The 72,089-nt window shown below is 36.3% G+C and overlaps 1 protein-coding gene and 2 long non-coding RNA genes across 3 annotated transcripts in view; all 3 read left to right on the top strand.

Annotated features, from left to right (window-relative positions):
• The window catches only part of LOC149414081 (uncharacterized), a 2,193-nt gene extending 2,080 nt beyond the window's left edge, over window positions 1–113 (top strand). The window contains exon 1 of the mRNA XM_089644309.1: window positions 1–113. This exon is cut by the window's left edge and continues 2,080 nt beyond it. The gene's annotated coding sequence lies outside the window, so the exon portion shown is untranslated.
• A 41,686-nt stretch (window positions 114–41,799) lies between these two features.
• LOC149414080 (uncharacterized) lies at window positions 41,800–57,639 on the top strand. The gene is made up of 3 exons (XR_016304141.1): window positions 41,800–41,861; window positions 48,813–49,003; window positions 57,062–57,639. It is a non-coding gene; the product is annotated as an uncharacterized LOC149414080 (long non-coding RNA).
• Window positions 57,640–61,084: 3,445 nt separating this feature from the next.
• LOC149414079 (uncharacterized) lies at window positions 61,085–66,107 on the top strand. Its single transcript, XR_016304142.1, has 3 exons — window positions 61,085–61,198; window positions 62,530–62,720; window positions 64,850–66,107. It is a non-coding gene; the product is annotated as an uncharacterized LOC149414079 (long non-coding RNA).
• The last annotated feature ends 5,982 nt before the right edge of the window (window positions 66,108–72,089 follow it).

Here is a 72,089-nt window from a genome sequence, read left to right as displayed (position 1 = left end):
GGATTTTATCATCAGAATGGTTCGCCGTTATGTTTTCTCCATTATTTTAAAGCTTAACCAAGCATTGACACGGAATAAGTCTATGAATTGTAAATATAAATATATTAATTATCTGTAGTTAGTTTTTATTTTAATATTTACCTGTATGGTTTATTATTTGCACATCTGTCAGTTTTCCTGAAATAAATGAAATATGTTTTAAACGAACGTGTTTATGTGTATTATTTATTTATTTAAGTAACATTTACTGTCTTAGTATTAATATAATACACAAAAGTGGACCAATTATAAATGTTCACAGATAGGTTGATCTAGAAATATAATAATAATATAATAATGTTTATTTCAGCTGGACAGAGCGGTGTGTAAAAAGTAACTAAGTACTTTATGAATGTAATAAAAATGATTAACTTGACGTATTCCGCTCCACCGCAAAAATATTTAAATAGTAGTTTATTTGGCTTCAACTTAATTATTTACAAAAAATAACTATTTATGTCGTGGGAGATGGTAGAAGATACATTAAAATTCCATTTTTTCTCTATGAAAGACAAGTGTGAAATGATTTAAAACCAAACTAACACCCTAAAAACCGATATTGTGCACGTTTTCTTCAACCCCCGATTTAAATAGTTGTCTCCATTAGATTTTTTTGTAGAAATCAATTGTTGTTTTTTAAAAGAGCCTAGGCTTACCGCGGAATTCGACAAGTTTAAGCAAAACTAAGAAAAAAATAAATAAAAAAATGGAAGCACAACATATTAAACCAACCTACCTAGATTATGATTATGAAATAAAACTCCAACTACTTATGCCCGCTGATCGAATCATTGCTTCAAATGTCTAAAACAATCGTTAACAGACGATTTAAAAAATATATATACATAAAAAATGGATACATGTGTATAATGTAGTATAAAATGAAAATATAGCCAAAGCTGAAGCCATTTCAAGTAACGTTTCAATTCTGAAATCTTGATGGGTATATACAATATTTAGTGAATACTTTCTGCATGTTCCTGTCACGAAAAATTTTGTTTCTCTGTATTGACAAAAATTTATTTACAAAAGATCTTATTGATACGATAAAATTAAGAAGTTACACACTAGTGTATTATTTGGTGAAAAATTTTTCGAGGTATTACAAAAAAATATTTTGGTAAATTAGCAAAGTCAACAATTCGCAAATCTCAAAACTAAAATTTGACGGATCTGGAAAACCATCAACTATATATTATTGCGATATTGCAGAAAAGCCCTACACTTAATTGATAATGTGCTAGCCCAAAGATTTGGAGAAGTGTACAATAATGCGATGTTATTTCTATCCGTCTTTATATTTCGTGCCTTTGTTTGTAGTCCCTTGAATGATATTTTTCTGTATATATTTTCTATATTGTGGCATCTAGTTATGTGTATGTTTTAGTGCTATAATTCATATCATTAAATTAACTTACTAACAAACTGTTTTGGCAAAGAAATAAATTAAAAAAATAAAGATACTTTATAACTACGAATATATTTTGTAGATAAGATTTAATTGCCCGCTAAATAACAGCCATCTTTTGATCTATGCACGAGAAAAACATCGCCAAAAAAGCGTGTTTTGTTTTATTTTTGCGAATTCGGGCAAACATATTTAAATGGTTTTTGTTAATTTTCTAAAGAACTTAATTTGCCACATTGTACAATTTTTTTTTTTTTTTTTTTTATATTTACTCCACACAGGAGGCCCTGAAGAAAATAATTTCCCTCTGGGCCTATGTCATCTTTGGGGATGCTGTGTGGAGGGTCTTTTTGTGGAGAGGAAGGAGTGAACATCGGAGACAGAACCGATCCCTGTGGGACGCCAGCATTTATGGAGTGCGAGGAAGAGGTGAAACCATCAGCAACCGCCTGAATCGACCTATCCCTTAAAAAGTCAGCAATCCACGTACACAGGGATGCGGGAAGTCCGTAAGAATGCAATTTGTTGACAAGTCCTCGGTGCCAGACCCGGTCAAAGGCCATGGATATGTCTAGTGCGACCGTTTGGGTCTCACCGTGACGTTCCAGGCACCGCCCCCAAACATGGGTCACATACGCGAGAAGATCACCGCACGAGCGGTTCCACCGGAATCCGTATTGACGGTCGTTGATAATTTTGTTCTTCTCGAGGTATGTGAGCAGTTTGTCGTTGATCACACGTTCCATCACTTTGGACAGAACTGATGTGATCGCTATGGGGCGGTATTGGCCGGGTTGGAGCGGTCACCTTTCTTGGGAATAGGGTGAATTACCGCTTTTTTCCAACCAGAGGGCACAGTGCCACACTTCAGGGACATTTTGAAGAGCTTTGTCAAAACTGGAACTATTTCCGCAGCACACCTCTACAATACCAGGGCAGGTATTCCATCAGGTCCACTAGCTTTGTTAACATCGAGCCCCCGTATAATGTGGAGTACATCCCGATGCCGGATCCTCAGCTTTTTCTTATAGAAGCTGCAGTGAGGAACCGACGGCGGAAAAGCACCTCCGTCGTCGAGGGTCGAGTTTTCCGCAAACATTTTCCCTAATAGGTTAGCCTTTTCGGTGGCGGTGTTTGCTAGTGAGCCGTCAGGTCTGGTAAGAGGTGGCAAACTGGGTTTGCAAAAATTCCGACAGTAAAACCATACCGAAAAAAGGATTCGTGAGAAGGACATTTTTTAAATTTAAAGTAGTTTTTATAGGCATAGTGCTTTTTTGGGTTTATAAACTTCAAAGGCTTGATTATTTCAAAAGCCAAGATATGTTTTACTCGCTGTATTTAATTACAGCATCTGTAATATTTCTATTAGTGCTTTTGTGGTCCAGAGTGGGATTTAAAAATATTTTTTTAATTTTTATATATTATAGAGTTGTCAACTCACCGTCAAATCAAAGCATTGAATTTTTTGGGTGTAAGCCCAAATTTATTTCGACAGTCGATAAGAAATGTGTAATTTTTAAAGCCCTTTAAAACTTCTTCATGGATTGTAATTATAATTGTTTTATAACACTTATAATTGTCTTCCATCTGTACTTTTTTTATATTATATGTATATTGACATTGCTCATAATTTATATGTTCTCTCTTTTCACTGCCATCTCAGTATCTTATTCGTTTAAAAAATATTATATATTGTTAATGGACTATTTCTCCGTAAATAAATAAATAAATATAAATATGTTACGAAAGGAACCGGTTTCAAAAAAAGCTGGAGGGCGATTCTCGTTCTTTTAGCCTTAAGCTAAATGATAGCATTCGTCAACGACTGCTATCGTTTGCGAAAGATAGCTGTCCGTCGCTTGTAACATCTTTTCTTAACTATTAAGCGATTCTCGTTCTTCTGATAGCCTTACAAGATCGATTTTTGAGAGACCTAGTAAAAAATCCTAAAGAAGCGTGGTTAAGAGCATCTACGAAATAAAAAAAATACGAAGAGATTATTGAAAACACAAATTGGTGAAATATAACTAAGCGACGCAAGGTTTCTAACTAAAACTTAAAAAAACAAATACTTTGTATTATAATGCATTTTAAAAACTGCTTATTTTATTTATGAATGACATAAATAAGCCATTTATCGAAGATTTACGTTTTGTGAAAAGGTACCTACCTCGCTGGATAGTAATGACTGTTACAGATTCACCACTTCTAGAGTGACGTTTGCTCTCGAACTAACGCCGCTAACTGTCACCCAAGTTGATTTATGTTGTCACCGTTTTCGTGTTCGTTTGCTAATTAACTTGACAAAATTGTTTAAAATGAGGTAAGCAAAAGCTATATGTTGTAAGTAAAAGCATGATATCATTTAGATGCTTTTCACCCCAGACTGAAACGGAATTAACAACGTATTATGTCTGTGTACAATTGCATTTTTAGGTTAAAAAGTGAGACAGCTATTTTATTATTATCTTTCGTGTACATCATTGTGTTTGAAACCTAAGAATAGTGTGTAATAGTTACATGTCATCAATTGTCATAAAATTCAATTTCAGTGTGCAGCAACAGAGTGGCACGGTCAAGACAATTCGATAAATGCTGCTGGCGGATCCATGACAGCCGAGCCAATCTTTTAAAATGGAGACGACATTTAAAACCTAGGAGATTAATTAAATAATGCTGCTCCACACAAGATTATAATCCAATGGCAAAAAGTAAGTTTATTTATCCACTTTGAATAGTGCCTGTTCGACAATGTGTAGTCAATTGAAGGACTAGATGTGCCCAAAGTCCTTCCCAATGACGATGTACGTAGTTTATTTATGTTGTATGGTGCTATATCATGTTTAACAAGTACACGACTGATATTGTGTGTCGAAATGCATAGCGGTTAAACACAAGATACCTTTGGCAGAGAGGATATGCCGAGTCAAAATACCTGATATGTTTATACATAAATTTATTTGTTAGTTTATATAATATGTTTTACTAAATAATCAAATTTCATAAGATACAATTTGATATGTTTATTTATTTCATAGAGATCTCTTCTTGCACGTGGATGTCGCTGATGAGAGTGATGAGCCTCCTGTACTTGTAGAGATGCTAGCGGTAGAGATGCAGTGGAGTGTTGGGTGAATACCCCGTGACAAGCCCACAGTAGACAGATCTCCCCCTCCCCAAGCCAACCCCAACCAAGCCAGCCAAGGAGAAGATCTCGAGGCCGATTCACGTTCTTTTGGACTTTGCCTATGGCTAGCGTTCGCTAACGATAGCCGTCGGCTGTAAGGAAAGGATTTTTTTAGCCTGTAAGGTCAACCATAAACACATGTTTATGGTTGACCTTACACGCACAGAAATCATAAAAAAAGTGGAAGAAATTAAATATCTAGGTGTTATTATAGACTTAAAATTGAACTTCTCAAAAAATGCAGACTATACAATTAAAAAAATTGCAAAAAAATATAATTTCTTGGTAGAATCAGAAACAAAGTAAATAAAGAAACATGCCAGATAATATACAATACAATTATATCACCACACTTTAATTACTGTTCAAGTATTCTTTTTCTCTGCAATAAAGAGAAAATGAAAAAAATGCAAATACTGCAAAATAAAGCAATGCGAATAATACTTAAGCGCAACATATACACACGGATAAGAGACATGTTAAAGGAGCTGAATATTTTGACGGTGAAGCAAACTGTGTATTTGAATGTACTTATTTTTATACATAAAATTAAATTAGGGATGATGTCTAAGGAACTGAAAAGAAAAATAAATTACAATAACGAGATACACGGACACGGGACGAGAAATTCTAAGCAAATTAGATTGCCAACAAGAAAAAAAACAAGCACCCAAAAATCTCTGATGTACCAGGCCGTTCAACTCTATAACAAAATCCCGAAGGAAATTGCTGTGATAGAAAATATTGATAAGTTCAAAAATGAATTAAGAAAATATGTCTATCTCAATTATTAATGTTTCTTTTTTTTGTGACTTTATTGAAATATTTAAAGAAAGATTATGTTTGCCAAACAATGTACATGTTTATATGTTTATAAAACTATTAGCACACACGAAGATGTGAGCTAACTTAAGATTAATAAATAAATAAATAAAAATGTGCGACCGTTAAGCGATTCACGATCCTTACAGGCTTGGTTTCGGAGAGACCTAGTAAAAAAATCCTGAGCAAGAGAGGTTAAGAGATGTTAAGAGATTGCTTGAAAAACAAAGATATATCGAATATAATCTATTGACGCAAGGTTTATAAACAAAACTTCTTAAAACATTCACTTTATATTATAATGCATTAACCACATCTTATTTTATTTTTAAACATCATAATAAAGCCGTTTATCTAAGATTTGCGTTTTGTATATAGGTACCCTACCTAGCTATATAGTTAGAACTTTGTTATCAATTCACTCCGCGCCAGATTACCGCCATCTTAGCCGCCATTGCATATTTACGTCAAGTCTCAACAGTCAACAACAAGCAAACAAGTTAGTTTGAATAGCGGCACAGTTAGTCTTGTTGAAATTTTTCATAAAAAATTGGAATGAGGTAAGTTAATATTCTATATAATGTAATTAAAAGCATATAAATGACTCAAAACGGAATTGACAACGATTTTATCGGTCTACAAAAGATAAATTGAGGTTAGAAATTTTTAAAACTCAAGTATAAGGCTAGACAGTTATTGTATTATTATTTTTTAGCTTTTGTGTATAGAACCTAAGAAAAGTGTGTACTTAATTAAATAATATGTCGTTGCATTATCTTTCAGTTTATCCGTAAATAAAATTATACGGTCCGCGCGTACTTCGGCGGCGCAGTATATGATGATGGCAGATGCCATGATTTTAGAGCCAGCATTTGCAGCCAACAAATTTGTAGGTAAAAATGGGAAGGACGCTCTAGCTGCATTTTGATTAAACCTTACCATAACATTAAATAATGCTGGTCCACAAAAAACAACAACACAATGGCAAAAAGTAAGATTCTATCAATGCAGAATAGTACTTGTCAATTTTGTAGTGTATTTGATTTGTGTACTGTAATGTAATATTCGTTTCAGGTGTGGACCGCATTAAAGTCCAATGTGAGGTCAAAGGTATCCAAAATGCGGAGAGAGAACCTGATGTTCACTGACTGCGTTAGAGGAGAAGGTACTAAGTCTGATGGGCAATTTGATTGTCGACGGACTCAGTGTGCCCGACAACCTTCCGACTGACGACGTAAGTATTTTATTCATTTGTAAAGGCCCTTAGCCCCACTTGTTTTGCTAGTTTACATAATGTGTGTAATCAAACATAAAGAAATTTCATACGATACTTTGTTGACATGTTCATTTCTTTAACAGAGATCTCTTCTCGCACTGATGGAAGATGACGCTGATGGTACTGGTGGTGTGCGGGGAGAGTTTTTGAACCCCGTGGCCTCCCCTCCTACCTCGCCGACCTCTCCTCGCGCAGTGGACAACTCCATGCATTTCCCAGACTGTAATCCCCATGCATCAACCCAGAGTCCTCGATTGGTAGCAGGTAATTCTTTATACAATGTCAGGTAAAATCACGCCCATAGCATGAATTAGATATACATATGAATAGTTTAATTCATTTATATACACATAAATTCTATTTTACAAAATTCAAATGATCAAATATTAAAATTATTACAGACATCAACTACATTGAGTTAAATGTTTCAGAAATTGTGGTAGAGATACCCAACATTAGTGGTGATGCGCAGGAAGAGTTGGTGGCTAGCCCTTTACCTCCGACCACTCCTCGTACAGTGGACCGACCTCCCCTTCCCCCCCCACATGCATCAACGCAGCGACCGAGGAGGAGAACTCCAAATGTAGCAGGTAATTAATACCTATAATAACAACAAATATGTTCACATCCATCGAATGTAAGTACACAGCATATGATTGTGTACATGGAGTAGATAAAAATATCAAAAGTTTTATTCATTTATGTACATGTAAATTCTGTTTTATAGAAATTGAAAGATCAAGTGTTAAAATTACGTCAATTATATTGAGTTATTCAATTTTTCAGATCAAAATGAGACCAGAGCAGCTGCTTTTCAGAAACTGATGGATCAGCAGAATTGTGTCATATCGGTGAGGAAAACTGACTTAACTTTTTTTTTAAAAAGTTTATTTTTATTTAGTTATAAAATGTGTGTACATCAATCTAGTATATTAATTAACCTTATTCTAAAAGTACTATTTTTTTTTCACTTACATACTTACTAAAATTTGGACTTCCAACATTTAGACATAACCCACGAAAAACTGCAAGACTTCTAGCTTCCTTAACATTTACCGGGAGTTCATTGAACATTTTAAAATGTTTATAATAAATATTGTTTAATGTTCCCGATAAATTAGTCTTAGGAGGCCTAAAGTCTTTACAGCTTCGATACGACCTACGATAGCTATGGACTGTACTATTTTTCCGCCTAATTTTTTACTATTTTTCCCTTATTTTTTTAAATTTTCCGCCTAACGATCCTTTTGAATTTCGTCGCGTGTTCGATGTATTTAATGAGGATTTAACAATTTTAAAAGAATTGGATCTCCCAATAGATAATTGGGACTTCGTGCTTTGTTATTTAATTCTGTCGAAATTAGATTCACCTACAAGATGCGCATTCGAACAACTGCAGTCTCCTACCGACCTGCCTTCATATTTGAAACTCAAAGAGTTTCTTTATAACAAATGCGAAGCTCTTGTACGAGACTTACATTTTTCGACTCGCGATAGCAGTACTATTGACAAACCTCTTGCACGGAACTTTAATCAGGCTGCCAAAAAACGCACTTCAGCGCTTCTTTGCGATCTTAAGAAAGGACAGCCTAAAACAAATAGGTCCTCGAACTCCACCACTTATCTGAAATGCTCCTGTTGCGGGGAAGACCACTCCATTTCCAAGTGCAAGGTATTTGCACTCAAGTCAGTTCAGGATCGCCTACAGTTTGTTCAATCACACCGTTGGTGTTTCAATTGTCTTCATTCTTCTCATTATCTTAAAGATTGTAAATCTTTGTTTACATGTCAAAAATGTCAGCAAAAACATCATACTTTGCTCCATCGAGACGAAAACGCTTCTTTGGAAGATCAGTATCAACACTCCACGGCGTCTACGGACCAGGAGCCTTCTTCCGACTCTAAAATTCAGGTCCTCACCAACTTAGGAGACAAGTCCATAGTACTATTGTCAACCGCCAATGTTGGCATTCGCGATTCATCCGGCCGTTTCCAAACCTTTCGCGCATTGATCGATTCGGGCAGTCAAGCTCACTTCATCACCGATCGTGCTGCGGAGCTCGTAGGCATCCCTCGTCAAGCCAGTTCTCAGAGAGTTAGCGGCTTAGGCCAATCTTCCGCAACCACGTCAGGAGTCATTCAATTAGAGATCGGTGTTAAGGGACGGGTTCTCTTCAACATCAAGGCACTTACGCTGCCAAGTATCTGTGGCAACATGCCAACTGTTCGTCTAGATAAGTCATCGTGGCATCAGTTGAGAGACTTGCCTCTTGCCGATCCTGACTGTCACAAACCGGGACCGATTGATCTTCTTCTGGGTGCTGAGGTTTTCTCTTGTCTTCTGAGACCTGGTAATGTGAATGGTGGTCCACGTCAGCCATCAGCTTTCAATTCTGCATTTGGTTGGCTTCTTCTAGGTTCAATTGGTTCGGACACTGCTCACGAAACGAAATCTTTCATCGTTACTAACGAGGACCGGCTCCACGAAGAGGTCCAGCGACTGTGGGAGTTAGACACCATTCCCCAGTCTTCACACCTCACTCATGAGGAACAACTTTGTGAACAAATGTACTGCACTGACCACTCACGGGACGGATCTTCGGGAAGATACATCGTATCCTTGCCTTTCCGAGAAAGTGGAAGGGATATCTCTTTTCCAGGGTCGCGTGAGATCGCTTTACGTAGATTCCATTCACTCGAGCGCAAACTCATAGCAAATCCAACCTTACGTGAACAATATTCTGCTTTCATGACTGATTATTTACACAGTGGTCACATGACTCGTGTTCCTGGAAAAGATTTGCACAAGGGAAAGTATCACATACCTCATCATTGCATTCTTCGTCCAGGCGGCACTAGCATTTACTTAAGAGTCGTTTTCGACGCCTCAGCGACGGATGTTAACGGATCCTTGTTAAATGATACCTTGCTTATCGGTCAAAAGCTTCAAAAGAACCTGCTGGAGCTTTTGCTAAAATTCCGTATACCATCGGTAGTGTTTACTGCTGATGTACGACAAATGTATCGCCAAATATTGGTTCTAGAACCAGATCGCGCTTTCCAAAGAATATTTTGGCGTTTTCATTCGTCGGAACCCTTCCACGAGTACCAACTAAACACTGTAACCTATGGTGTCTCCTCCGCCCCATTTTTGGCCTGTCGTACTGTCAAACAGTTGACCAAAGATGAAGGTTATGATTTACCGCTAGCGCGTCGTGTGCTAACTTCGGATATTTACATAGATGACATCGTTACCGGTTGTAACAGCTTAGAACAAGCTCAACAAACGAAAACCGAAGTTATCGAGCTGTTTAAACGAGGTCAATTCGAATTGCGGAAGTGGGCTAGTAACAAACCAGAATTACTCGCCGATCTGCCTCCGGAATACTGCCTCAATGACTTGGTGTCCATGGATGTTGATAACTCTCACATTCTCAAGGTATTGGGATTAAAGTGGGAGCCACGACATGATACATTTTCATTCGAAGTCCTATGCCTCGATCGCGAGTGCACTAAACGCACTATCCTCAGTGAAGTCGCTCGGGTTTTTGACCCTCTCGTTTTTCTATGCCCTTTGACGTTTTTCGCCAAATCCCTAGTACCAAAGTTGTGGGTTCTAAAGGTTGGGTGGGATGACACCCCCCCTGTTAAAATTGTTCGTCAATGGGATCGTTATACTAAACAATTACCGCTCTTGAAGTCGTTCAAAATCCCTCGATGGGTGTCATTCCCTCACATGGAGTCGTGTCAACTTCATGGCTTCCTCAGTTTGATGTACTAAATCACAAAAACGTGAAGGTGTTTATCACACACGCCGGAATGCTGAGCACGACAGAAGCAGTACATTGTGGCGTCCCTATTCTCTGCATTCCACTTTACGGAGATCAGTTTGCCAATGCCGCGGCAGCTGAAGAGAGCGGCCTTGGAACGGTATTGAACTTCAGGGAAATCACTAAGGAAAGCGTTCTGACTGCCTTGCACCGACTCTTAGATGCCAAAACCCAGAAAGCAGCAAAGAAGTTATCCTCAGTGTGGAGAGACAGGCCCCTCCCTCCTCTGGACACAGCTGTGTATTGGGTGGAACACGTCGCCCGCCACGGGGGCGATCACTTGAGGCCAGCTTCGGCTGATCTCCCACTCTATCGATACCTTCTTCTGGATGTCATTTCTTTCCTCTTCATCATCTTCTTCATTTTGGCCTTCTTATATTATAAGATCTTGGTGTGTTTATATAGCATGGTTTGTGGGTCGAAGAAAAAATCTAAGAAAGATTAGTTGAAAAATGACCGTTCGTCCCGCCAAATCTCGATCGCCGGTTGTCAAATCGGAATAATCCTAAGACGTATTTTATCGCAATTTACTTTAAAACAACAAGTGCTAAAGAACCACCAGTTCAGTTCCAGTGCTGACAGATGAGGCTGATGCAGATTTCACCATCATTTCACCGGTAAGTTGCTTGTGAAGTAACGTTACGCATTGTGTTTCCGCATCCGCCTGTCAAAACCATATAATTAATTTATTTGTTATCTGTGTGGAATAGCCCTTGAGTCGGCTATTCCAACCCCTGTTCGTTTTTCGAACATTTTCATTGTGTCCTATAGCGCATTTGCGAGATTTTTGGCATTGCATATACACTGCATAAATGGTACAATTATAACGTCTTAGGCTTTATTACCTGTAATTGTTATAAATAAATGTACAAATTATATATAAATAAATAAATAAATAAAAAAATAAATAAATTTATCTTACACTATTAGTCATATAGTCTGGCAACATTTTATTCTTTTAACTTATAAATAAATACCAGAGAATTATATACTAAACATTGCCAAACACTAAGAATGTTGATATGGGGATTGAGGCGAGAATAATGGAAGAGAAGATAAGAAAAAGGGAATGGCAAGAGATGATGAGAGAAAGAGACAGGGAATGGCAAGAGAGGATGAGAGAAAGAGACAGGGAAGAGAGAGCACAACAGTTCATGCAGCTTACATTATTATTAAAGAGACTAGTAGAGAAGAAGTAAGTAGAAAGACACAAACATTTTTAGCTGTTTTTGTAAAGGTCGTTTTTCAGTCTCACTCTTAACTCTTTATTTATTATTTTAAATAATTGATAACATATCATAAAGTGTTAATTTTGTTATGATAACAAATCTTTTATTATCTTCCTTTTTACGTAATAAGTAGATATAATGATATCCTTACTGGAATCTCCCGTGCTGAGGATTTCTGTGTATATATTATTATGTAATGTTTTTGTAGTGCAATTGAGTTGTGTATATTATGTATTTGTGTAATTTTTTGTAAAGGTGGGTTTTCAGTCTTACTCTTTCTTAACTGTATAATTGTTTTAAATAATTGATAACATATCATAAAATGTTAATGTTATAATAACAAATGTTTTATTATCTTCCTTTTTAAGTAATAAGTAGAGATAATGATATCCTTACTGAAATCTCCCGTGCTGAGGATATTATGTAACGTTTTTTTAGTGCAATTGAGTTGTTTTTGTTTTCTACTTCTGATCTCTCTATGTTTTCTTTTTATTTGAGATTATGTATTTGTATAATGTTGTGTAAATACATATAAAATAAAAACAATATAAAAATAAAAAGTGGTGTTTAATTTATGTAAGGTATTTTTTTTTTTTAAATTTGTGGGCATCTAGCTTCTATTATATTTACAATTCTTCTGTAACTACTCATGGTGCTCTACTGAAGAGGACACATGGGTGACTCTTCGCATCCCGGTACAATTGGATTTACTAGCATTCATCTTTGTCGTGACAAACGTTAACGGCATACAAGTGCTTCCACCAAAAACGAGGTGAATGGAGCGGACCGAGTACATAATGCATACAATGGTTGATAATAGATACAATAGTTGTTTTGATATAATGGTTTTGTATTAGGGCAATTCACCCCGAATACAGTGCTTTGTGGATGCAATTGATGGTAATATTGATTTTAAATAGTTTATATTTTTTTTAAAACTATAGTTACATTGAAGAAACAAACTTGTTTACAAATAATACAGAAAATGAGAGTAAACAAACAAAGACAATTCTAGAAGAGTGTCTAACCTAAACAGTACATAGCTGGTATTTAATTTTGAATATCTCAAATTTATGAAATAATAACATGTATAACAATTTTTTTTTTTTTTTGGTTTTAGGCATTTCACCCTGAAAAGAGTGCTTTGTGCCGGTAACAGTTAAAAATAACAATTTAATCATTGGATTCATTTAGATCGCTAAAACAAATTAAATGTTGAATTCATTCAGGTTAATAAACTTACATAAAGCTGTATGAACACGAGAATTGTTAAGAGATAAAAGGTATGAAATGTTAAGGGGGGACTGGTGTGTGATTTTAATAAGACGGCGGTATATGTTCTTGAAAGATGAATGATTTTTACAGTTAAAGAAAACGTGGTCGAGGGTTTCCTCTTCCACACCGCACTGGCAGACCGGATCATCCAAAACTCTAATTCTAGCCAAGTGGGATGCAATTGAACAGTGACCAATTCTCATTCTCGAAATACATGAAATGAATCGTTTTGACAGTTTTTTTACCGTGAAACCATGGCTTAGCAGGGATATGGTTTTGAATTCCAGCATAGAAAGATCCAGTTATTATTTTGGAGACTGCCCAATTTTCTTCCCAGGCACGAGTCATGTTGGATTTAAGAATCGGGAAGACATCGGAGATAGGGATTCTAAAATTTAGTGGGATAGTTCCGGAATCTGAACCAGATTTGGCGAGAGAATCGGCCATCTCATTACCCTCTATACCCAAATGGGCAGGGACCCAGGCCAATATCGTCTCAAACCCAGATTCACTTAGAGAATTGAGGAGATTTTTAATTTTACATATAATATTGTCTTCCGGATAACATAGAATATTTGACATAATTTTAGTTAGAGCACTTAGCGAATCAGTACATAGTAAGGCTCGATGAATGTTGAGAACCTGGATTTGATTTAGCGCTTGTTCAATTGCAAAGCATTCAGCTGTAAATATGGAAACTTCTTTCGGTAATTTATAAGTGAGATTGATGTTGAATTCTGGACTATATATCGATGCTCCACATCTTTTATTTTCAAATTTGGAACCATCAGTGTAAAGGATGGAAAATCCAGGGAATTTTGAAGCCACAATGCTTTTAAAACAGTCATCCACATTATGAAATTTATTTGGGGAAGATAAAATATTCTTCCGAAAGTCTGATGTTATTGTGTTCGGCATAAAAGTGATTGCCTTAAATGGAATATTGTATATAGGAAGATTGGGAACTTCTTGAAGATATTGAAGGGAAGATGACAGAGAATTATAGAGATGAAAACTTTTAATTAGGAGAGGAAAACATTTTTTTCACTCAATCTTTTAGTAGACTTCAAATTAACACTTAGCAGATTAAGACTTTGTTTAATAGGATGATGTGATAACGATAAAGCCTTGAAAATATATTTATTGGCAAGGAATTGCCTTCTGAAATATAATGGAGGCTCCCCACATTTCACCTGAAGCGCATTAATTGGAGAAGACTTCATAGCTCCAATAATCATTCTGAGGGCTTTTGATTGAATTCTTTCCATTTTCTTATCTAAATATTTAGGGAGGGGGTCAAAAAGGAATGTGCCGTAATCCAAGTGGCTCCGAACTAGGGAATTATACATTAATTTAAGAGTGGTAGGATGAGATCCCCACCATACTCTGGAAACTGCTCGCATCATATTAAGTCCCTTTTCGCACTTTGTAGAAATTATCTGAATGTGTGGAAGCCAGGAAAGTTTATGGTTCAAAAGAAGACCAAGGAATTTGATTTGAGTAGCGGTTTGTAGAGGCACATTATCAAAAGAGATTGAGAAGTGGGGAATTTTTCTTTTGCGCGTGAAAGCTACGACCCTTGTTTTAGATGCCGCCAGATTCATCCCATTTATTGACAACCAGCTTTTAATATATTGTAAAGCCAAATTCATTTCCTTAGCTGCAAGAATAATATTTTTATGTATCAAATATATAAGGATATCATCCGCAAAGTAAAGTCGCTTGATAGAAAAAGGAATTACTGAGTCTAGGTCGCTAATATAAATATTAAACAACAGAGGACTGATAACAGAACCCTGGGGTAAACCTCTCCATAGTTTGCGCCTTAAGCATTTAGAGGAAGACTCAATAATAATGGACCTATCTGTGAGCAAATTAATAATAAATTGGACTAGTTTCGGGGGGATTTGTTTTTTAATTAGCTTTTCTTTCAAAACATTCAGTAAAACATCATCGTAAGCTGATGAAAGGTCAAGGAATGTGGCCAATGTATAAGAATTTAGGGATTGAGAAACTCGGATATCAGTTGTGAACAAACTTAAATTATCCATTGTAGATTTCTTTTTCCGAAAACCATACTGATTTGGTGAGATAATATCTTGACTTTCAACAAACCACTCTAGTCTGTTTTTTATCAAACGCTCCGCTACTTTCATCAAACACGATGAAAGAGCAATAGGCCGATAAGACAAAATTTCAGATGGATTTTTTCCAGGTTTTAAAATGGGAATGATTTTTTGAGTTTTCCAAACATCCGGAATTAGTCCTGTTTCAAACATATTATTAATAAGAGATAAGAAATATTCAACCGCCATATCAGAAAATGATTTAATGAAACTATAAAATATTCCATCGGGACCCGGAGCAGAGTCAGAAAGGGCTCTTATCACTCGTTTCATCTCATCAATGGAGAAAGGAGCATCTAGCCAGTTAGAGTGAGATGGATACGGCTTAATAGAAGGCATTTCTTCACATCCGGCAACTGATGGGGGGGCTATTTTATCCGCAAATCCTATAAGAATTTCTTCTGATATATGTTTGATTCTCGGCGGAGAATACGATGATCCGAATTTTTTTAAGCTAGACCAAACTGAAGACTGGGGAGTTTCCGGAGACAGGTTCTCACAGAACTTCCGCCATCCAGCGCGCTTCTTATTTTTCAAAATTCGTTTGGTTTCTGCCTGGGCTTTTTTAACTGATAAAAAATTTTCTAGTGACATACACTTACGAAAAGAGGAAATTGCTATTTTTCGAGAGTTGACGGAGCGAGTGCATTCCTCGTCCCACCACGGAGTAGAGTGTTTTATTTTAATGTTCGCCTTGCGTTTCGGGATGGATTTTTCTGCTGCATTTATAACCATAGAAGGAAACGTCTCACATTGTATTCTGATGTCTCCCGGGGACGATTTTGTTAAATTAATAAGGTTATCTAGTTCAGAAGAGAAAGTGCTCCAATTCGCATCTTTCGTTCTAAATTTGAGATTATTTTTAACTGGGGGGGAATAAGTGTTAAATTGATGGTGGAAGCGGATTATAATTGGGAAATGATCACTAGAGAGGGGATCGTTTAGGATGTCCCAAGAGCATTTAGATGCTAACGAATACGAACAAAGAGATATATCAACAGCACTTTTCCGTTGATGAGGGGGGGTGAATCTGGTTGGAGATCCGTCATTTAAAAAACATAGGTTATGGGAATCAATAAAATCTAAAAGATTGCGGCCAGAACGATTTGTTATTTCGCTACCCCAAGAAAGGGAATGTGCATTAAAATCTCCAAGGATCATATAAGGGGAACAAATCTGGCTTAAGATTGGGGCCCATTCATTTTCAATAAAAGTCGTAGAGGGAGGAATATAAATTGACAATATTGTGATATCAGATAAGACAACTGCTATTATCTGGATATCGTCGGAGGGAGTATGAATATTAATTTCTTTAAAAGGGATAGAATTTTGGATTATCAGAGCCGAGCCGCCTTTACCATCCGGTCTGTCGTGTCTGAGACAATAATAACCTGGAATTCTTAAGTGAAAGGAGGGTTTTAACCACGTTTCAGAAATGGCGGCTACTGAAACGTCGTGTTCGTCGAGTAATTGAATTAGGTCAGATTTGTTAGCGAAGAGGCTTCTACTGTTCCACTGAAGGATTTTGTTCAGTTTCGAAGCCATTGGGGAGGCAGGATAATAAAGATTTAATGTAATCGGCAGCGTTGGACGGTACAGTATTGTTGTTTGTAAGGATAGAAATTAAAAGGGTAATTAAAGTGTGTATAAAAGAATTATTATTCATTATTTCGGGGGGAGCAGGAGGGGAAGAATTACCATTAATAGCACACCCATTGGGCGTCTGGGATTTGGCATTCCCATTCGGGCTGGCCAAAATATTATTCAATTGTTTTTTATCAAGGTAAGGTGTATATTTTGGGTTGGGTTTGACTGGCTTGAGAATGGTTTCTCTGTGAGAACATGACGTTGAATTCAAAAAGGTGGTTGTTTGGAAAGGAGCTGAGGACGATGTCATCTCTGCGAATGATTTTTTCGCAGGAGAGATTAACTTTGAGGCCTGGAAGTACGAAATGTTGTCGGTAGCCATTTTATGTTTTATGTTCTTCTGTCTTGTTAATTCCGGACAGGCTAGACTGACCGCGGTATGTGCACCCGAACAGTTAATGCAAATGGGATCATTGGAAGATTTCGGACATTGATCAAATGGGTGAGCTTCTCCGAAATAGTAACAACGTGGGGGGGAGCGGCATACGGATTTCGAATGTCCGAACCGGCAGCAGTTGAAACATTGAATTGTTGGAAATTTATAAACTTCGACGGGAAGCGAGGTATAGTAAATTAACACACGAGACGGTAGGGATTGTCCCTCAAATGTAACAACAACAGACTGGGAAGGTTTCCAGATCGTGTTTCCGTCAGTAGAATCCTTGTAGTTCAGTCGACGTACTTTTAATACTTTCGGGGTTCCGTGAGAATTATTCAAAGCATCAACAATTTCAGCCTCTGGGATCTCCGCGGGAATTCCTCGCACAAGACCCATTCTCGAAAGGTTAAATGTAGGGATGAACGATTTATATTTATGATTTGAGAGTGAGTCAATTTTTTTTACAAATCCATTTGCGGAAGCGGCAGTGTTAAACTCGATAGATAATTTATATCGCCCTTCCGGTTTAATTGAACCGTTAACAATACCAAGGTTATTATTTTTTGAGTCAAATACGAATTTTCCAAAATCTAAAGGATGAATAAGTTTTCCCTGTTCAGTTCTCTGAACATTAACGGTAAATGAACCGGAAGCTGAAGCAGGATAAAGTAATTCAGTACTTTTTGCATTATCGCTAGTTAAAGTACTTGGCTGGATGTTAATATTGGTGTTAAGGTCGTTAGGGGTCGAGGTTTGTTGAACCGGCGGTATATTTTTTATTTTATTTTTTTTATTTAGGAGAAAAAACAGATACAGATATCAATTGACAAGAATATACAAAACATCAACTAGAGAATTTACCTGCATCCAAACTATTTCTCACGAATTAACTTAAACAGCAGTTAAAAACATTTACAAATATTTTGACTTATAAATAGGGGAAAAATATATACATAAGAATATTATTTTACAAATAGAGATATGAAAGAAATGCGCAATATCCTTATAAGAATTTACAAATTATTTTTGAAAAAATTTAGAGAGTAAAACAAAAAAAATATATATATATATATATATATATAAATAGATAAACAATGTTAAACAGAAATTAAAAAATATATACATATTTAAACAAGTATGTCTAAGTTTTTTACTGTGAACTTTGTAGGAAAACAGTCTTCATTTTTCTACTAAAAGTAGTGCGTGTATCAAAGAATAAGTCAGAGTCCTTGAGGTTTTGGTTCTGATTAAGTGATTCGCACATTCTTCTGATTGGATCCCTGACACCAGCATTTGTACGCGTCCTGCTAATGTGGAATAAGTCGTTAAGCCTTGTTACTCTGGGTGGTACTTTGAAGTTTATTAATTTCAGTAAGTCGGGACAGTCAATAACGTTGTTACAGATTTTATACAGAGTCATGAGATCAAGGTATGTTCGCCGGTTAGATAGAGTGGAGACTTTATAACTCGAGAGCATATTTATGTACCCGCGTTTGGGTGCGCTCATTCTGTAATTGAGGCAACGCAGAAATTTCTTTTGAATACTTTCAATATTTTCTTTATAGATATCGTAAAGTGGATTCCATATGGAGGTGCAGTATTCAAGTTGAGAACGGACCAGAGTGTGGTAAAGAAGAAGATATGTTTCAGGTTTTCGAAATTCACGGCTGTTTCTGATGACAAATCCTAGCATGCTGTAAGCTTTATTCACAATATTATCAATGTGCGCATCGAAGTGGAGTTTGGAATCAAAAAGAACGCCTAGATCTCTTATACAGTAAACGCGCTCGAGTAAATAATTACCAATACAATAATTGTGTTTGATAGCGTTGTGGTTTTTAGTAAAACTTATTTGTTTACATTTATTGTAGCTTAGGTAAATTTTGTTTTCATTGCAAAACGTTTCGAACCTTACTAAGTCGCTTTGTATGAGCAGACAATCGTTTAGATTCCGAACAATGGCAAATATTTTTATGTCATCAGCGTACAAAAGATATGAACAATGCACGAAACATTTAGTAACAGTGTTAATAAAAAGAATAAACAACAGCGGACCCAGGATTGACCCCTGAGGCACGCCAGAAGTAACTGGTTCCCATGTAGAAGTGTGTCCTCGTAATGATACGGCTTGTTGTCTTTTTGTTAAATATGAGATAAACCAACGTAATAAATTTCCTCTAATTCCGTTGTACATAATTTTTTTGATAAGAATAAGGTGGTCAACCTTGTCAAAAGCTTTTTTGAAATCGCAATATATTGCATCTACCTGGTGGCCTCGATCCATACTAGTAAATAAGAAATTTGAGTAAATAAGTAAATTACTCATGGTAGATTTGCCTTTTACAAACCCGTGTTGTTGTTCAGTAATTTTGGCAGCAAGCTGGGGATATATATTGTTATGGACAAGTCTTTCCAATAGTTTAGGGATCGCCGAGAGAATGGATATTGGTCTATAGTTTTCCACTCTTTGACGCGAGTCACCCTTGTGGACCGGTATAATATATGCCAACTTCCACCTATCAGGGAAAACTCCATCACTCAGGCATTTATTAAATATTATGGTAAGCGGCACACACAGTGATATAGATTTAACTTTCGATGGAATGTGAAGGCTTTGCGATGGTCGTCGTTTACGAGATGGGAGCGTAATAGAAACCTGGCTCGTATTAGATTCCGAATCAGAAAAATCCAATATCGACCCTGGGTCGGGAGGTCTGTCTTCATCTTCCTCCATTATATAAAAAAAACTTAACTTTTAAAAATTAAACTGAAAAAATAATACGCAGTCTATTTCATTGACTGTACAAACAAAAACGGATTAGCCGTAAGCAGGAATGCAAACAAATAGGTAAACGATAAACAATATTAAATAAAATGTAACAATAATCTCTTATCTGTACGCAGCGCAGGAACGGGCGAACGGCACTCAGCAATAGTAAGGTACACACAACCACTGTTGACCGCGGCTCGAATCGGACTGATGTATAACAATTTATGAAATAATAATTGTAAACGTTCTTAGTCATTTAAAAGAAAATAATATTATGAAAGATAGTTTTTTCTTTTTAAACAAAATTGTGGTTACGTGAAATAAGCAAACTTACATTAACAATGCAGCAAAAGAGGGAAGGCACATACACATGATTAAAAAGAGTTCTAACGTAAATGACACTTGTATGAAAAGAATGTATTTTGTCATGATTTAAATTTGAGAAATCAGCGCTGTTAATGTGTAAAGTGAGAAGTGATTATCTGATTTCTGACACGTCTTCCTTCAGCAAGACGTGTCCTCGGAAGTTCGTGGTCTTCTGCAATGGGTAATGGGTTATCTATTTCAGGCATTACCTGATCTATCTCAAGGTCCGTTCTACTCATCCTCCGCAGATTGTGCAATACGACACACGAGTTGATGATGTGGCACGCTCGTACAGGTTCATACATTAAAATACGCTGGGCCGATAGACATCTCCAAGTCCCTTTTAAAACACCAAAACACCTTTCCACAGCTGACCGAGCTTTGCAGTGTGCGTCTGTATATCGCTTTTCACTTTCAATGGCTGAATTGGGAATAGGTGTCATCAACCATGGTTCTAAAGGGTAGCCCGAATCTCCTGTTAAGTACAAATTTATTGAAATGAATAATATAAGTTATGTTGTTTTAATCAATATCTATGAATAGAATATAAGGTTTTCTATTATATGTCGAGAGAATACAATATAAATTGTTATGTACTTGCTTCTATTGAAAAATCATCAATAAAAACACAAAATGTGGGTTTTGTAATTTAAGTATTGTCAATAAAACAATTATTTTTACCTAAGAGCCATGTTTTTCTTTCTCCTCTTTCATGCCAGAGCTCCATGATTCGTCGAGCTGGACAGTTGGCCCAAATCTGGCTATCGTGCCGCGTACCAGGATATCGTGCATTTACATCTAAAATGACCAAGTTTGGATCACAAATCTGAAATATTAATTTTTTATTATAATATCATATAGGACTTTCTTGTGCATATTAAATTACACAAAGAATGATCCAAATCACGAGCTCACCATTTGCACATTTAAGGAGTGATATCCATGATGATTAAAATAGACGTTTTCCTGTTCTGCAGGAGCAATGATGGAAATGTGAGTGCAGTCAATGGCTCCTATACACCCAGGGAAAGGATTGTCTGCCTGATGAAAGATTTGCCTGACTTTTTGCCTATCTGCGGCAGTCGTCGGAAATTTAACCCATTGCTTTTGTAATGTTTGGCTGATAGCCGATGAAACATTTGATATGCATCGGCTAACAGACGACTGACTGACTGCCAAGCCGTACTCGTGGCCTATACCTCGCTGATAAGACCCCACCGCGTAGAACCTTACGGCAGTAAGTACCTGTGTAAGATTCAACCATTAATACCGTACCTTCTTTTTCATACATTATAATATACATATTCATGTTAATTAAATGTAGCACCCACCTTTTTTGTGTATTACAGACTGTGTGTCCATTTACAATACACATTTAACATAAACTACAAAATATTATATACCTAACATAGATTAATTAAATTAAATTACCTGTGATTGAACAGACAATCCATGCATTATTTTCGGTTGTAGGGTGGGGGATAAAGATTCTATGAGGAAATAGCCAATTTCCTTTGAAATTCTGAATAAATTTATAAATTCTGTGTTCCCTATTTCCATCGGATTTTGCGCATCTCGCAGAATCCTAAATGGAATTCGTGCCCAATTTTCTTCATCCAAATGTACGATTTCCATGGCTAAAAATCCTGCAGCCATTTTATCTGCAAATTATTATGATTATTATTTATCTGAAAATCCTCAATGGTAAATTATTATAGGTATATCGCACATAAAAAGTGAAGTTAAAGTTAAGTTTATTGTATTTATCATATTTCTGACATATCGGTATTTTGGCAGGTTGCATACCTCCTTTGAAACATCACAATTACGTTAATTCGAATCATTTAATAGCGTTTATAAGCGACAATTAACTCAAAAATCATGTTTACAGTCAATACTTACGATAATATTAAGTTTTCTCGTGTTAAAACCACTTAAATATGGAAAACTAAATAAAAAAACGTATCACAGTAAAACAAATCCTTTGTCAAATGACAGCCGCGGTAAGCCATTGACATCTCAAAGACAGGTCCCGAGCTCTCCTTACGGTGCGTTGGCCAACGCTAGCGTTATGTTTCAAAATGTAAGGAATATGCCGGTTATCGACTGTCACTGGGAGAACGAGAATCGCATTTCACGAAATATTCGAAGGTAAGGATAAATTTGAAGGCGAGGTTACTTTTGATGTCCTTAAAAAGAACGTGAATCGCCCTCCTGATTCGTAGCAGGTAATTCTTTATACAAATAAAGTAGCTTCACGTCCATTTAATCTAAGTTCGCAGGAAAACCACAGGTTACTTTAACCCTATTGATGACCGATCATTGCGATAGTAATACTGCTCAGTACGAGAGGAACGGCAGTTTTGGACATTTGGTTCACGCACTCGGTCGACCGGCCGGTGGTGCGATGCTACCATCCACAGGATTAGGCCTGAACGCCTCTCAGGCCGTATCCCGCCTAGGCAAATCGGACAGTGATACGTAATGTGAGTTCCGCGAGTCGAAAGGCTCTCTAAACAATGTGACATCTATCAGACGGAGGCCCCCGTCCGCGGGGGCTTCCGTCGAAGCCCGACGAGGCGGGGCGAGCAATGCGCAACGTGGTTAAATGTCCCGGCGCTATGGCGCCCCGCCTCTGACCAAGCTTAAGTTCGACGTCGGAACTCGGAATCGTCCGCAGACGACCTTCGTACCTGGCGGGTGTTGTGCCCGGTAGAGCAGCGTCATGCTGCGATCCGTTGAGACTCAGCCCTACGCCAAGAGATTCGTCCGATCGTCTCCACGGAGCGTCGCCCCCCCCATGCTGCTGCTGTTTGCGGCCTAGCGTGTTATTTAAATTATATTTTATAATGTTCGTAAGATCAATTAAAAATTATTAGAGATATCAATTTAATAGTTATTGAATTTTTCAGACCGAAACGAGAGCAGAGCTGATGAGAAGCTGATGGATTAGCAGAACGGCGCTATGTTGGTGAAGAAAACTGGTTCATCGATTCTGCTTATCCTGCGTGGATTGTGCTACACGACGTATGAATTTATAATTCGGGTCGCTCATGCAGACTCATACACATATTCTTTTTGTTTTTAAATCGAATATTATATATCAATATCTTTGAACTAAATATAATGTTTCCCGTTCTATGTTTAGAGAAGACAATATTATTTGTTGTGTACTTGTTTTTGTTGAAAAATTATTTATAATTATTTGTTGTCAATAAAACGTTTATTATGTACTACATGTCATGAATTATTAATACCTATGAGCTATGAGTTTTCCTATTTGATGATTGCAGTACATATATTCCTGTACTGCAGTACAAACGATAGCTATACGAGTGCAGTCAATTGCTACTATATAACCAGGGAAAGGATTACCGGACTGCTCAAATATTTGTCTGGCATATTTCTCTGCAGCAGTCGAAGGAAATTTAACCCACGTCTGGAGTAGTGTGTTGTTGATAGCCGATGAAACATTTAATATGCATCGGCTAACCGACGACTGACAGACAGCCAAGCCCCACTCGTGTCCTATACCTCTGGTACGAGCCCACCGCATAAAAGCTTACTGCAGTAAGTACCTGTAAAAAATTCAGCTATTAATAGTGTATCTTATTTTGACATAGATTACATAGTTAATTGAATGTATCTCTCACCTGTGACTGGACAGACAGTCCATGATTTCTTCTCGGTTGTAAGATAGGGGATAACGAGTTCATTAGATATTCTGAATAAATTCAGGAACTCCGTTTGCCCCATTTCCATGAGATTTTGGGCGTCTCTTAAGATACGGAAAGGGATTCTTATTTCGTTGTGGTTAACTTCAAAACACACAATTTCGAGCGCCAGCCATCCTGCAGCCATTTTATCTGAAACTTATTATTATTTATGTATAAATCCTCAATGGTATGTGTAGTTTATTGTAAATTAAATCACCTTTATCTGGCTTTCGACATGTTACGTACTTTACAAACATCGCAATTACCTTATTCAATTCATTTAATAGCATTATTGTGCCACAAACAAGTAACTAATCATGTTTACAGTCAATACTTACGATAATATTAAGTTTTCTCTTGTTAAAACTACGCAAATATTGCTAATTGTCAAAACGTCACACTTAAATGAAGCAAATTCTCCGCGAATGCTAGCGTTCGGCCGCCGAAAGACAGGTCGAGGGGTACCCTTCGCGTAAGGCTATAAATTTTGGCGCGCAATCGAAAATCTAAGGATTCCATCTGTCATCGAGAGAACCGGAATCGCTTCATACGAATAATCCGAGAAAAATCGTTAATTTGAATGTAAGGACGATTTTAGTGTCGTTAAGTAGAACGAGAATCGCCCTCCAGGGGCCTTCCTAATATGGCAGTTGGAGCTCCGTCTCATTTAGATTAACACGACAATCACACCAATCACAATTCATCTTTGTGTGTTAAAAAATGTGCCGTGGCTCGTAACACATCCTCATGTCGTGTTAGTCTAAAGAAGACCGTGCTCAAAGTGCCAAATTAATTAAAGCCCCTGCAGCTATATCTCATTTCACAATTTTAATTCATATCACACTGGATTATAACTACCCTTGTAATTTTATACTAATGTCAACATTGCACAGGCCCTAACAACTTTTGTAAAAGTTAATCATCTGCGTCAAATAAGTTAACCATGGGCAATTTATTTGCCGCACAAGTAATAGGCGTCTTATACGTATAGGCCTATTAGACCCTATACATTGAATTGTTCTTTCAGGCTGATCACCCAAACCATAAGAAGAAGAGGTTCCGGGTTTTGGACTGCAAGAAGCTTTGTTGTCCCGCAATGATGAGTGTGAAACAAATAAAATATTTTCCAGAATTTCCTGTTCCACCTCAAATTGCAGAAAGAGCAAAAACGAAGGTATGATAGTTTCTTTTCTCTGCTTATCCCAGAGATTAGATGCAGTGTTGTGTCAGATACTTTTTAAAAGTATCTAGATACAGATACAGATACTTGGCAAAATTTGTATCTAGATACATATACTTTTTAAAAGTATCTCACAGATACTCAGATACATTTTTTCTTTTTTAGGGGAAAACTTAAAAAAATATGTGTATTATCGAAAACAGCGATTACTTTAATTTCTTAAAGACGGTAAACGTAAACGCTTGTAATTATTTTACATATTTACACATGCTTGTTTTATTCGTTGCCCAAAAAGATATTGGCAAATTGGCCTGCAAGCGGTGATAACATAAATGCATTAGGGGTCCTCGCGAGTACCCGGGTAGCATATTACTACCCGGGTGCCCGACGCCCCTTGGATAAATAAAAAAATACGTGAACTATGTGCAACTTGATTACTTTGGGTTCTGATGGAAAATTAAAAAAAAAATGAAATTATTCATTATTTTTATTTTATTTTTTAAATTCTTTTTTTTTTTTATATAGGGGGGTACCCGGGTACTCGGTTACTCGGGTTAGAACCCCTAAAATGCATGTATATAAACTGTTATAAAATATTATACACTAGATGGACAAAGGTACCCACTAGCTGAATCTGTGAGAAAACTTTAAAATTAACTAGAGAAAATCGGTAAAAAATCACTTCGAAAATAAAGTATCTGAGGTGTCAGATGCTACTAAAAATGTATATAGATACAGATACAGTTATAGAAATATAGCTAGATACAGATACACAAAAAAGTATCTAGATACATGTATTTAGATACTACACAACACTGGTTAGATGCAAGGTTATACAAATACTGTTTTGGACAACACACATTTTTTTAGAAAGAAATGTGGTGGGAACATGTGGGAATACGCAACTTCCCATCGCTTACTTAAACACATTTTCAACATTCTTATCTATTGAATTTTACTGTAAGGCCAATGATAGATGTCAGCACAGTACCATGGCCGGAAATATAATTTCCAGGGTCTCAACACTGCAAAATAGAAGGTGTGAAGTATACTTTCCTGTGCCCTTAAAACGAAAATCAGATATTTTTTGTTGTAAATATTATTTTATATTTTTTACTGCCTACCAAACCAATAATTACTGTTTTTGTAGGGTTCTGTTATTTTTATTTATAGTTAAACATTGTGGCTTGTTTTCAGATTCTGAAACAAGTGAAGGCAGCCCTTCAATCCACCAGCCCATCTAAATATGTGCTACGTTATAACGTCTCGGCAACCGGAGAAGCGAGCCACAACCACATCATAGACGCGGCCAAGATGACCCAACAAATTCAACCTGACCTGATACAGGAGATCAACAGGCTTGTTGAAGCTGGAGTTTCCTCAGTACGAGATGTGTCTCTATTGTTGGAGCAATTTATTAAACATAAATTTCAGGATGAGGCAGAACCTGATCAGCTCAATTCAGGATTTATCTGTCATGTTTTTAAAGGGGTTTGTTCCCTTAATATTTATATTTCCTTTGTGTGGTGTAATGTACTATTTTCCATTAATAAAATAATATCAAATATGTATCAATGAATTGCCCAACTTCCTTCATTGCTCACTTATCCTTCAACATGCTATATGGCATCCAAATTTTCACATTGACTCCAAATAATGCTAGTTTTACTTTCCCATAGGTGTACTGTTTTGTAATATACTTTGAGTATATATAGGCCTAATACGAATCTGTACAAAAGTTGAACATAGGGCCTACTACAAGTCTTTAATTGTCCAAAAGTTAATTATATTTGCAGGAATTAGAATGTGGTTGCCATACCAAACAGTCTTTATTAAGGCTTTGGAATCGACTTTATGATATTGGCCCTATAGTAATGTAATCTAACCAAATCAAATCAAGGTGCAAGAATCGTATGAAACGAAAGATGAAAATTAGCTATCGGCTGCTCGGCAATATTCGGAAATGCTCGGCCGTGACGTCACAAAAAAAATCTGAGCGGAGAACCAATTTCAAATAAAGCACCGAAACACTTCACTTCGGGTATGCTCGGAAATGTTGGCCACGCCCCCTGTCGACTAGTCGCTGTGCATATAGTGACTCCCGCAATTCAGGGGCATTTTTATCTTTATTTTGCAGAATCTATGGTAAAAAGTCGTGCGTTGGCGTAAATCTCCTGTCACTACTTTGTTGGTTAGGTTTGACTTCACGAATTACATCCAAATCTTTTTTGGCCAAATATACAGGTAAGCACAAGGCGTTCAACACAAAAACGTTATTATTATTAGTTATATGTAAGGAAGTGCTATAAGTTGATACATTTGTCAAGAGATTTGCGTGATGTGTGTGAAGAAGTTAATTTCTATGGTGGAAGCATCTCATTCATTGATTTCTCGACTTAGTTTTTGACCATGATGTGAAGCTGGGGAGAGGAAACCACAGTTGTACAAGACATAATATGGAATACGAATTAAGACTTTTGCGGTTCAAGTATATTACAGCATGTATTTTTATTTCGGGTATTGTAGATGTTTTTTGTGTAGGAGCGCTCACCTAACCCGGGAAACTACTGCCTGTGCTATAACTACTGCTATAATAGCTTACTTTGTGCGTCACTGAATCATTCTTCTATTTCATAAAGTGTATAAGAGTTTGGTGATCAAATTACATCAATTTAGATCATATTTGTTGGATGCCGAGACTATTCAGCCAGTCGATGGCATCGGGACGTGCTTTATTTATAACAAATGTGCCTCCAGGAAACAAGCGGAGTAAATGTACTTCTACGACGTGTTCTGTAGTTTGTATTTGTCCACATCCATGAAACTTACAGTCCTTAAGGCTCTATTCATGCAACTTACATTCCTTAAGGCCCCATTCATGCAACTTGCAGTCCTTAAGGCCCAATCATGCAATTTGCAGTCCTCAAGGCCCCATTCATGGGACTTGCAGTCTTTAAGGTCCCATTTATGCAAGTTACAATACTTAAGGCCCCATTCATGCAACTGATAGTCCTTAAGGTCCCATGTATTCAACGGTTCCATGATAAATCAACACAATAACAATTCAACACACTCCTAAAAAGTGATATAAAATCATTATAAAAGATGAAAAAAATATAATTAAACCTAACCTAACCTAACCTACTTAACCCAGTTAGTAAAGTTTTTGTTTCATCACTTTCCATGACTTTATATAACTTTTTAAAGATGTGATGAATTATCATTTTGATGAGTTATCCGGTCACCGTATTCAACGTACAGTCTTGAAGGCCCCATTTATGCATCTTGTACGCTCATCTTACTTAATTCTTTTTATACCAATTCTATTGTATTCTGAGATTGTTTTAGTAAGCCCTATTTCTGATATTTCCAATACAATAATTTCGCTTTCTACATATTAACATCCATTTGAATTATTGCTTTATATTCAATATAGTCGGGAATAGTACATAACATTGTGAATGTGAATGAGGCAAGGAGTGCGTGCCAAGATAGAGTTGTTTAGCGGTCCGTCTGCTCTGTGAAACGGTGTGATGATTATTGTGATGTTCTACCCTTCAGGGTAGTCAGCCGTGGTCTTCTTGCCACAGACTTCCAACACTCCTTGGATGGAAGATATAATAAGATAGGTTACTTGTTATTAACTGGTTTATTCAATATATCGCGTGTACAATACAACCGCGTTGGTCAACCTTTATCGGAACTAGCTAGATTCGGTCTGCTAGAGGGATTCCAAATGAAACCTAACCTGAAGCTGAGACGCCCTCTGTCGTCGGAGGCTAAAACTACGAGCACTGCCATCTGTGTCTAAAAGCCCGAAGCTTTATACACAACAATTATTTAATTAGTCAATACATAACTGTAGACCCCGTAGAAATAGCAAGGGCGCCCCACTGGTAAATTTGGCTGTCACTTATTGTTTAGAGCCCCGAGGTTCTTGAAAAACCCCTTGAATCTGTTCAGAAACGGGCAGTCCGTTTGATAGATCTATCTTAATAAACGAATTGCCTTCTCCGAGTATCTAGCGTCATTTATCCCCTCGGCACCGTTGTATAGTCGAGAAACAAGCCAAACGCGCGTCCAATATTTGTACACGGTTTATATGTGTCACATGAAAAACGCTCGGCTGTGTGTTTCTTTCCTCCTACAGTATGTGTATCTTCAATACCCATGTTCACTCCTTGACTTAATTAAAATAGCCACCTACTTCTCAACCTTCTCATCCACGCTCATGTCGAAGCTTATTCCAGATACCAAGAGAATTGCGCATGAACCGTTTCGTTTCCAACTGACGAGTAAGTTAAAAAATACTTGAACGTTAATGGGACTTATAAATTACTAACCACAATCATAGTCAGAGGTGGTACTGCATACATCGATATCTCATCGAAACATGTTCCTCTATTAGAATGCGATGAGCGAAGCGCGTAGACCAGATTGGGTAGTTTTAGTTAGAGCATTGGGAGCGTTGGAGGACAGAACTGCAGGTGAAAACGTGGAACCTAGTTTTGCACTAATGTCTCATCTAAATTTAATGTATCAATGGTCACAATCGAATTCTTACGTTTTATTCAGTCCTTTTTAGACTTATTTATCATTTATTTGTAAGTTAAGAATGACTCTCGTGTGTTATGAGATCTGTTTGAATTAATTTAGTTGGAGATGTCATAATCCACCTGGAATTTGGGACTCTTGTGCTGTGTCACCAGAAATATCCAATTGTAAAGTCGTACATAATATATATTTTTGTTAATAGATGTTTTTTTTGGTTCGGCTGAGGATTGAGGCTTCCTCCCCAGGAACTGACTAAAATAAGCGAACACAGCTAATGGTAGTAACCCCTAAGCCAAATCCCAACTTAATAGGACCTAGATTTATTTCATATATATATATATTCGAGGATTTATTTCGCTGTAATAATTAATATGATATCCAATTTCATAAAAATGCGTATATGACCACGTGTATTTGTGCGATTGCCACCAAAAGTTGAAACATTGCATTGTCATCGACAATGAGTCTATCTGCCGAGTTTCAGTTTGATCGGATGTCGAGAAATGGGTTAATTTCCACTTTCAAATTTATATTTTTACTATCGAAATTTAAGTAGATTTATTAAAAAAAAAACACATTCAAAGTTACATGTGTTATGGATATTCTCAACTTTTAATTCAGCGTTCTCTTTCAGATTTAATTTGTTGTAAGAAGAAATCAGCTGTGCCATGGATGTTCCTAAACCATTCGGTTTTACCATCAAGATAGAACCAGAGTCTCAAGATGAAGACGAGCGTAAAGTTGCCCCATCATTTATAGAAATAGAAGACCCAGATATTAAACAGGAATGCATTGAATATTCCGAGAGTATTGACCGAACGGACGGTAAGAAAAAAGCATTCTCATTGCATTTCGCATTTTGTCGGGAATTTGGTTATAATCTTTTTTTTGCCTTATGTAAGTTCGCTTCTTCTTAACAGTATGGAAGACTTACATCAATAATCTCTAGTGTCCAGGATTAACAAAGTATGCATGGTTTGAAAACGAGAGAGACAGTAAGAAAGTAGTGTGTTATAATGTTAATAATTAATACTTGGTGTAACTGAAGGAATCTGAAAGTATGTTGCCTGTGGTATGCTGTTGATGCTTTGCGGATTTTTGCGGAGCAGGTGAATGAGTTTGTGTATTTGAGAAGTATATTCTAGAGAGATGGGAAGGCTGATAGAGATATTGAAAGAAGGGAAAATGCAGGTAACTCTATTAATGGAGGACTGAATGCTGTAGAAATTAGACTGAGGCGTATGTGTGGTAAAGCCGTGTATGATCGTGTGAGAAATGTAGAGATCCGCAAAGAATTGGCTGATGAAAGTATATTTACGATGGAATGACTGAAAAAGATTTTTTAACAATTTTTTTATTATTAAATAAATAGTTAATACATATCAACAAACAAGTCCTGCTAAGCCAATTAAATTGGCTTGTCAATAGGTGCTTAAAGTTTAGTTACATATACATTTTTATAAGTTATAATTTACATCTTACATCTACAAAATCACAATCACTTTTTCATACAATTTTTCATACAATTTAAAGTAAATATTTTTTTTCCGATAGCCAATTTTTCACCATATATTTAACCTTATCCATTACATTGCTTTATAGTGTCAGGTAATAAATCAAATATCTTCGGTATGTTGTATTCAAACGTTATTTGTCCGTATTTACTATTAAATTTCGGAACTATTAACCCGTCATTACGCGTGAATCTAGTACTGTATTTACGTTCTAATTTTTCTTTATGCTGCGGGGTAAATATATACTGAATTATTATTTTTTGCCATAGAATAGCCTCAAGGAGGCTTAACCAGCGGACGAGAATTCAAATTTTGTTAAAAGACGGTCTCGCGATCGGACGTTTTTTTAGACCGAGCCAGAAATACCGAATTCATTCCGCTGCGAGCCTCACACTCGCGCGGCTGACGAAAACTACAGCATGGTTCCGATGAAATAACAATTATTGTTGAATTCTCGGTTGTAGCTTTCTTCCTAATAAGTAGTTACATACATATTTGTAAATTATACGTCGGAGTGCGTAAACATAAATAAATACAAATGCAGTTTGTTGACATGGTATATATAAAATATGTAGGAATATGAATATACATTTAAATAAAATTTCAAACATTTGTTTAATTTGTTTTTTTTTTTAATATGTTTTATATGAGTTTTCCAAAGGTGAGTAAAAATCTTTTGTTTTACTCATTTATTCGTTTGTCCGAAAGGTATTACCGGTAAGTTTTATTTCTAATACTTATCTTTAAAGTATTACTTGATTTGATATGTATGACATAGAAAAGAGGGTTTATTCCTTACAACTGAAGTAGTATATATATTAAAACTAGGTTTTATTTCCAACTATTTTCTACGGTACCTACCTACATATGTAGTTATACGATTGCATAATATTGTACCGCTTTCTACTAATTTTCGAAATGTTATTAAATTCACCAGGTAAATTTCGATTGAAAAATCATAGGTTAGTATGTCAAAAATAACCTCGTCTTTTTTCCTAAAACAAGAAACTCAATTCACAATATGACATTATGAAACTGACAATGTAATAGTGAACTAGACAATAAAATAGAAATTATGAACAATAAAATGATTTGAATCTCACATCACGAATCAAAATTCATTTGGTTCGTGGCACTTTTTGACCACCAATCATAAACAGTTTCACGTACTTTGGCATAAGTTTTAACATTTATACATGAAAAATCGATGACAGACATAAACTTCTGATAGTCCATAGTTTATTCTTTTCCCTGGAAATTAAACAACACAAAATTATCGTCAAATGTTATTAAAAATTTGTGCTTATTCTGACTGATTCTTTCGAACGACCCTGTATCATATAAGTACGTACAATGTACACGGATAATTAAATATCACTAACCTTTGATTTTTTTGAAAATATATCTCCCACGTATGTTTTTGATTTCGTAATTTGTGTTTTCTAATAAAACTTTTGTTCCAAGGATATTTTCCTCCCCATTTTTAAGCGAGGAATTTCTTTAAAATGTCATTAACTAGACCTGCGTGGACTACACGCCCGCTCGCCGCCCGGTCGCGGCGGAGAGTTACAAAATTTTGTCTTCTGCCGAGTAAATAAAAATGCACAAACGCGAATCGAAATTAATTACTATTATATACTTTAAGAATATATTTATTGGTCTTAAATTATTTCTAATGTTTCAATAATGTCTTGGTAAATTATTTTTGTAAAAAATCTAAACTATACCAACTTGTAAGACCATAAATAAATAGTCAAATTGAGGGATTTTCGTCACAAAACGCGTATTCCGATTTATTTATTAGTAATTTTATTTGAAATAAAAACAAAATTCTAATGCATACTTATGATATTTTATCGATTGTTTATACTGTATTATTATATGATTTGAATTATCTGTTGTATAATTCAAATTCACCTTTGAAAATGCAACAAATCTGCGCAACGTCCAACGGTAACACGTTATTATGATATGAAAATAATATTATTTTTTTAAATTTAACATCTTACTTTACTAGATAAAATAACGATCTTTCAAAATCAATTTGTGTGTTTTTCTAGAAAAGCGTCCATACGTCTAAAACTGGCCTCAAAATTGCCAAATTTCAGGTCAAGTCTTCCTATTTCGCATTAAAAGGTCAAATTTTGGCACTCTGAAACTGCAACGGTGTATTATGTCTCTGTTTAAAAATATTAGGATTATATTGAAATGGAGTACTTAAAAAAATATCTCAAAGAAGCGAATTGTCACAGTGGGATTCTAATGCCATTCCTAATATGCTGCAGTAAGTCATTAAACCGAAAGAGGAAAGATGATATCATACTGAATGCTGTGGTAATGGCGTATGTGTTGTAAAACTAGGTGTGACTGTTTCGCAAATGTAAAGATTCGGAAAGAGTAATGAACAAGGTTAACAAAGGGAGTATTAGATTAATTGTACATGTAGGGGGATGGATTTAGGAAGGCGTTTAAGGAGAATGTATGAAGTGGAGTTGGAATAGTAAAATAATACGTATGAGTGTGAATGAAGCAAGGATTTTGTGCCAAGAAAGAGTTGTATTGCATTGTACCCTGTTTGCTTTCCCCTGCAAGGACACGTTATTATTGTTAGTTTGTTTGTTTGGTATTTGAAGATTATTTCAGAGTACCCACAAATCTTAATACTAACTGAATGAAATATTATTTTTCACTATCCTTTTGTAATTAAATATTAATATTTTATTCTATTTTTAGAATTAATTTTTATAGCACCGTGGCTACTCAGAATTATAACGTGCAATATGACGAACTGCCTAATTATTTTTTCAGGAACAAATTATTCAGGAGAAAATGAGGAACTATTCGGCAGCTTCAGCAGGAATCAAGCGCCTTTTGAAATAGCTCATTCGACATCAAATTCAGTTTCATTTTCCAAATGGATCAATGCAACTCCACTTGAGCCGAAATTAAAAATTCCTTTTCCTTTACCTTTCTCGTGTTCCGCGTGCAACTTGGCATTTTCTAGCAAGTATTCTTTAAAGATACATATGCTGATTCACAGTGGAGAAAAACCGTTCTCGCGTTCCGAATGTGACTATTTGTGCACGCAAAAGTCGCATTTGAAAGATCACATGTTGACTCATACTGGTGAAATGCAATTCTCGTGCTCCGTTTGTGACTATTCGTGTTCAACGAAATCGCGATTAAAAATTCACATGTTGAGTCACGTTGGAGAAACCTCTTTCTTTTGTCCCAGCTGCAACTTTTCGTGTTCCTTACAGGAGACTTTGAAAAAACACATGGTGACTCACAGTGGAGAAAACCAATTCCCGTGTTCTGTCTGTAACTATTCTTGCACGCAAAAGTCGCATTTGGAAGATCACATGTTGACTCACGGTGGTTTTCCGTGTTCCATTATCATGTTAAGCGTGCCATTTTTGTGTTCCGTCTGTGACTATTTGTGTTCAACGAAATCGGAATTAAAAAATCACATGGTGGGTCACGGTGGAGAAAACTCCTTCTTTTGTCCCTACTGCGACTTCTCGTGTTCCTCAAACCCGACTTTAAAAGTTCACATAATGTCTCATAGTAAAAAAAAACCACTATTGTGTTCCATCTGTAACTATACTTGCACACAAAAGACATTGTTGCAAAAACACATGGTGACTCACAGAGGGGAAAAACCGTTCTCGTGCTCCAAATGCAACTTTAAAACTGCACACATGGCATTTTTGAGAAGACACGCCAAATGTCACCGCTGAGAAAAACGATTCTTATTTTGTTCTTTTTGCACCTATTCAACCTCAGTCAAGAAAAATTTAAAAACCCACACGATGACTCACACCGGGGAAGAGCCGTTCTCCTGTTCCCAGTGCGGCTATTCGTGCACAGCAAAGTGGCGTTTAGTTTTTCATATACGAACTCACAGCGGAGAAAAACCTTACTCATGCCTCGAATGCAACTTTTCGTTTTCACAAAATTCGACTTTAAAAAGGCACATTATGACTCACAGTGGAGTTAAGCCATTCTCATGTTCTGAATGTGACTATTCATGTTCAGTAAAGGCGAATTTAATAAGGCACATTCGTACTCAAACCGGAGAAAAACCATTCTCATGTCTTGACTGCAACTATTCGTGTTCTAAAAATATGTATTTGACAAAACACGTTCTAATTCATAAAAGTTGAGTTAAATATCATGGATACAATCGTTCTAATATGGCTGTAAACTTGAAGCAGTATATCGCAACATCTGATATGGGTATGTGAAGCATAGTATCACGTATGTAGCATGTTAACTATGACTTATATCATACTTTACATATATGCTCGCCTTTCACTGCCATCTCAGTATCTTATTCGTTTAAAAAATATTATATTGTTAATGGACTATTTGTCCGTAAATAAATAAATAAATGTAAATTTGTTACGAAAGGAACCGGTTTCAAAAATAGCTGGTTCTTTAGTGAAATAATCATCGACGTCGACGGTTGGAATGACAGCAAAGGAACTGGGACATGACTATCGACCATCTCTAATGACATAGGTCATCTCTAGTTGGAATTTGGACGTTCTCTGTCACTTTTCAGTTCGTTAGCTTTGTCTTTTGACATTGCGTTCCGGAGAAAAATACAATGAAAAATGTGACAAATTAAAGGTAATAACAAAAACAAATAACTTCTATTCTCATACATTCAACTTATTAAATATTGTCTCAACACAAAACTCAGCTTGCGAGAGCGGACACATTAATTGGCATTTTGTTACGGTGCTTACAATAATAATAATTGCAGTAAATATACTGAAAATATTTAGTTAAAATAATAGTAGTTTCTTCGCTTAATCTTAAAATTTTAAGCTTAGTTTCTTTTGTTCTCTTATTTAACCCAAAATATTATCTAAAATAGGATTACGTTCTTAGTTTAGGTTTAATAAAAAAAATATGTAACGGACGTACTGCTCCGGGCTCGGCCGCGGTCACCCATGTTAAAATCTATATCTATCTAATTAAAATTAAATATACTGCCCAAATATGTTCATGTAAAATGTTGAAATGTAAACTTAAAAAATGTCAAAACATTTAAATATAATAAATGAAAACGTCAGAGCTTGGCTAGAGGAATACGTGCAGAGAAGTATAGAGTGTGAGAGCTGGGGAGATAAAATATATAATAGCATTAATTCGGGCACGATTATGAGAATCGTGCCTATACAAGATGGAACGTTCGGCCACGGCCCGAAGCAAGGAGCCGTGCGCCGTCATGACGTGAGAAATGATACGCCGTCATAACGTTCCAAAGGCGCGATTCTGAGGATCGTGCCTGTACAAAGGAATACCGTGGTCACGTACGACCACGGCCCGAAATTAGGGGCCGAGCGGCGGTAAAATGACCGGCGGGGCGTCGCTATCGCGTCACAATACGGCTCTCGATTCCAAGAATCAAAGAGAAAGTGGGACCCGTGTGAGCGTAGTGCCGCCGCCGGCGGCCTATAAAACGGGAAAAAGCCCCTCAGAAAGGCAGATAGCCAGCAACCACCACCAGCTCTACAACTCTCTCTCTGCCTTGCCTTCTACCTTGCTCTGACTTCTGCCTCTACTCGCCTTCTTTTCTTCTGCCCCTCGCCTCACCCCGGACTACGGACCTCTCTGCCTCTACGGACCAGACCCGGACTCAACAACAAGAATCAGCATTCGGACCAGCTACAACGGCTACAGAGACGCCCCGCTCTACCCCACGCCACTGAAGGACGACACCTTCCGCCTCCACGGATTGGGATCACCGGCCCATTACAGTCTTGTGTATCTCACTTCCGTCTGATACAAAATATATATCTATATTCTAGCCTAAAAGAACAATCTTTATACTATTATCATGAAATTAATGCATTATTTTCCTTTTCCACAAACTGAAATAGATACTCCCTATTATTCTAACTGATACAAAGAGATTTAAAAATAAAATATACGTATTAAGTGTGTCTTATTTTCTGTATATTTACCTTGATTGCTTATAGGTATATATACTTATAGGTGCAACATTTTGTGGTTCCTACGATGTAGAATAACCTACTCTCGTACACTTATTAACGTTTTAACTTGGCTTTAACTCTAGCGCCATGGATGTCCCTATCCCAGAGAATGTCTTCATCAAGATGGAACCAGGGACTGGAGTTGAAGACGAATGTGTTGTACTCTCTACTTATGTAGAAATAGAGGTCCCAAATATTTCACAGGAATTAGAGTATTCGAAGGGAATCGATCACATGGATAGTGAGTGAAATAAATTCTTAATTCTTTTGTCGGAAAAAATTCCACACGAAACCACAAAAAGTGACATCCCGAAAAATATAGCTTAAAGGGCTCTCGTGGACCCCCATTTTTTATTTATTTTTATATTAACTCCACACAGGAGGCCCTGAAGAAAATAATTTCCCTCAGGGCCTATGTCATCTTTGGGGATGCTGTGTGGAGGGTCTTTTTGTGGAGAGGAAGGAGTGAACATGGGTCTTGAAAAGTCCCATGTCGTAAGAGGGAGGAAACACAGAGGCCGGCAGTTCGTTCCACAGCCGAGCTGTTGAACTTAAGAACGAATCGTAGAAGCGACCCGTTTTTATGTGACAAGTGTCAACTGTGTGCAAATGTTGGGCGCGCGTTTGGCGTGTATCCCGACTACGTACCGGTGCCGAAGGGATCAATGACGCTAGTTCCTCAGAGCATCTTCCATTGTAATACCGATAGAACAAGGACAGCATACCTACCTGACGCCTGTGCTCTAAAGATTACAGTCCGTTTGTTAAGATTGGGGAATCTATCAAACGGACCGCCCGTTTTTGCACAGTCAAGGGTTTTTTTCAGGTATTTAGGGGCTCCGGACCATAGATGGCAGCCAAATTTGACGGTAGGGCGCACTTGCGATTTGTACAGGGTCAGCAGTTGTGTATTATTAAAGTATCTGCGGGCCCTGTACAGTACGCCTAGCTTCTGAGAGGCCAACTTTACTCTGGCTTCGATGGAGCCCCCGTACCTGAACTGGTCACTTATAGTTATACCAAGCATATCAATGGAAGGCCTGTTCGGAAGATTGCTTCCGTTGAAGGAGACTAGATTATCATTTGGATCCCTTTTAGACGTAATCAGACAGGATTGGGTCTTTGAAACATTAAATTCGACTAGATTATTTTTACCCCAGGAGGAAATACTCTCGAGATAACCGTCCATTCTCTGCTTCAAAGCCCTCCGAGCCGTTGGAGTTTGTGTGCCCTTTGGGGGCTTGTCAAACAAAAAGCTACCGTGAACTGTACTGTCATACGCGTAACAATGAATCGGTGCACATGTCAAAAGGTCATTGATGTGCAACAAAAACAAAGTCGGAGACAGAACCGATCCCTGTGGGACGCCAGCATTTATGGAGTGTGAGGAAGAGGTGAAACCCTCAGCAACCGCCTTAATCGACCTATCCCTTAAAAAGTCAGCAATCCACGTACACAGGGATGCGGGAAGTCCGTAAGAAGGCAATTTGTTGACCTCGTCCTCGGTGCCAGACCCGGTCAAAGGCCTTGGATATGTCTAGTGCGACCGTTTGGGTCTCACCGTGACGTTCCAGGCACCGCCCCCAAACATGCGTCACATACGCGAGAAGATCACCGCACGAGCGGTTCCGCCGGAATTCGTATTGACGGTCGTTGATAATTTTGTTCTTCTCGAGGTATGTGAGCAGTTTGTCGTTGATCACACGTTCCATCACTTTGGACAGAACTGATTTGATCGCTATGGGGCGGTAGTTGGCCGGGTTGGAGCGGTCACCTTTCTTGGGAATAGGGTGAATGACCGCTTTTTTCCAACCAGAGGGCACAGTGCCACACTTCAGGGACATTTTGAAGAGCTTTGTCAAAACTGGAACTATTTCCGCAGCACACCTCTGCAATACCAGGGCAGGTATTCCATCAGGTCCACTAGCTTTGTTAACATCGAGCCCCCGTATGACGTGGAGTACATCCCGATGCCGGATCCTCAGCTTTTTCATATAGAAGCCGCAGTGAGGAACCGACGGCGGAACAGCACCTCCGTCGTCGAGGGTCGAGTTTTCCGCAAACATTTTACCTAATAGGTTAGCCTTTTCGGTGGCGGTGTTTGCTAGTGAGCCATCAGGTCTGGTAAGAGGTGGCAAACTGGGTTTGCAAAAATTTCGACCTATTGAGCCCGCAAGCGACCAGAATGCTCTGCTGCCATGCGGGCAGGCAGCCAGCTTTTTGCTGATCTGCAGGTCGTGTTCGAATTTTGACCTATTAATGATTCTCTTGCATTCCTTTGCCGATTTGTTGTATGCTGATCTGCTTTCGGGCGTTCGAGATGTGTTGTAGGCTCGGTAGGCCGCGTTTTTTCGTCGAACTGCTTCGGAGCATTGTCGACTGAACCACGGCTTTGAGCCCACACCAGTTTCTTTAGTAGTCGATTGTATGAAGCCATCCATCGCCGATTTGATGACTTCACCAATCTCCTGGGCACATCTTGATGGATCCGAAGTCCGAAAACAAACAGCTGACCACGGAAAAGCGTTGAAATGGGCCCGCATACCGAACCAATCTGCTGACCTATAGTGCCACACTTTTCTCCCCAGCCTCTCATTGGCTGGTCTGAGGTTAACGGGGATTGATGTCGTCACTAGGCAGTGGTCGGATGATCCCAGAGGCGCTGTGACGTCAATCTTATAACCGTGTGGCACAGTAGTTAAGAATAGGTCTAACAGATTGGAGCGGTGAGTCTGGACATCAGGAACCCTTGTAGGCTCCTGAACCGATTGCTCTAATCCGTAGCAAATGGCAAAGGATTCCGCCTGTCGGCTAGCCGAGTCCGTTGGGCCTGAAAACTTCAACCATGGTTCTTTATGAACATTGAAGTCCCCCAGAACAATAAACTCGGCCGAAGGGTAGCGGGGCAAGAGATCATCAATAGTATCGCTCAAATGTTTGAAGAGTTCGGAAGTGTCTGATTCGCTATGGTTTGGTGAGCGGTATAAACATGCGTAGAATCTTGCCGTACTGGCAAGATTGACGCGCACCCACATTACGTCGAATCTGGAGTTTTCCAGACTCAATAGTCGTACATAGTTGACGTCAGCTCGACTATAGAGGCAGACTCCTCCTTTGAGTCGGAACTTGCTTGCGAGGGTAAAGCCCGGGCAGTCCAGATAGGAGGAGTCTGGCGGCTCGGCTATCTGAGTTTCGGATAGGAAAAGAAGGTTGGGACGTTGGGACAAAAGATGGTGATGAACAGAGTTTAAATTTGTGAGCAGGCCGCGAATGTTGGCAAAATTTACCAACAGTTTTGGCCCGCACCGGGGACGCCTGCTACTCGCCGCTGTATTGATATTAAATTTATTTAGTATATTCATGATTTTAGGTTTTTTTTTTTTTTGTAAGGGTATGAGGTGAAAGGAAGGTCTGGAAAGGAAAGGTATGAGGGGTGGGTATGAATTTGGGGTTCAGGCTGTCCAGGAGTGATGAGCGTTTGGTTCCAGCCCACCCACTGCGGTGCTAGGCGATAGGCTGGGAGAGTCCGGCTGGAGAGGGCATCCAATGCGCCCCAAACGCTGCTGCTGGGTCCCCTCCGGTCACGAACCGGCACAACAGCAGTGGCGGGGTTTTTTCACTCGCTGATGGGGCAGCCCACCCTTAGTCGTGAGCCTGAGGGTCGGGCCCCTGTACTATCGAGCGGCCCGGACAGCGGTAACCGCTTGTAAAGGGTCTCCCTCAACCAGCATCTCCCAACCGGCCCGCCACGCAGAAGGTGGGCCGACGCACCCGCCACCAAGACCCGGGAAAACCTTAACCCATGAACCCGGAAACCCCTGCTAAGTCGCCAAACGTAGTGAACCACTTGGGGTGACCTGTGGCAGAGGTGTTGGTCATCCAATAAATGTTTCCCAGGGCGGCGGTTCCCATTCCCGCCTACCAAATTAAATACACCTCATGCACCCCATTTTTTTTTCATTGCAGTTTTAAATGGACTCCTGGAGGTTGATATGTACCATTTTGAGAATGACTGGTTTAGATTATATTTCTCACTATGAGAGTACGGGAGATACAACAATTTCTATGAGAGAGAGATTTCAAAAGAGAAAAAATTGATTTTACGGGTAGTGGCACTTGATCAAATTCGACCAAATTTGCCTGTGGAGTTAAATTTAATTATATTTTCTTCTAATTCATAAGATATTTATTAAAATATTTGCCAAATATATGTTAATAGTTCCGTCAGTGAAAGATTTTTTTTTACTCTGTTTTTTTTTCTAGGCGTCTGTTAGTTAAATCTGTTTAGTTAAATCTGTTTAGTTAAATCTGTTTATCAAATCCTTTGTTATAAACGACTAAATTTTTTTTTAAATAATTTAAATTGCGCCCATTACTATCTCTAAAATGCAATTCATGAGCATTTTTATCTTTATTTTGCAGAATCTATGGTTAAAGGTCGTGTGTTGGCGCCAGGTGCTCCTGTCACTACTTTGTTGGTTAAGTTTGACTTCACCTATTAATACATCCAAATCTTTTTTTGGCAGAATATACAGGTAAGCACAAGGCGTTCAACACAAAAACGTTATTATTATTATTAGTTATATGTAAGGAAGTGCTATAAGTTGATACATTTGTCAAGAGATTTGCGTGATGTGTGTGAAGAAGTTAATTTCTATGGTGGAAGCATCTCATTCATTGATTTCTCGACTTATTTTTTGACCATGATGTGAAGCTGGGGAGAGGAAACCACAGTTGTACAAGACATAATATGGAATACGAATTAAGACTTTTGCGGTGCAAGTATATTACAGCATGTATTTTTATTTCGGGTATTGTAGATGTTTTTTGTGTAGGAGCGCTCACCTAACCCGGGAAACTACTGCCTGTGCTATAACTACTGCTATAATAGCTTACTTTGTGCGTCACTGAATCATTCTTCTGTGTTATAAAGTGTATAAGAGTTTGGTGGAGATCATATTTGTTGGATACCGAGACTATTCAGCCAGTCGACGGCATCGGGACGTGCTTTATTTATAACAAATGTGCCTCCAGGAAACTAGCGGTGTAAATGTACTTCTACGACGTGATCTGTAGTTTGTATTTGTCCACATCCATGAAACTTACAGTTCTTAAGGCTCTATTCATGCAACTTACAATCCTCAAGGCCCCATTCATGCAACTTGCAGTCCTTAAGGCCCCAATCATGCAATTTGCAGTCCTCAAGGCCCCATTCATGGGACTTGCAGTCTTTAAGGCCCCATTTATGCAAGTTACAATCCTTAAGGCCCCATTAATGCAACTGATAGTTCTTAAGGTCCCCCATGTATTCAACGGTTCCATGATAAATCAACACAATAACAATTCAACACACTCTTAAAAATGATATAAAATCATTATAATAGATTAAAAAAAATTAAACCTAACCTAACCTAACCTACTTAACCCAGTTAGTAAAGTTTTTGTTTCATCACTTTCCATGACTTTATATAACTTTTTAAAGATGTGATGAATTATTATTTTGATGAGTTATCCGGTCACCGTATTCAACGTACAGTCTTTATGGCCCCATTTATGCATCTTGTACGCTCATATTACTTCATTCTATTTAAACCAATTCTCTCGTATTCTGAGATTGTTTTAGTAAGCCCTATTTCTGATATTTCCAGTACAATAATTTCGCTTTCAATATAGTCGGGAATAGTACATAACATTGTGAATGTGAATGAGGCAAGGAGTGCGTGCCAAGATAGAGTTGTTTAGCGGTCCGTCTGCTCTGCGAAACGGTGTGATGATTATTTAATTAGTTAATACATAACTGTAGACCCCGTAGAAATAGCAAGGGTGCCCCACTGGTAAATTTGGCAGTCACTTATTGTTTAGAGCCCCGAGGTACTTGAAAAAACCCTTGAATCTATGCAGAAACGGGCAGTCCGTTTGATAGATCTATCTTAATAAACGAGTTGCCTTCTCCTAGGATCTAGCGTCATTTATCCCTTCGGCACCGTTGCATAGTCGAGAAACAAGCTAAACGTGCGTCCAATATTGGTACTCGGTTGATATGTGTCACATGAAAAACGCTCGGCTGTGTGTTTCTTTCCTCCTACTGTATGCGTATCTTTAATACCCATGTTCACTCCTTGACTTAATTGAAATAGCCACCTACTTCTCAACCTTCTCATCCACGCTCATGTCGAAGCTTATACCAAGAGAATTGCGCATGAACCGTTTCGTTTCCAACTGACGAGTATGTTTAAAAATACTTGAACGTTAATGGGACTTATAAATTACTAATTACAATCATAGTCAGAGGTGGTACTGCATACATCGATATCTCATCGAAACATGTTCATCTATTAGAATGCGATGAGCGAAGCGCGTAGACCAGATTCGGTTCTTTTAGCTAGAGCATTGGGAGCGTTGGAGGACAGAACTGCAGGTGAAAACGTGGAACCTAGTTTTGCACTAATGTCTCATCTAAATTTAATGTATCAATGGTCACAATCGAATTCTTACGTTTTATTCAGTCCGTTTTAGACTGATTTATCATTTATTTGTAAGTTTAGAATGACTCTCGTGTTTTATGAGGTCTGTTTGAATTAATTTAGTCGGAGATGTCATAGTCCACCTGGAATTTGGGACTCTTGTGCTGTGTCACCAGAAATATCTTTTATTTTATTTTATTTTGTTTATTTAGGAAAACCAACAGATTTTTTTTCATCTTTAAATAATTAACTTATAAAAAATACAAATAATATCTAATGATAGGTTTTCACTTAAAAAATTAATTATAATAACAAACTAAGGGTCCAGTACCCGTGGGCAAAAAATATTTACAGAAAATACAAAATAATAAAAAAAGTAAACATAACATCGGATATAAGAACACAAGTAAATTACAAAATAACAATTTTATCCTCAATACACAACACCAATAAACACCAATATATGTATATACCTACAACTAAACTGAACAGATGTTTATAAAATGAGTCACTTGTAACTGGACAGGGTTCATATCAACAACATGATAACTTGCAGTATGTTATTAATTATTATTTAATAATAGTTAAGGTATCTTTTTTAAATGTACCTAAACTACACGGAAATATGTCAATACAATTAAAATTCTTATTGTATAGGGTACAAGCTCTGAAAATAAAAGCGTTTTGTCTGAGGTAAGTTGAGCATTTTTGAAGATGAAAAAGTGACTTATCTCTAGTTCTAAAGCTAGGGACTCTAAAATTAATCTCAGACAAAAGGGGCGAACAATCAATAAGACCACTGATAATTTTATAGAGATATATTATATCTGCGGAGTCTCTTCTAGTTTTTATGGTATTAGTCCACAATATTCCATCGAGCTGTTAATCCCGTGGTTACCAATATTCATCTTAAAATTTAAATGATTGACAAATTTTTTTTGGATGGTCAATGCGTTTTACATAAATGTTATATTGAGGATTCCATATCTGAGAAGCAAATTCAAGACGACTACGAACATAAGAAAAACACAATATTTTAAGTGTTTGAATATTATTGAATTCTTTTCCAATACGGAACAAGAATCCTTACATTCTAAGGGCTTTCTTCACAATCATATCAACATGCGCCTCGAATGTAAGTTTACTGTCAAGCAGAACACCTAGGTCACGAATTTGTGTAACCTTTTTAAGTACTTGACTGGCTATGTAGTAGTTATGTTCAAATTTTATTTTGTTTCTAGTGAAGGTAATCACATAGCATTTTGAGGTGTTCATGTTGAGATGATTGATAATGCAGTAGTCATCAAGTCTATATAGATCTTCTTGTAATTTATAACAGTCAATAATAGAATAAATAGGAAAGAATATTTTCATATCGTCGGCGAAGAGTAGAATATTTGCATAATTAAAGCATTTTATAATGTCGTTGATGAAAATTGTGAACAGCAACGGTCCCAGGTGAGATCCTTGGGGCACACCTGAAGGTATATTTACAATCTCAGATATGAAGCCATTAATAGTTACTCCTTGAGTGCGCCCATTAAGATAGGAGACCAGCCATCGGTACAAATCCCCGTGAATTCCCAGAGCTAGTAGTTTAGATAAAATAAGACTGTGATCAATTTTATCAAATGCTTTGGAGAAGTCTGTATAGATTACGTCAACTTGGATTTGATCATTCATATATTTTGAAATATTTTCAGTGAAAGTTGCAAGATTAGAGACAACTGATCTTTTTTTCATGAATCCATGTTGGTTAGCAATTATTACAGACTGGACACAGTCATACAGTTGTTCATGAACAATTTTTTCAAATATCTTACTGAATATCGGTTATTTAGATATTGGACGATAGTTACGGAATTCATTTTTCACCCCAGACTTAAATACTGGTGTAATATGAGCACACTTCCAGCGATCCGGAAAGACACCTTCTTTCGATGAGGATTGAAAGAGCAATAATAGGGGCTTCGAGATTACCTTGCTACACATTTTGATAAAGAATGCCGGAATTTTATCGCTACCTGCACCCAATGAGCAAGAGATAGTATCAATTATTTTTTCTATTTTTTCTTTGGAAACTGATACCGAAGATATGTTAACTTGATTGTCTACGTGATAATTGGTAGAATGAACATCGGAAACAGTTTTGTGATTAAAAGTTGAGACGAAGTGTTGTGAGAACAGGTTGCATATTGCGAAGGGATTTACGGCAGTTATGTCACCCAGTTTCATAATATGCGGTAAACCAGAATTATTTCTCTTTCCTTTAATATAGGTCCAGAAATGTTTCGGGTCACGGGATATATTAAGTTCGGCGTTTATTATAAATTGTTTAAGACATTCCCTAGACATTTTCTTTTGCCTTGATCGAAGAACACAAAATTCACGGTAGTCCAAAGGATTTGACCACCTTTCCACATTTTGAACACTTTATATTTTTCTTTAGTGAGTTTTATCAGGGCTGGATTAAACTAATAAGGATAAGAGTTGTTAATATGAACTTCCTTTGATGGGACGTTCAAACGAATAATTTCATTTAAAATAACATAAAAACGGTCAATGGCATTATTAGTTGATAGGTTTAAAAATTCTGCATCCCAATCAATATTATTGAGGATGTTATTGATCGTTTCAAAATTAGAATTCCTGAAGAGATAGATTGTCCTTTTGTTGTCCACCATAGGGGTTTCCAGAGCTATATTGATGTCGAAAATAATGGTTTTATGATGTTTACATTCAGGTATGAGATAATCATCAGTATTAGACACATTAACAGGGAACGAACTAAAGACAAGGTCTAGGAATGTACGATTATTATTCGGGAAGGTGCAGTATTGCGAGAGATCAGTAAAAGAAAGTGGAAATAATTTCAGATTGATAACCATTCATAATTTGCATACTGTTACCGTTACCAATAGACCAGTTAATTAGTGGTAAATTGAAATCACCTGATATGATCTTCGTGGTAAAGTTCTCGAAGTGCACATAATTTATCCATGAATTCATTTATGCTTTGAGAGTGATTGACTCCTGGTGGTATATAAACACAACATAAATGAATATTTTTGAAATTCTCAATCGAGATAGTCACCCAGATGTCTTCAGCACTCGTATTCCAGTCATTTTGTTCGTGAGCTTTGAGGTGCTTCTTCAACGCAATCATTACTCCACCTCCTCTTTTTTGCTCATTGCGATCGCGCCTAAATACCATGTAACGGTTGTCAAATAGCTCTTCACTAGCAATACTGTCTACAAGCCAAGTTTCAGTTATCATAATAATATCATAGTTGTTATTGGTAACATTAAAATAAAATCTATCAGTTTTAGAACGTAGTCCAGTCACATTTTGATAATATACATTCAACATTTTAGTACATTTAGTTGATAAAATATAACTGATAAAATAGTTGTAAGCATGTTCTAGTAAATTATAAATATTAGAGTGGTGTTGTAGTAACGCAAGCAGAGTAATTGTAGGATAATTTGGATTAAAGTTGGTAGTATTAAAAGAGTTAGTTGTTAATATTATACAAATAAAGAAAAACCAGTACAAAGGATGATATTTTAAAGTAGGGAAAAAGATAAGGTAGATAGGAAAAATAAATTGATAAACGCTTATAGTCACACGAGACGATGCTAAATCTAAGAAGATTATCAGCAAAAAACCTGAGTCACGTCAGATTCCAAGTCACCTGAATAATGGGACTAGTTTCATTTTTGCGTATAAATATTTTTCCGTATTTGATTCATCTGAATTTAAAGTTTTTATCCTTGCTTAAGTCTCTCACTGTCTTGAAGAGCGCACGGGTTGCAGCAGTCAGATGCTCGTTGACATAAATTTTGGAGTCCCCGGGAAGCTTCAAATCACTTGAGTTGAGACTGCCTTTCTTCCTTATAGCAGCAAGAAAAAAATCTCTACTGCGGCTGGCTGTGAACTTTACTTCAATTGGACGAGTAAATTTAGGATTTTCTCTGGGTAATTCCTTGACCCTTGTACGAGAGATTCCATCAATATCATTTGGGAGAACATCAACACCTGCCTTGGCTCCTAGCAATTTTATGATATCTATTAAATTTTCATTTCTTTTTTCCGGTATGCCAATAATTTCCACGTTGTTTTTTAATGAGGTTTGCTCAAGACGGTTTAATTTGGACAATACCAGATTATAATTAGTTTGAAGTTCATTGTTTTTGACTTCGAGGTTATTAATTTTGGAGTGACACTCTCTTAGCGCATCATTCATTGTTTTTAATTGCATAAACACTTTATTAATTTCTTCTTTAATTTCGTCCTTAAACGAAATTAGTAAATTGCCAAAGTCTGGCTCTGAAACAGCCTCGGCAGCGGGGTTCTCCACGGCAACATTACGTTTTGACTTAATACCCGCTTTAGTAGGTAGAACAGACATTATGAATAGGTACTGAACTGTCAAGGTTATGAAACAATGAATTGTAGCACTCTGTAGAGTAAACGGAATCACACGATCACTTACGATGTACAATATACAAGTGGAATAATTAATTAGGCAACAACTTTTTGTGGAATTGATCACTTTTATAAGCCCAAATAAACATTAAATTAACAACGATTTTACAGTCGACCACTTGGTTCAAGAGTATTGTTAAGAGTTGGAATTCCTCGGACACGGCTAATGGTGGTAACCCCTAAGCCAAATCCCAACATAATAGGACCTAGATTTATTTCATATATATATATTCGTGATTTATTTCGCTGTAATAATTAATATGATATCCAATTTCATAAAAATGCGTATATGTCCACGTGTGTTTGTGCGATTGCCACCAAAAGTTGAAACGGTGCATTGTCATCGACAATGAGTCTATCTGCCGAGTTTCAGTTTGATCGGATGTCGAGAAGTGGGTTAATTTCCACTTTCAAGATGAATGCATTCTATCACAAAAACAGAATCAAAATTTAAGTAGATTTATTAAAACAACACATTCAAAGTAACATGTGTTATGGATATTCTCAACTTTTAATTCAGCGTTCTCTTTCAGATTTAATTTGTTGTAAGAAGAAATCAGCTGTGCCATGGATGTTCCTAAACCATTCGGTTTTACCATCAAGATAGAACCAGAGTCTCAAGATGAAGACGAGCGTAAAGTTGCCCCATCATTTATAGAAATAGAAGACCCAGATATTAAACAGGAATGCATTGAATATTCCGAGAGTATTGACCGAACGGACGGTAAGAAAAAGCATTCTCATTGCATTTCGCATTTTGTCGGGAATTTGGTTTTAATCTTTTTATTGGCTTATGTATGTTCGCTTCTTCTTAACAGTATGGAAGACTTACATCAATAATCTCTAGTGTCCAGGACGAACAAAGCATGCATGGTTTGAAAACGAGAGAGACATTAAGAAAGTAGTGTGTTATAATGTTAATAATTAATACTTGGAGTAACTAAAGTAATCTGAAAGTATGTTGCTTGTGTTATGCTGTTGATGCTTTGCTGATTTTTAAAAGCTTGTCTCTCATTTCTTGAATGAAAGAAGTAAGTATGAAGATTGAGTTAATAATTAAGTCTAAAGTCATGGTGTTTGAAAGAGACAGTACGAAAACAGTGTGCAATATAGTAGTGCACGAGGAGCAGGTGAATGAGTTTGTGTATTTGAGAAGTATATTCTAGAGAGATGGGAAGGCTGATAGAGATATTGAAAGAACGGCAAATGCAGGTAACTCCATTAATGGAGGACTGAATGCTGTAGAAATTAGATACCTAAGGTATGAGTATGTGTGGTAAAGCCGTGTATGATAATAATAATAATAATAATATTTGGCTAATTTATATAGCGCCGTTTTCGTGAGAAATCACCTCAAGGGCGCTGTACAAATATATTTCTTAAATATTTAATACTAGAACTACTGACTTATCTCTAAGACTTATATCTAGTGACTTACGACTAAGGCCTATAACTACTATCTTAACGACATATACACGAGTATTTACATATTTGGCAACTTACAACTAAAATTAAAATTAACAATTTAATCTTACTAACGCCAGAAGAAGAAGGAAGTTCTATTATATTAGGGTGGATTTATTGTTAGCTGGATATATTATATGTTAAATGAATTAAATTAATGAATAAAATCAATCAATCGCCAATCTTAAACGCATTTAGATGATTCATCTGCCAACAATTAAACCGATTAACTTGTTATGTTCCCGCTGATATTGTCCATTGTCCACTGGTAGGCAAGTCAATAGCAAAATTGAATGAACGGAATCGCTAGATAATGTAACAATTACGGTATAAAAAAATGAAAAAAAAAGAAATATTTGGATAGAATGATGATCGTGTAAGAAATGTAGAGATCCGCAAAGAATTGGCTGATGTTAGCTTAATGAGTGAGATTAAGAAAGGGACACTTAGATGATTATGGCGTGTAGAGCGAATGAACGAAGAAAAGCGCCTAATCAGAATATTTGACGCAAACGTGATGGTAGAAGAAGCTGGGACGCCCGAGGAAGACATGGCACGATCAAGTGAATCAGATATTTGAGTCGGGACATGTGAGAATAATAGAAGAGTCTGTATGAGACAATGTATGAATGTGAATGAGGCAAAGAGTGTGTGCCAAGACCGAGTTTTTTTGGCGGTCCGTCCTCTCTGCCTACCCCTGCGGGGAAACGACGTGATGGTTAGTTAGTTAGTTTAATCAAGTGAATGAGTTTGTATATTCTCGAAGTATATTTACAATGGAATGGCTGAAAAATTTTTTTTTTTGTTTTTTTTTTATTTTATTTTTTTTTATTTTTTATTTTTTTTTTTTATTGAATTTTTTTTTTATACATACATGGTTACATAAAATATTGAAAAATGTATAAAAAATATTGAAATAAATGTACATAATTAAAAAAAATCCCACGAAGGCGAAGCCTGAGTGTGGGTATTATAAGTATTTTTATCTTATTTCTATGGTTTAAGTGAAGATACAATATTAAATATAAATTTAAGTTATTTTAAAAGAGTTACTGTAGAGATACAATACAAGAAACTAAATCATGTAACATGTAAAAGTTTTAAAATAACACAAAAAATAAGGTAAATACTAGTTTTTGAAGACATCTTAAAAAGTGAATTAGCAGACAAAGCATTACAAACAATAAAATATATCCGCTGTTTTGTATGTATGTGAAATAATAAAAAATAATGTATACATTGATATAAATGTTACAGATAGCTTTGCTAAAACTTATAAGAAAAAAAATATCTAGTTCAGTGTTTTTTAGCCAAGATTTGATGTACTTTTTAAAAGATTGAAGGTTTACACACGTGTCCCTTTTAAAGGTTGTACATAAAGAATTATACATTTTTGGAGCAATAAAACTAATATGCCTTTGGGCCAACCTGGTTTTGCAGTGAGGCACAGCATATTCACAAGCGCCATGTCGTTGGCTGGCACGATTTGAATTTTTAATAAAGTTGTTTGGTCGCGTATAAATAAATTTAAGACATTGAGCACTATAAGTCTGTTTAAGGTCCAAAATTTCAGTTTCTTGGAACAATTGTTTAGAGGGATAGGATTTAGTCTTTTGGTACATTATCTTAATAATTGATTTTTGTGCAATTTCTAGTGGTTTTACATGATTGTTGAAAGTTCCGCCCCAGCCAATTATTCCATAGGAAAGAGATGAATGAACTAGTGAGTCATAAACTAGTTTCATGGTTTTTATATTTACTACATTACTCATTCTTTTAAAAATATATTTTAGGTATCTCAATTTGTTAACAGTTTTTTCAATATGGCTGGTCCATTTAAGTTGACAATCTATAGTTACACCTAAATACTTAATAAGTTTTCCAGATTTCATCTCCTCACAGTTACAGAATGTGTTTGGGTTACAATTTACGTTATGAAACTTCAAATTAAGATTGGTTTTAGGAGCCGACTTCTGTGTGTTATAGAAAGGAATACAAATAGTTTTATCATAATTTAGGGTAAGTAGGTTTCTATCTAGCCACTCTTTGACAATAGTAATACATTTGTTAGCTTTATTAGTAGTATCTTCCCATGATTTTCCTTGGACTGTTATTGCAGTATCGTCAGCAAATGAGAAAATTTTACCAGGTATTTTAATATTACATAAGTCATTTATATATATTAGAAAGAGTAACGGCCCCAATACAGTTCCTTGTGGTACACCATGTTTTACTAAATCAAAATTGCTCAAATATGTTCCAATTTTTGTGCATTGTTGGCGATTCAATATATAATTTTGTAACAGCATGAGAAATTTGTGTTGAATTCCAATGTTGGATATTTTCTTTAAGAGAGTTCTATGGTTGACTGTGTCAAAGGCTTTCTTTAAATCTAAAAAAATGGTTAAAGTTTTGATGTTTGAGTCCAGGTTAGAATAAATGTTTTTGGTTAAATTAAATATAGCATCATCAGTACCTAGTTTAGTTCTAAAGCCATATTGGTTAGGTGAAAGGAGTGAGTTTGATTCCAGAAAATCGACGATACGTTTTTTAATGCATTTTTCTAATATCTTAGACAATTGAGAAGTTAATGTGATTGGTCTGTAGTTGTCTGTTTTACATCTAGGTCCTGATTTGTGTATTGGGATGATGTTAGCTAGTTTGAATTTATTCGGAAAAATACTATCTCTGATGCATGCGTTAAATATATGGTGTAATGGTTTGATTATATGTTTTTTTATAGATTTAATTGTAGTGTTACTTAAGTTGTCTGGGCCATTTGCAGACCTAGCGTTTAGATTGTCAATGTGGTTTGTGATTTCAAGTTCAGTTATTTCGGGAAATTCGGAAAGTTCGAAGTTAGAATTTTTAGTCTTCAGAAAGTCTGGGGGTACATGCTCAGAGTGCAAGCTAAGAGAAGGATTATTGTCAATTAGGGTAGAGGCGATGTTTGTAAAAAAGTGGTTGAAATTGGTTGCAATATCTTTAGGATTATCAAGGATTATATTATTTTCAGTTATAATTTTTTGAGGAATTTTGTGTTCTTTTTGATTCCTGTTTGAGATCTCATTTATGATGTTCCATGTTTTTCGTGAGTCGTTATGTGCTTTTTGTAGTTGTTCAGAGTAATACTGGTGTTTGCATTTTTTTATAAGAGTATTTAGATAATTTCTATATATAATATAATGGTTACGTTTGTTGTAATTTTGTGCTTCATTTGTGGATAGGCAATGCTTTTCATGAGTTTTATAAGATTTGAACAGTTTATTTCTATGCTGAATTGAGATTATTAATCCACGTGTAATCCATGGTTTTATGTGTCTGTGTTTACTTTTTGGTGCTGCTAATGGTTCATAACATTTTTCAATATGGTTTTGAATTATATCATAAAAGTTATTTAGAGATATATTTGTGTCATCATTAGAAAGCACTGAGACCCATGTTTCGGCTGTTAGTGAGATGTCTAGAGATATGTAATTAATTTTGGTTTTGATTTGCTGACCGTTAATGTGATCTGTGTAGTTAGGTAATTTTTCAGTACAATGACCATAGAAGGTCGGATAGTGGTCTGTTATGTCAATTTTGAAGGTAGCAGATCTATGTGGGTAACTTTTATTTGATTTGAGGAATATGTGATCTAAACATGAATCATTTGGATGATTAGGCCTAGTGGTACTGTTCACGTAAGATAGATAACCTTTGGTATACAGTAAGTTCAAGTATTCATTTGCAGTTGGATTTAATATTGCGTTTTGTATGTTTATGTTGATATCTCCTACAATGAAGGAAAAATCGAATTGGTTCACATTAACTTCATTTATGAATGATTCAATTTCTAGAATGAATAGATTTGTGGATAAAGAGGGAGATCGATATATAGCCAATACTGAATATTTTTTTCCCCTTAAAGTAAATGTTACATGGACAGCATTAGAGTAATTGAATTTTAGTATATTTACATTTATGTTGGATAAAGATAGAGTATTATAAAATAAAGTAAGGCTATCATGCGAGGTATGTCTAGAGGGTATTGACAAGGTATTAAAGTTAGGTAAGCTGAAAGGGACACATTCTCGCATTTGGGTTTCAGTAAGTATTATTATATCTAGCTGGAAAGATAGAGAATTTAAAAGGATACAGAATTCGTCATAGTGTTTCCGGATACTTCTTATATTCATGTTCAGCATGTTGAAGTTAGTATCTTCGAAAATTGCATTTATTTCAATGAAGTTATCGCATTCTTGGGTTTTAGGAACAATATTGTCTGCGTAAGCCATTTTGTGTGAAGTTTTTATTTAATTTTGTCTTTTTTTATATGGGGTCCGAATTATTGTAGTGGAATATCATTCGCGTCCTTAACGAAGATTATTGGTGAATCCTGGTTTTTTCGTAGTAATACATTTCCGTTTTTTGTCCAAGCAAATTTGTAACCCATAGATTTTGTAGATCTTGCTATCCAAAGAAGTTGGTTGTTGGCGGGCGTAAGTTTCTCATTTATGTAAATCTTTGTTTCAGAAGAAGAGTATTTCATATCCTTTGCAGTAAAATACCCAACTTTCTTTTTTTGGGAAAGTATTCTGTTTTTAGCTTCTTTTGTTCTTAATTTCAATGTGATTGATTTTTTTGTTGAGTAGCAGTTTTCAATGTTGTTGTGCAGAAGTAGATCATCGCACTCTAATTTCTTCAGTATGAGTTCCACCGGAATGTTAGGATTTTCATTTTCTTTTAATTCCAGTCCTTGGATTTCTATAGACGTCTCAAGAGCATTTTGTTGAATTTTGTTGACCATTTGTTTTAAAGTTTTGTTTTCATTTTGTACTTCTTTTATTTTTTGGTAATTTTTTTTCTTCTCTTCCTCATAATCATCAATTTTTTTAGAGAAAAAATCGATTGCTTTGCTTATATCAGTCAATTCACACTTAAGTAGTTTTTTCACTTCGGCGCTCAGCTTCTCTATTAATTTTTCATCCTGAGGAGAGGCAGCTTTTGGCGTGACACAGAAGTCGCATATGAACGAAAGAGTATGTGCCGACTTCGCCGTGAATGACTGTAATTCGGCGCGAGTTAGGCCGCTACATGTAGTGTGAAAATACATACTACATTTTGCACAACGTATGTCTTTTTCAATGTTTGTTGCCTTTTTGCACTGAGCACAGTGAATACATAGTTAATACATATCAACAAACAAGTCCTGCTAAGCCAATTGAATTGGTTTGTCAACAGGTGCTTAATCTTTAGTTACATATGCATTTTTATAAGTTATAATTTGCATCAGATATAAGATGCAAATTATAACTTATAACTATAAACTACAGAATCAACATTTTTTCATACAATTTTTCATACATATTAAAGTAAATATTTTTTTCCGATAGCCAATTTTCACCATATATTTAACCTTATTCATAGACTTAAATTGCTTTATAGTGTCAGATAATAAATCAAATATCTTCGGTATGTTGTATTCAAACGTTCTCTGTCCGTATTTACGAATCAAAATTCATTTGGTTCGTGGCACTTTTTGACCACCAATCACAAACAGTTTCACGTACTTTGGCATAAGTTTTAACATTTATACATGAAAAATCGATGACAGACATAAACTCCTGATAGTCCATAGTTTATTCTTTTCCCTGGAAATTAAACAACAAAAAATTATCGTCAAATGTTATAAAAAATATGTGCTTATTCTGACTGATTCTGTCGAACGACCCTATTGCATATAAGTACGTACAATGTACACGGATAATTGAATATCACTAACCTTTGTTTTTTTTGAAAATATATCTTCCACGTACGTTTTTGATTTCGTAATTTGTGTTTTCTAATAAAACTTTTGTTCCAAGGATATTTTCCTCCCCATTTTTAAGCGAGGAATTTCTTTAAAATGTCATTAACTAGACCTGCGTGGACTACACGCCCGCTCGCCGCCCGGTCGCGGCGGAGAATGACAAAATTTTGTCTTCTGCCGAGTTAATAAAAATGCACAAACGCGAATCGAAATTAATTACTATTATATACTTTAAGAATATATTTATTGGTCTTAAATTATTTCTAATGTTTCAATAATGTCTTGGTAAATTATTTTTATAAAAAATCTAAACTATACCAACTTGTAAGACCATAAATAAATAGTCAAATTGAGGGATTTTCGTCACAAAACGCGTATTCGGATTTATTTATTAGTAACTTTATTTGAAATAAAAACAAAATTCCACTTCCCCACCTTCCTCTTTCCCTTCACCACTTACCTTCAGCCTCACAACATCCCCCAATTGGGGATGCCATAGTCTCACTGGCTCCAGACGGGAGCAGTTGGGACTCTTGTGAGGTATTCACTATAAAAAAAAAATACATACCTATGATAGATATTTTATTGATTGTTTATACTGTATTATTATATGATTTGAATTATTTGTTGTATAATTCAAATTCACCTTTGAAAATGCAACAAATCTGCGCAACGGCCAACGGTAACACGTTATTATGATATGAAAATAATATTATTTTTTAAAATTTAACATCTTACTTTACTAGATTAAATAACGATCTTTCAAAATCAATTTGTGTTTTTTTTTTCTAGAAAAGCGTCCATACGTCCAAGCGGCCTCAAAATTGCCAAATTTCAGGTCAAGTCTACCTATGTAGCATTAAAAGTTAAAATATTGGCACTCTGAAACTACAACGGTGTATTATGTCTCTGTTTAAAAATATTAGGATTATATTGAAATGGAGTACTTAAAAAAATATCTCAAAGAAGCGAATTGTCACAATGGGATTCTAATGCCATTCCTAATATGCTGCAGTAAGTCATTAAACCGAAAGAGGAAAGATGATATCATACTGAATGCTGTGGTAATGGCGTATGTGTTGTAAAACTAGGTGTGACTGTTTCGCAAATGTAAAGATTCGGAAAGAGTAATGAACAAGGTTAACAAAGGGAGTATTAGATTAATTGTACATGTAGGGCGGATGGACGCAGGAAGGCGTTTAAGGAGAATGTATGAAGCGGAGTCGGAATACTAAAATAATACGTATGAGTGTGAATGAAGCATGGATTTTGTGCCAAGAAAGAGTTGTATTGCATTGTACCCTGTTTGCTTTCCCCTGCAAGGACACGTTATGATTGTTAGTTTGTTTGTTTGGTATTTGAAGATTATTTCAGAGTACCCACAAATCTCAATACTAATTTAACGAAATATTAATTTTCACTATCCTTTTGTAATTTAATATTAATATTTTATTCTATTTTTAAAATTTATTTTTTAATTCACCGTGGCTACTCAGAATTATAACGTGCAATATGAATATTTTTCAGGAACAAATTATTCAGGAGAAAATGAGGAACTATTCGGCAGCTTCAGCAGGAATCAAGCGCCTTTTGAAATAGCTCATTCGACATCAAATTCAGTTTCATTTTCCAAATGGATCAATGCAACTCCACTTGAGCCGAAATTAAAAATTCCTTTACCTTTACCTTTCTCGTGTTCCGCGTGCAACTTGGCATTTTCTAGCAAGTATTCTTTAAAGATACATATGCTGATTCACAGTGGAGAAAAACCGTTCTCGTGTTCCGAATGTGACTATTTGTGCACGCAAAAGTCGCATTTGAAAGATCACATGTTGACTCATACTGGTGAAATGCCATTCTCGTGCTCCGTTTGTGACTATTCGTGTTCAACGAAATCGCGATTAAAAATTCACATGTTGAGTCACGTTGGAGAAACCTCTTTCTTTTGTCCTGGCTGCAACTTTTCGTGTTCCTTACAGGAGACTTTGAAAAAACACATGGTGACTCACAGTGGAGAAAACCAATTCCCGTGTTCTGTCTGTAACTATTCTTGCACGCAAAAGTCGCATTTGGAAGATCACATGTTGACTCACGGTGGTTTTCCGTGTTCCATTATCATGTTAAGCGTGCCATTTTTGTGTTCCGTCTGTGACTATTTGTGTTCAACGAAATCGGAATTAAAAATTCACATGGTGGGTCACGGTGGAGAAAACTCCATCTTTTGTCCCTACTGCGACTTCTCGTGTTCCTTAAACGCGACTTTAAAAGTTCACATAATGTCTCATAGTGAAAAAAAAACACTATTGTGTTCCATCTGTAACTATACTTGCACACAAAAGACATTGTTGCAAAAACACATGGTGACTCACAAAGGGGAAAAACCGTTCTCGTGCTCCGAATGCAACTTTAAAACTGCACACATGGCATTTTTGAGAAGACATGTCTTATGTCACCGCAGAGAAAAACGATTATTTTTGTGTTCTTTTTGCACCTATTCAACCTCAGTCAAGAAAGTTTTAAAAACCCACACGATGACTCACACCGGGGAAAAGCCGTTCTCCTGTTCCCAGTGCGGCTATTCGTGCACAACAAAGTGGCGTTTAGTTTTTCATATACGAACTCACAGTGGAGAAAAACCTTACTCATGCCTCGAATGCAACTTTTCGTTTTCACAAAATTCGACTCTAAAAAGGCACATTATGACTCACAGTGGAGCTAAGCCATTCTCATGTTCTGAATGTGACTATTCATGTTCAGTAAAGGCGAATTTAATAAGGCACATTCGTACTCACACCGGAGAAAAACCATTCTCATGTCCTGACTGCAACTATTCGTGTTCTAAAAATATGTATTTGACAAAGCACGTTCTAATTCATAAAAGTTGAGTTAAATATCATGGATACAATCGTTCTAATATGGCTGTAAACTTGAAGCAGTATATCGCAACATCTGATAGGTATGTGAAGAATAGTATCACGTATGTAGCATGTAAACTATGGCTTAAATCATATTTTACATATATGCTCGACTTTCACTGCCATCTCAGTATCTTATTCCTTTAAAAAATATTATATTGTTTATGGAATATTTGTCCGTAATTATTTAATTATATAAATAAATATAAATTTGTTACGAAAGGAACCGGTTTAAAAAATAGCTGGTTCTTTAGTGAAATAATAATCGACGCCGACGGTTGGAATGACAGCAAAGGAACCGGAACATGACCATCGACCATCTCTAATGACTTCAGTCATCTCTAGTTGGAATTTGGACGTTCTCTGTCACTTTTCAGTTCGTTAGCTTTGTCTTTTGACTTTGCGTTCCGGAGAAAAATACAATGAAAAATGTGACAAATTAAAGGTAATAACAAAAACAAATAACTTCTATTCTCATACATTTAACTTATTAAATATTGTCGCAACCTAAAACTTAGCTTGCGAGAGGGGGCACATTAATTGGCATTTTGCTACGGGGCTTACAATAATAATAATTGCAGTAAATAAACTGAAAATATTTAGTTAAAATAATAGTAGTTTCTTCGCTTTATCTTGAAATGTTAAGCTTAGTTTCTTTTGTTCTCTTATTTAACCCAAAATATTATCTAAAATAGGATTAAGTTCTTAGTTTAGGTTTTATAAAAAAAATATGAAACGGACGCACTGTTCCAGGCTCGGCCGCGGTCACCCATGTTAAAATCTATATCTATCTAATTAAAATTAAATATACTGCCCAAATATGTTCATGTAAAATGTTGAAATGTAAACTTAAAAAATGTCAAAACATGTAAATATAATAAATGAAAACGTCAGAGCTTGGCTAGAGGAATACGGGCAGAGAAGTATAGAGTGTGAGAGCTGGGGAGATAAAAAATATAATAGCATTAATTCGGGCACGATTATGAGAATCGTGCCTATACGAGATAGAACGTTCGGCCACGGCCCGAAGCAAAGGGCCGTGCGCCGTCATGACGTGAGAAATGATACGCCGTCATAACGTTCCACAGGCGCGATTCTGAGGATCGTGCTTGAACAAAGGAATACCGTGGTCACGTTCGACCACGGCCCGAAATTACCGGCCGAGCGGCGGTGAAATGACCGGCGGGGCGCCGCTATCGCGTCACAACACGGCTCTCGATTCCAAGAATCAAAGAGAAAGTGGGACCCGTGTGAGCGTAGTGCCGTCGCCGGTGGCCTATAAAACGGGAAAAAGCCCCTCAGAAAGGCAGATAGCCAGCAACCACCACCAGCTCTACAACTCTCTCTGCTCTGCCTTCTACCTCGATCTGACTTCTGCCTCTACTCGCCTTCTTTTCTTCTGCCCCTCGCCTCACCCCGGACTACGGACCTCTCTGCCTCTACGGACCAGACCCGGACTCAACAACAGGGACGAGAATCAGCATTCGGACCAGCTTTAACGGCTACAGAGACGCCCCGCTCTACCCCTCTATGCCACTGAAGGACGACACCTTCCGTCTCCACGGATTGGGATCACCGGCCCATTACAGTCTTGTGTATCTCACTTCCGTCTGATACAAAATATATATCAATATACTAGCTTAAAAGAACAATCTTTATATTATTGGCATGAAATTAATGCATTATTTTCCTTTTCCACAAACTGAAATAGATACTCCCTATTATTCTAACTGATACAGAGAGATTTAAAAATAAAATATACGTATTAAGTGTGTCCTAACCTACTCTCGTACACTTATTAACGTTTTAATTTGGCTCTGACTCCCCTATCCCAGAGAATGTCTTCATCAAGATGGAACCAGGGACTGGAGTTGAAGACGAATGTGTTGTACTCTCTACTTTTGTAGAAATAGAGGTCCCAAATATTACACAGGAATTAGAGTATTCGAAGAGAATCGTTCACATGGATAGTGAGTGAAATAAATTCTTTATTCTTTTGTGTGAAAAAATTCCACACGAAACCACAAAAAGTGAAATTCCCTAAAAATATAGCTTAAAGGGCTCTCGTGGACCCCCAATTACACCTCATGCACCCCATTTTTTTTCATTGCAATGTTAAATTGACCCCTCGGGGTCGATATGTACCATTTTGAGAATGACTGGTTTAGATTATATTTCTCACTATGAGAGTACGGGAGACACAACGAATTCTATGAGAGAGAGATTTTAAAAGAGAAAAAATTGATTTTACGGGTAGTGGCACTCGTTCGCTAAATCGAACAAATTTGCCTGTGGTGTTAAATTTAATAATATTTTCTTCTAATTCATTAGATATTTATTAAAATATTTGCCAAATATATGTTAATAGTTCCGTCAATGAAAGATTTTTTTTACTCTGTTTTTTTTTCTAGGCGTGTGTTAGTTAAATCTGTTTATCAATGACGATTTTTTTCTAAATAATTTAAATATGCCCATCACTTTCTCTAAAATGCAATTCGTGAGCATTTTTATCTTTAATTTGCAGAATCTATGGTTAAAAGTCGTGCGTTGGCGTCAGGTGCTCCTGTCACTACTTTTAAGTAGTGACAGGAGCACCTGAGCCCTATTTCTGATATTTCCATTTCTCCATTTGAATTATTGCTTTGTATTCAACATAGTAGGGAATAGTACATAACATTGTGAATGTGAATGAGGCAAGGAATGCGTGCCAAGATCGAGTTGTTTAGCGGTCCGTCTGCTCTGTAAAACGGTGAGATGATTATTTAATTTGTCAATACATAACTGTAGACCCCGTAGAAATAGCAATGGCGCCCCACTGGTTGTTTAGAGCCCCAAGGTACTTGAAAAACCCCTTGAACCTATGCAGAAACGGGCAGTTTGTTTGATAGATCTATCTTAATAAACGAATTGCCTTCTCCGAGGATCTGGCGTCATTTATCCCTTCGGCACCGTTGTATAGTCGAGAAACAAGCCAAACGCGCGTCCAATATTTGTACACGATTGATATGTGTCACATGAAAAACGCTCGGCTGTGTGTTTCTCCGTTTCTTTCCTCCTACAGTATGCGTATCTTTAATACCCATGTTCACTCCTTGACTTAATTGAAATAGCCACCTACTTCTCAACCTTCTCATCCACGCTCATGTCGAAGCTTATACCAAGAGAATTGCGCATGAACTATTTGGTTTCCAACTGACGAGTTAGTTAAAAAAATACTCGAACGTTAATGGGACTTATAAATTACTAATCACAATCATAGTCAGAGGTGGTACTGCATACATCGATATCTCATCGAAACATGTTCCTCTATTAGAATGCGATGAGCGAGGCGCGTAGACCAGATTCGGTAGTTTTAGTTAGAGCATTGGGATCGTTGGAGGACAGAACTGTAGGTGAAAACGTGGAACCTAGTTTTGCACTAATGTCTCATCTAAATTTAAAGTATCAATGGTCACAATCGAATTCTTACGTTTTATTCAGTCCTTTTTAGACTGATTTATCATTTATTTGTAAGTTAATAATGACTCTCGTGTGTTATGAGGTCTGTTTGAATTAATTTAGTCGGAGATGTCATAGTCCACCTGGAATATCTAATTGTAAAGTCGTACATAATATATATTTTTGTTAATAGATGTTTTTAAAAATATATTTTTTTTTGGTTCGGCTGAGGATTGAGGCTTCCTCCCCAGGAACTGACTAAAATAAGCGAACACCGCTAATGGTGGTAACCCCTAAGCCAAATCCCAACTGAATAGGACCTAGATTTATTTCAAATGTAAATACGTGATTTATTTCTCTGTAATAATTAATATGATATCCAATTTCATAAAAATTCGTATATGTCGACGTGTGTTTGTGCGATTGCCACTAAAAGTTTAAACAGTGCATTGTCATCGACAATGAGTCTATCTGCCGAGTTTCAGCTTGACCGGATGTCGGAAAGTGGGTTTATTTCCACTTTCAAGATGAATGCATTCTATCACGAAAACAGAATCAAAATTCAAGTAGATTTAACACATTCAAAGTTATATGTGTTGTGGATATTCTGATCTCAACTTTTAATTCAGTGTTCTTTTTCAGATTTAATTTGTTGTAAGAAGAAATCAGCTGTGCCATGGATGTTCCTAAACCATTCGGTTTTACCATCAAGATAGAACCAGAGTCTCAAGATGAAGACGAGCGTAAAGTTGCCCCATCATTTATAGAAATAGAAGACCCAGATATTAAACAGGAATGCATTGAATATTCCGAGAGTATTGACCGAACGGACGGTAAGAAAAAGCATTCTCATTGCATTTCGCATTTTGTCGGGAATTTGGTTTTAATCTTTTTATTGGCTTATGTATGTTCGCTTCTTCTTAACAGTATGGAAGACTTACATCAATAATCTCTAGTGTCCAGGACGAACAAAGCATGCATGGTTTGAAAACGAGAGAGACATTAAGAAAGTAGTGTGTTATAATGTTAATAATTAATACTTGGAGTAACTAAAGTAATCTGAAAGTATGTTGCCTGTGTTATGCTGTTGATGCTTTGCTGATTTTTAAAAGCATGTCTCTCATTTCTTGAATGAAAGAAGTAAGTATGAAGATTGAGTTAATAATTAAGTCTAAAGTCATGGTGTTTGAAAAAGACAGTACTAAAACAGTGTGCAATATAGTAGTGCATGAGGAGCAGGTGAATGAGTTTGTGTATTTGAGAAGTATATTCTAGAGAGATGGGAAGGCTGATAGAGATATTGAAAGAACGGCAAATGCAGGTAACTCCATTAATGGAGGACTGAATGCTGTAGAAATTAGATACCTAAGGTATGAGTATGTGTGGTAAAGCCGTGTATGATCGTGTAAGAAATGTAGAGATCCGCAAAGAATTGGCTGATGTAAGCTTAATGAGTGAGATTAAGAAAGGGACACTTAGATGATTTTGGCGTGTAGAGCGAATGAACGAAGAAAAGCGCCTAATGAGAATATTTGACGCAAACGTGATGGTAGAAGAAGCTGGGACGCCAGAGGAAGACATGGCACGATGAAGTGAATCAGATATTTGAGTCGGGACATGTGAGAATAATAGAAGAGTCTGTATGAGACAATGTATGAATGTGAATGAGGCAAAGAGTGTGTGCCAAGACCGAGTTTTTTTGGCGGTCCGTCCTCTCTACCTACCCCTGCGGGGAAACGACGTGATGGTTAGTTAGTTAGTTTAATCAAATGAACGAGTTTGTATATTCTCGAAGTATATTTACAATGGAATGGCTGAAAAAAATATTTTTTTTGTTTTTTTTTATTGATAACATAGTTAATACATATCAACAAACAAGTCCTGCTAAGCCAATTGAATTGGTTTGTCAACAGGTGCTTTAAGTTTAGTTGCATATGAATTTTTATAAGTTATAATTTGCCTCAGATATAAGATGCAAATTATAACTTATAACTATAAACTACAGAATGAATATTTTTTCATACAATTTTTCATACAATTTTTCATACATATTAAAGTAAATATTTTTTTCCGATAGCCAATTTTCACCATATATTTAACCTTATTCATAGACTTAAATTGCTTTATAGTGTCAGATAATAAATACAATATCTTCGGTATGTTGTATTCAAACGTTCTCTGTCCGTATTTATTATTATATTTCGGAACTATTAACCCGTCATTGCGCGTGAATCTAGTACTGTATTTATGTTCTAATTTTTCTTTATGCTGCGGGGTAAATATATACTGAATTATGATTTTTTGCCATAGAATAGCCTTAACAGGTAAAATTTGGCACTCTGAAACAGCAACGGTGTATTATGTCTCTGTTTAAAAATATTAGGATTATATTGAAATGGAGTACTTAAAAAAATATCTCAAAGAAGCGAATTGTCACAATGGGATTCTAATGCCATTCCTAATATGCTGCAGTAAGGCACTAAACCGAAAGAGGAAATATGATAGCATACTGAATGCTGTGGTAATGGCGTATGTGTTGTAAAAACTAGGTGTGACTGTTTCGCTAATGTGAAGATTCGGAAAGAGTAATGAACAAGGTTAACAAAGGGAGTCTTAGATTAATTTTCATGTAGGGCGGATGGACGCAGGAAGGCGTTTAAGGAGAATGTATGAAGTGGAGTTGGAATTATAAAATAATACGTATGAGTGTGAATGAAGCAAGGATTTTGTGCAGAGAAAGAGTTGTATTGCATTGTACCATGTTTGCTTTCCCCTGCAAGGACACGTTATGATGGTTTGTTTGTTTGGTATTTAAAGATTATTTCAGATTACCCACAAATCTCAATACTAATTCAGCGATGTTTTTGTAATTAAATATTATTTTTAGAATTAATTTTTATGGCACCGTGGCTACTCAGAATTATAACGTGCAATATGACGAACTGCCTAATTATTTTTTCAGGAACAAATTATTCAGGAGAAAATGAGGAACTATTCGGCAGCTTCAGCAGGAATCGAGCGCCTTTTGAAATAGCTCATTCGACATCAAATTCAGTTTCATGTTCCAAATGGATCAATGCAACTCCACAAGAGCCGAATTTAAAAATTATCTCTTTGACTCCTGGTGGAGCTAAACCACTCTTGTGTTCTGAATGCAACGTTACATGTTCGAGCAATTTTTCTTTAAAAAAACACATGGTGACTCACAGTGGAGAAAATCCATTTTCGTGTTCTGTCTGTAACTATTCTTGCACGCAAAAGTCGCATTTGGAAGATTACATGTTGACTCACGGTGGTTTTCCGTGTTCCATTATCATTTTAAGCGTTCCATTTTTGTGTTCCGTCTGTGACTATTTCTGTTCAACGAAATCGGAATTAAAAATTCACATGGTGGGTCACGGTGGAGAAAACTCCTTCTTTTGTCCCTACTGCGACTTCTCATGTTCCTTAAACGCGACTTTAAAAGTTCACATAATGTCTCATAGTGAAAAAAAACCACTATTGTGTTCCATCTGTAACTATACTTGCATACAAAAGACATTGTTGCAAAAACACATGGTGACTCACAGAGGGGAAAAACCGTTCTCGTGCTCCGAGTGCATTTTTAAAACTGCACACATGGCATTTTTGAGAAGACACGTCTTATCTCACCGCAGAGAAAAACGATTGACGTGTCCCTTTTGCACCTATTCAACTTCCACTAAGAAAGATTTAAAAAATCACACTATGACTCACAGCGGGGAAAAGCAAGATCACATTTTGACTCACAGTGGCATGATTGCATTCTCGTGTTCCGTCTGTGAATATTCGTGTTCAACGAAATCGCAATTGAAAAGTCACATGGTGGGTCACGATGGAGAAAACTCCTTCTTTTGTCCCTACTGCGACTTCTCATGTTCCTCAAACGCGACTTTAAAAGTTCACATAATGTCTCATAGTGTGAATAAACCACTATTGTGTTCCATCTGTAACTATACTTGCATACAAAAGACATTGTTGCAAAAACACATGGTGACTCACAGAGGGGAAAAACCGTTCTCGTGCTCCGACTGCAACTTTAAAACATCACACATGGCATTTTTGAGAAGACACGTCTTATCTCACCGCAGAGAAAAACGATTCACGTGTTCTTTTTGCACCTTTTCAACCTCAGTCAAGAAACATTTAAAAACCCATACGATGACTCACACTGGGGAAAAGCCGTTCTCCTGTTCCCAGTGCGACTATTCGTGCACAACAAAGTGGCGTTTAGTTTTTCATATACGAACTCACACCGGAGAAAAACCTTACAAATGCCTCGAATGCAACTCTTCGTTTTCAGAAAATTCGACTTTAAAAAGCCACATTATGACTCACAGTGGAGCTAAGCCATTCTCATGTTCTGAATGTGACTATTCATGTTCAGTAAGGTCGAATTTAAAAAGGCACATTCGTACTCACACCGGAGAAAAACCATTCTCATGTCATGACTGCAACTATTCGTGTTCTAAAAATATGTATTTGAAGAAACACGTTCTAATTCATAAAAGTTAAGTTAAATATCATGGATACAATCGTTCTAATATGGCTGTAAACTTGAAGCAGCATATCGCAACATCTGATAGATATGTGAAGCATAGTATTACGTATGTAGCACGTTAACTATGACTAAAGTGAATTTGACTTTGTACGCAGTTGTATTAAAAATAAGTATGTTTTTGAACATGTTCATGTGAACAATATATGACTTTGCATTGTTTGATTGTGTGAAAAATGAGCAGATCCGCAAATAATCAAATGCTGATGTAAACGTAATGGCTAAGATTAATAAAGGGACGCTTAGATGGTTTGGGCGGGTAGAACTTATCAGCGAAGAAAGGAGAATATATGACTCAAATCTGAATGGTGGAAGAAGTCAGAGACGCTGAGAAAGAGATTAGCAATTGCGGGGTCCGCTAGTTATTTATAATAATTACGTTTAATCGTAATTCTTGTTTTAATGAGAAATGGGATCAATCACAAAGAGTATCTGCTCGCATTGAGATGACCAGAATAAAACTCTTGCGAAACGTCAGTCTGGATTTTATCATCAAAATAGTTCGCCGTTATGTTTTCTCCATTATTTTAAAGCTTAACCAAGCATTGACACGGAAGAAGTCTATGAATTGTAAATATAAATATATTAATTATCTGTAATTAGTTTTTTATTTGAATATTTACCTGTATGGTCTTATTTGCACATCTTTCAGTTTTCCTGAAATAAATGAAATATGTTGTAAACGAACGTGTTTATACCTAGTGTTATGTTTTGTTTGGAAGGAACTTGTAAAATGATAACACATCAGAAACTTTAAAAGGACTCTTGACTTTTATTTGCTCTATTTCCAATTACATTGTGAATATCAGGAGATCCAAAACTACCCAAGACAGACCAAGGAGTGGTGTCTTTACTATTAAAAGCGTTAGCGAAAAAAGAGAAGGTACAATGAAAATCAAATCTTTTTATAATCTGCTCGGGAGTTTGCACCTACCGACATCTATGTATGATTTCTACAACTAATTATCTTGGTTACATACAATTCAATTTTATCTACTTGGAGAGGTGTGAGTCCTAGATAAAAACTGCATTATTCAATTTTAAACACCAAGTGTATTATTTATTTCTTAGTATTAATATAATACACAAAAGTAGACCAATTATAAATGTTCACAGATAGGTTGATTAAGAAATATAAAAATAAGTACTTTATCACTTCCAAATAACAGCACTTTAAATGTCTAAGCAATATACCGACCTCCGAATTTAAATAAGCAAGCATTCTTGTCAGAAATATCCTCTGTGTTTGATAACAATATTAAATCAAATGAAAGTGTTATATTTTTCGGCGATACAAATTTAAATTTATTAAATAAAAATGATGCTATCATAATAAATTATGAAAATATCCTTACTAATAACTATTTAAAAGAATGTATAGATGTCGCTACTAGGGAAGTAATAGTTCTTCAAAAAATAAATCGCTCATGTATCGATCATTTTTATGGGCGTTTAAGTGGAAAGCTACCAGCTGGATTATCCAGTACAATATCTGCGTGCGTGTGTGACTATAACATCGCAGACCACAATACAACGGCTGTTAGTATACACTATAACTCGATAGATCATTTCAAATCTTCTGATTCTAATTACGTGAAAATGCTTTCGCAAAAACTGATCGATAAAATTATTTGTGATTATGATTGGAAATCGCTTCTAAAGGAAACCGAATGTTCTGTTATTTATTTAAAAATTAAAAATTATTTTGATGACTTGTACAAAAACAGCACTATTGAAATTAGCAAAAAATCTAAAAGCAGACCTTATGCCATAAATGATTGGATATCTACGGATGCACCATATAAAATAAACAAAAGAGATTATTTATATAAACGTTGGAAAAATTCTCCAACAAACAAATACTATGAAAAAGAATATAAGTGTTACCGAAATGTTTTAACTAAATTGTTACTTAAATTAAAAACCACATACTATAATGATATATTAAAAAACCTTTTTTAAGATTTAAAAAAAAAATGGGACGAGTGTAATCAAATTTTAGGAAAGAAATGTAAAAATAATTGTGACCAAGTTGCCTCCAAATATTTGATGAAAGATCAGACCAAAGAAAATGTAAATAATGATTTTTTAAAATTATTTCTCTGATAGTGTTTGCAATATGTTACATAAATGTAATTACAGGACAACTGGGTTTGAACCAGAGGAGATGCCTCAAAGTATGTACCTACCAAGGGCCAAAATTGCTGATATAGAAAGCATTGTAAGACAACTTAAAAACTCTTCTCCTGGAATTGATAATATCAGAATGAGCGATATTAAAAAAAAAACACATATCTACCTTAGGTCCAATTATAACCCATTTTGTTAATAAAATCTTATTTGAGGCAAAAATTCCAGATGACTTAAAATGTAGTATCATCCGACCCATTTATAAAGGCGGTGATCACACTGTATTGGGTAATTATTTAGACCGATTAGTATTTTGCCATCACTCCAATTATTGAAAAATACATTCAGCTGAAATTGATTAAATATTTAGAAGATTTTTCTATTATTGATACAAATCAATACGGCTTCTAGAAAAAGGGCACTGAAATGCTAATTCAGAAGTTTGCCAGCCTAATAAATAATGCATTAAATAGTAAAAATCATGTATTAGTCTTATTTATAGATTATTCCAAGGCATTTGACACTATTAATCATAAAAAAATATTGAAAATATTAGAAATCATGGGAATAAGAGGGAAACTTCTAAAACTGTTTGAAAATTACTTAAACAACCGATGCATGAAAATAAAACTTTTGAACACCTTAGGTAAACAAAGGAAAATATTAGCAGGCGTTCCTCAAGGTTCCATATTAGGCCCAATTTTATATATTATTTATGTATCTTTTATTAAGTACATTTTTAAACATGTAAAACACTTTGTATATGCGGACGATACTGCATTAGTGATTGCTCGCAGTGATTTGCAATTATGTATTGAACTATTACAAAAAGATTACATTGAACTTTTGAAATGGTCTCACGACTCTGGTTTAATTATAAATGCCAAAAAAACTAAATTAATACAAATTACAATGCTAAGGCAAATATTATTACACCTGAAATAAAGACACACACTTCAAATTGCTTACATGTTGGTTAGGGTGTCCCAGGACATAAGGAAGAAAAAAAATTTCATGAATTTAAATACGCATACCCTCTTATTTTATTCCATTTGATCCCAATAACTCGCATAATAAATATTATTTTGATTAAACACCGGCAACCCGTGCCGACTTGATGCCAAACATATGGTACAAACATTTGTACAGAGTTAATATGGAAGGATTTTAAACATTCATTTTAGTCGGATAAATAAAATTAAAAAATGCACAAATGTTCAGTTATGTAGTATTTTATATTTAAAAATGGTTTATCGATTAAATTTTCTCTTCAAAGTTTGTTTTTTACAGTCAGGATAAATCTTCCGGTGTTCCTGAACGCATCGTGACAAAAATTGTTTTTCTTTCTCTTTCAGCTGTATCATTCACTACCCTCAGCGACGACACCTTATTTCTGGCTTCTTGATACGAAGCATTATTTGACAACATCTTAGGACATTCGTTAAGAAAACTGGCATACATTTTCAGACGATCAAACAAATACTTGCTTTTGACTGAAACAAAGTCGTAAATATTTTTCTCTGAAACAAAATTCACTAAATTATGATATGAACAAAAACCTCAATACAAAACATAAATGTTACTAATTATTAAACTTACCATACAATTTACCATCAAGATCTTCCTTCGATAGGATGTAACGTTTGTCGTGGGTTGATAATTTTTTTTGATATTTTCGAGCATTTTTATTTTAGTTGTTTGATCCACAGCGTCGTCAAACAGCGATAAAATAGATCCTTCATCGGTCAAATACCATAAACGCTTACTGAACTTTTGTAAAGCAATTGAGATGTTTTCATCATTTTTGTCGTAAGCCTTCATCGATTTCAAAAAGCACACGTCCTGGTAAGGTGCTTTAACTGCTATAATACATTGTTGCCATGGCTTGACATAGGATGTTACTATGAACACCACCGGTAATTTTAAATTGCGCACAAAGTAATGATATTTTCAAGGAATAAAGCGCCCTTGCCATCCATCGAGCAACTGGAGGTCGAATCTTAAATTTTATCGCTGTATCTCCGCCTAAAAATATCACAGAGAGCTCTAACAACTCTAGATAGTCATCTCCAAGTATTTTTGTTGTCAGTGCAGTACGGTAAAAGTCAAGCAAATCATCGATTTCGGAAACGGTTAGGTGCAATGTGAGATTTTCTCTGTAGCACTGAATTTTATAGGGATCAACATTTTTCCAGTTATCTCGAAACTTTTTGAAGTGAATGGGATGTCAGGGCTTGTAGTCACTTGAATGATTTTTACGTCAAAGACAGCTTTTAATACCAACTCATACACATTATGGCCGGCGAGCAGAAATAAACATTTCTCCATTAAGTTTTTGTTCAAGAAGCACACAAGCACCATTGAAGCGACTTGTATTTGAAGCTGTAGTATCGCAACACAGAATTTGCACTTTATCTTCCAGAATCCAGTCTACAATCGCATTCCATACAGTCTGTGCTTGTTTGCTTCCCGAAGAACTTTCCAATCGTGGCACAGCAATAAGTTGTTCGCTATCCCATATGATATAAAAATTGGAAGACGTTTTTCTATTGATTTTCGAGGATCTAAAGCAGGCAACAGTTTTCCGTCCCAGTGAAGAGTCACAACATCTGGTACCTCGTTTTGAAAATTAACTTTTATGGCCACCGCGCGCGACTTTGGTTTTTCCGTTCAAATTCTTTGAATTGAATACTTACTTATTGGAAACTGATCAATATTATATCCAAACGCCTCAATAGTAGCTTCAAGAATGAAAACAGAATCTCTCATACTTAACCGGCACCTGTTTAGCGCTGCGACTAACTTTGGAGTAATTAAGTCTTTTCGCATCGACGTTTTACTGGTTTCAGGTTGAGTTTTCTGTAGCGGTTTTGGAAAATCTTCTAAATTTGTGTCTTCGTTATAATCAAGATGAGTCGTTTTATAACGGTTCGTAAGACGATGTTGAAGGAGTTTAGTAAGCCGCTTTTCTTCCTCGGTTGTTCTAAGGCTCCTCTCCTCTTTATCTGTCAGTTTTTTGTCAACCCCCCGTAGTAGCCAGGACGACCTGGCTCTCTTTACCGCTGCAAGAAGATTCTATCTTCTTTTATTTTTATTAATTCAAGAGCATCGGCGTGTGCAATGTCAAATAAATTATCTAAGTTTTTAACAAACTCTTGACGACGTTGTTCAAATATGTCTTGCGTTTTCTGGGCATTTCTTCTGGGAAGTCCCTCCAAACTTGATATAAGTTTACAAGTTTTTTCACTCAATTCGGTAAAGATTTGGTTGGTATACGCGCCTTTTCCCAATAGATAACACACTCGCGAATAACGAGATTAGCACTTTGATTGACAGTTAAATTCACTTCCCGGATATTGTAGAACAAAACTTCAAGAACTTGTCCATTAGATGGTAGTTTAGAACCCGATATTTGGTGTTTTACGACTCCTATTAAAACTATACTCTTAAGTGCGTAAATCTAACGACATCTTGCCTGAATAAGTGATATTCGTTT

Source organism: Hesperophylax consimilis, chromosome 20 (assembly GCF_061612785.1).
Source record: "Hesperophylax consimilis isolate HC1 chromosome 20, BYU_Hcon_1.0, whole genome shotgun sequence".
NCBI classification, from domain to species: Eukaryota; Metazoa; Arthropoda; class Insecta; order Trichoptera; family Limnephilidae; genus Hesperophylax; species Hesperophylax consimilis.
This window is presented reverse-complemented; position numbering and strand designations above follow the sequence as displayed.